We start from the raw sequence: 70,648 nt of genomic DNA, 5'->3' as shown, positions 1-70,648 counted from the left end.
CCCAAGATGACAGCCAAATTAAATTGACACAAAAATGAGCGGAAAAACTGAATCCCTTATTCGAGCCAAACTCGTTCAAAATCTATATCTTTTCAAAAATTGGATTCACTGTTCCACATTACTGCAAAAAAAAAATAAATAAAAAAATAGCAGAGTCAATGTACACAACCCCATTTGAAACAGCCTGTGTAAATACTGGGAAAGAACTATATATTTAGTACTTAGATGTGTCAATGCCAATTATGTTCGTGGTAACGAACTGTAGTAAGGAGCGACCCGGCTCAATAGTAACCAAAAATTTAAAAAATGGAATTTTTGATACCAATAGCTACATCAAAATAATTGCATTTTTTTTTTTGCCAGAAGGCAAAAAAAAATTGTTTTTTTCCCCAGGGGTGATCGTATCGACTCCGTGGTCCTAGAATCTTGTGAGAGGGCTCATTCTAACGGAAATGAAAAGTTCTAGTGATCTTTTTAAGTGACCAAAAAAATTGGAGGGCGCCTTGGCCCTCTCCCACGCTAATTATTTTCCCAAATTCACCGGATCAAAATTCTGAGATAGCCTTTTTATTCAACGTAGTCAAAAGACCTTATAACTATGTCTTTGGGGGAAGACTTACTCCCCCACAGCCCCTGTGGGAGGGGCTACAAGTTAAAAACTTTGACCAGCACTTACATATAGTAATGGTTATTTGGAAGTGTACAGACGTTTTCAGGGGAATTTTTTGGTTGCGGGGAGGGGTTGAGAAGAGAGAAATATGTTGAGGGAACTTTCCTTGGAGGAATTTGTCATGGGGGAAGAAAATTTCCATAAAGGGAGCGTAGGATTTTCTAGTTTATTTAAAAAAAACATTGAAAAAATATATATGAAAAAGTTTTTTTCAGCTGAAAGTAAGGAGCAGCATTAAAGCTTAAAACAAACATAAATTATTACGCATATGATGGGTTCATCTCCTCCTAATACCTCGCTCTTTACGCTAAAGTCTTTTTAGTAATTTAGACTATTTATTCTACGGCACTTGTAATTCAGGGTTCATTCTTAAGAAACTGGGACAAAATTTAAGCTTTAGTGTATATAGCGAGGTTCTGACGAGGGGGTGCACCCCTTCATATCTATCTATATATATAAAAATAAGATGTTTGTGTGTTGTGTCTTGACTGACGTCATGCATGTTTGTCGACTGACGTCACTATAAGGATTGAGCATTATGCCGTCATGAAGTTGTTTGTCGACTGACGTCATGTTTGTCGACTATTACAATGAATGACTAATATGGCGCGGGACGCTAATGACGACCGGGACACAGGGAATATAAATGACGACCGGGACACTCAAAGAGAAATTACAGACCTGGAAACTGGGACACAAATGCCGACTGGGACACCGGGACACAGGGAGTATAAATGACGACCGGGACACTCATAAGAGAAATTAAAGATTGGGACACCGGGACACAAATGACGACCGGGACACAGTGAATATAAATCGTCGCTGTTACCCCTAAAGGTCGTAACTGACATTTTTGGCGAAACTGAGTTAATCTGTACTTTAGACTCCTAGGATATTGTGCTACAAGTTTGCGACTACAGGGAGACGCAACGTCCACTTGTCGTCGAAATGGCCAACCCCACCCTGGACGTATCTGCAAAACGCTGCTACGCCTAAAGGTCGTAACTGAGTTTCATCGGTTATTTGTCAGTTACGCAATTACGAAATCTGGAAGTTGGGGAATACAAAATCATAATTCGGAAATTACGGGGCTAAACCTAACCAGACTACGTATCTGGAGGTAAGAGGCTTCCACATTTTCCAGTTTTTCGAAAGGTTGATCTAAGAAAAAATGCATTATGCCCTAAACCTTCCCCCTAAGAGGACTTACATCTTGCATAATTCAGTCAGGCAAACTTCTAATTCAATTGTAAATTTTGAAAATTGATTTTGAAAATCAATTGTAAATGAAGTTCTGTGAAATCCCCACTTCCTAGATGACTACATTAATATTATAAATTCTGAATATTTGCAGGAACTGGCAGATTAAAATAGGTCAGTTCCTGTCACATGCTTGGATGTTTGTTTCCTTGTTTTAGTGAATATAAGCCAACGTTTTAGTTTATTTTATTCAGTTCTGAAAGAACTGAATAAAATAGAAAAATAGAATAAAGAAAAGCAGTTTTTATCCATCTTCTTTCCAGCATTACCTTGCTGAAGAACATTAAATGAAACAGAACTCTCTTTCATTGAACTTTCAGAGGAAGAGCTTCGGAGGTTCATAGAAGATGACAATGGCGAAGATTTGTCATCTGATTCAGATGGTGATCCCAAAGACAAGGATTGGGTGCCAGACAAGGATGGCTCAAGCTTGGACAGTGACGGGAAAACTCCCAATCAGGAAAGTTTTATTGAAGTAGACATTAGCGCTCCTGATCCAACTTTTCCAAAAGCGACTGCCACAGAACTGGATGTTGTTGATGATCAGGCATCAGTAGAAAGAAGGAACACAGAACAACATCACAAAAGAAAGAAAGAGACATATATTGACAGAAAAAGAAACGTGCTGCCGGACAAGAATACACAGCACAGAAAACACAAAAATTTGTTCTAGCAAAATAACTAAAGGAATTTAGTTGCAAATGCAAACTCGAGTGCAAAACTACTGATCAAGATGCTCGAAAAGCTATATTCGAAAGTTTCTGGCTGCTAGTCAAGGAGTTAGGCTCCATGGAGTCACAGAGACAGTTCGTTTCGAAGTGTGTGACGAAGAAGCCAGTTGGTCGGAGAACAACATGTGCCAGCAGTTCACAGCGGCAAAACTCACTCTGTTACACATTAGAATTGAATAGTACTTGTAAAAAAGTGTGCAAGAAGTTTATCTTGGCAACTCTGGGGCTTCGTGAAAAGTTTGTTGCTGGATGTGTCAAGAGCAAAACCAATACTGGAACCGCTGGTAGAGATAAAAGAAACGTGTCGAGTCCAAAGAACCTAGTCTCTAAGAGACTAACGGATGATCAGTTACTTTACACCAGAGATCACATTAGCAGTTTTCCTGCAGTTGAGTCGCACTATTGTCGGGCAAATTCTACGAGACTCTATCTAAGCTCTGAACTTAACCAGTCCAAAATGTATAAATTATAGCAGCCTACGAAGTCCTGTGTGCAAAAGTATCTACAGAAAATTTTTCAAATCCTTGAACTTATCTTTCCACGCTCCCAGAAAGGATCAATGCCATACATGCACCCGATACTACTTAATTACTGAAGGAGAAAAAGAGAATAAGGCTGAGTCATTTCAGCAGCACCAGTCAAGAGCAAAGCGTGCTCGCGAAGTTAAAAATGCGATAAAAGATGGTATTCTGCACAGTGAGGAAGGACTGGAGAGCGCTATGTTGCTGAATATAGACTTACAAATAGTCCTTGAAACTCCCAAAGCAGAGACCGGTCCTATCTTTTAAAAAGAAAACTAGCAGTTTATAACATGACGATTTTTAACTTGGTAACCAAAGAGGCTCACTGCAACCTTTGGGACTAGACGAAAGGGCAAAGAGGCGCCAATGAAGTCGCTACGCTGATGTATAACATTCTGAAAGAGAATACGAGCTACAGGAAATTCTATTTTGTTACTGATGGCTGCTGTGGGCAGTTCAAAAACCAGTTTGTAGCCTCCATGTTTTTATATGCTGTTCGGACACTGCATCTTGTCCAAGAAATAAATCATATATTTCTTGAAAGTGGCCATTCTCAGCAGGAAGGGTACAGCATGCACTCATGCATCGAAAGAGCAGAAATACCCTTACCTGTGTTTTCTATAGAAAACTGGAGAACCGTCTGCCTAATAGCCAGAACCAACCCTGAGCCATATAAGGTGCACGTGATCGATGATTACAGTTTTTGGCTGGACTTCAAGCAAACTGCTGACATTATTTTGAGAAACAGAAAATGGGCCTTCGGGGCCGATGGGGAAAGTCTGCAAGTGAAATGGAATTCGATAAAATGGCTCAACTACTCGATTGAGCTGCCAACCGAGATCCATTTCAGGTACGACTACGACTCTGACTTTTCAGTCATAAAAGTGAACGAATCGCGACATAAAATGAAACCCAACAAAAACTCCTTGGAGCTCGTCAGTGCATACAAGGGACCGATTCCTCTTCCTCCAGCGAAATACAAAGATCTGATGGACTTAAGCCATACTCTTGTAGTCCCCAGGACTTTCCACGAGTACTACGCTGCTCTTCCTTCATCGGAATCAACCAGGGACGCCTTGGATGAGTCAGACGTCGAATAAGAGGATCCAGAAGATCTTTAAGTGTGTATCCGTTCTAATTTGAGTTCCTTGCATTCTTTTAGCTGAATAACAAAAGAAAAAACTTGAATCTTGTTGTACTTTATGTGTTTATATTAAAACTCTTATCTGACACCAGGCTAAAATTTCTGTTACAAGTAGATGTCGTATCCACCTTGTAGGCCAATCGGTTTGACTTAGCAAAAACCAGCGGAAAGCCCATATTTTACATACTCAGAGTTTGACTGAACATTACATTTCCCTGCTGATTCTCCTTTTCGAACAGCTTAGCAAACAGTTTTTGTCGAATATCTCAGAAATGTAAAAATGTCCTTTACTGTTTTTTACTGTTTTAAAAACTGTTTTACTGTTTTAAAGTTTTTTACTGTTTAAAAAAGAGAAAGAGTCGAACTTTAGCATAAAGAGCAGGGCGTTGATGAGGAAGCAGCCCCTTTCATATACGAAGCAATTTTTGTTCGTTTTAAGTTTTAATGTCGCTCCTTATTTTTCGTTAAAATTTTTTTTTTTTTTTATATATCTCTAGAAGGCACGGGAATGTCAGTCCCACTCATCTTAATTTCTGCTCATTTTGAGTTCAAATTCGTTATTTATTGTAGTTTCTATTCGTTTTGGGTTTCATTTATTTATTCATTGTTTTTAATCATAGTTTTACATTTGAAAATTTTTATGACTCTATTTCTGCTCATCTTTACTTTAAAGTAGATATTTAATTTTCTTTCAAAATTTTTTTTCGTGGAAAATTGGGTTTAATTGGGTTAAAACCTGAGGGACACACAAAAGCTAATTCAAAGGCCAAAGTTCTTCTCGTCATAAAGAGCAAAATAACGCTGCTAAATTAAAAAACGGAATGGGTACAATGTACTTTTTTTCACAAAGGCACTTCATATGAAAGGAGTTCTCATAGAAAATTTGAAAGGGGCTCATTTGATTGGAAATCTTAATTTATATTGCCTTCCTTAGGAGTCTGAAGGGACTGGAGGGCAGTCTGTTCCCCTCCCGCAAACTTCTTTTCATTTAACGAAATCCATAAGATCAAGATTTCAAGATACCTATTTTATTCAGCATAATTAAAAGGTTCAATAGCTATACCTCTCAGGATGTCTATCCCCCACTGCCCTCAGGGGCCGTAATGACTTTGGGTATTCAGTTGGAATTTTCAGGAAGTGGTGAGGGGACTATCAATCGACTAAAATAAATTATATGCCAGCTGCTACACCTATTCCTACTGCTACTTTTATTACAAGTGCTACTTCTATTGTGACTTCCACTAGACTAAAATGTTGGGGTGAAAATTTCAGGGAATTTTAAGGGAAATTTATATTCAATCCAAAAAAAATTTGTGAAAATAGACTGTCAAAAAGGTGTATCAGCAATGCCTCAGCAACAGCTTATAGCATTAAGTTAAACCCTTCATGGTTTAACTTAATTAATTTTATTAAGGCTAAAGATATTAAGGTGAAAATTTCAGGAAATGTTGGATGTTTTTTTTTTTGGTCAAAAAAGTATATAAACAACATTTTAGGAACTGGTCAGATTAGTTAGTTGAAACTCTCAGCGCATATTGAGGTTAGGTTAGGTTAGGACGTTGAACTAACGAAAACGCACATTGTTCATGCCTAACACTATTTCTACTATTACTGCGACTGCTATGGAACTCTTGAACAAAACTGAAATACATAAGGTGCAAACAGATTGTCAAAAGAGCTTATCAGCGGTATCCCAGGAGCCGCTTAGGGTATTGAATTGGAACATTTAGAGTAGGTTAAGAGGGATATTGAGCTAACCCAAGGCACTATATACTATACTTGTGTTCCTGCAAAACCATATCAAAAGGTAGTATGTTCATGCTGGTTTTAAATAGGACGAATCAGCAATATCTCAAGAAGGGCTAAGGGCACTAACTTGAAACTTTGAGGGCTACTAATAATACAAATGCCGCTACTGCTATTAGCCCAAATCAAAAGGGTTGAAGTGCATCTAGGTTGTCATAAAAGGAAAGATACTATATCATAGGAAGATATCTTCAGGAAGAGGATATTAGGATTTAATATCCTCAGAAGAGGATATTAAATTTTATTTTCAGGAGAAGTTGAGGGAGTTTAAAACTAAACAAAAAGGGTTTATTCGCAATACTTGATTTACAACTAGGGATGTTATGTTTGAACTATCAGAGCCTATTATTTGAAATGCTGTACTAAATCAATAAGACAAAATTCCCATCCAAGTTTGGCATAGCGGTGAATTTGCAATATAGTAGGAAAAGACAAAGGTATTAGGCTGAACATTTCAGGGTATGTTGAGGGGGATGTTTAATTGAATAAGTATGTTAGTAGGATGTGTCTGCGACAAATATGGAATAGTTAAGGAAATGAAAATGAAATGTTCACAGGATCATGGGGGGCCACGTTGAACAAAATTACAGCACATTATATGCATACTGGTTGTTAATGGGCGTATCAGCAATATCTCAGGAACGGCTGAGGGTATAAAATTAAGCCTCTCAGAGCTACTAGAACTACTACTACCGCTTCTACTACTTCTACTAAAAATACTGTTTATGCTACTGCCTCTATTGCTACTGTAATTATTTTCTACTGTGACTTTTTGTGCTTATGACTTCTTGCAACTGCAAAACTTGTTACTAAAACTGCTTTTGACTGCGATTGTGACCACTTAGAACTAGAAATATGTCTGTATACGACTTTGACCGCAACAACTACTTGCGTCTGCAACTACTTATAACTGCAACTGTGACTTCATGCAACTGCCGCTACTGCTACTACTAATCCTTCTACTGCTGCTGCTACTTCTTCTCCTGCTACTACTACTACTAAAAAAACTACTACTATTAGTTTTACTACTACTCCTACTACTACTACTGCTATTACAGCGCAACTACTAGTAATACTAACACTATTGCTACTATTGCTACAACTACTCAACTAAATCAAAAGCTTTTAAACTCATCCAGATGTTCGAAGTGGCATAGATGCTACATTTCAGGGATGGATTAGGGTATTAATCTGAAGCTTTTAGGGATAGTAGGGGGAGATGTAAAACTAAATGGAAATGAGCTATGTGTACCCAGGTTTCTAAAACAGTTTCTATGAAACATCCGAGGAAAACTCAGGATATTACAGTGAACCTTCAGTCCATGTTTTGGGGGGTATAAAAATAAAGAAAGAGACTCGATATGCATCCAGTTATATCCAAAGAGTATAGTTGCAGTATCTCAGGAACGGCTAAGGATATTAAGATAAAATTGCCAGGGCACGTTGAATGGGAGATTGAACTAAATCAAAAATACATGTGTGGATCTATGGCTGTCAAAAGGGTGTATTTTCAATATCTCCATAAAAGGTTAGGGGAAATAAAGTGAAGCTTACAGGGAATGTGGAGGGGGATAATTTTTAATATTTTTTCACTCTTGAGGTTGTAATCAATGAACAACAAGAACTGGGTTAAAATCAAAGGTTTATTGCAATAAATATAAGTACATAAACAGAAAAATCAAAAACTTATAAATAACACAACAACAGGGTTTTAATTACAATAAAAATTTCAAATCATTAAAATCAACTCTTGCATTTCGAAAAACATTTGAATCAAGAAGTTGCACTTTAATAACACGACAAGTGGCTTAAATCATTTTTTTAAGTTAAAATTCAGAAATAAAAATTAAGTCATTTTTAAATAGGTTTTGGAGGCCGACTCTCGCTCAAACACCCTCCGGTCAAATGCCACGGAGAAGATAGTATATATACATCTATATATATATATATATATATATATATATATATATATATATATATATATATATATATATATATATATATATATATATATATATATATATATATATATATAAACTAGCTGTTGGGGTGGCGCTTCGCGCCACCCCAACACCTAGTTGGTGGGGGTGCGCGAGCCCCCTCGCGCGCGTAAGTCGTTACGCGCCATTGTAGTTGTGTCCCTCTGTCCCACCTGTGAATATATATATATATATATATATATATATATATATATATATATATATATATATATATATATATATATATATATATATATATATATATATATATATATATATATATATATATATATATATATATATATATATATATATATATATATATGTTTTTAACTACATAAAACTTGCGAATATACAACATTCTTTGCTGTCCCATTGTCTGTGCATATAAATAGATTGTCAGGTTTACCGACTCTTGAACATGCAACATATAATGGTCCATGGGAAAACAATCCGTATTCAGATCTATACCTCATGATTCTAATGATTGCCCTTGAGCTTTGTTGATGGTGATTGCTAATCGACCATTCCCTGTGTCGCCGTCGTCATTTATATATCCCCCTGTGCCCCCAGCGTCCCCGTTGTAGTTGTGTCCCGGTCGTCATTTATATTCCCTGTGTCCCGGTCGTCATTTGTGTCCCGGTGTCCCAGTCTGTGATTTCTCTTTGAGTGTCCCGGGCGTCATTTATATTTTGTCTGTCCGCATATGACGTCTGAATTATTTCATTATATACCAACTCAAATCGAATGTATTCAAGCCCGAAGTAGCTGAGTTGGTACCGCGTTATGTTCCAGATTCTAGGTCCGAGAGGTTGCTGGTTCGAACCTTGGCTAGGTAAAAACTACAAAAAAAACTAAAAAGAAACAAGTGCCATAAAAATTAAAAACTTAAAAAAACTAAAAAAACTAAAAAAAGGTAAACACTGCAAAAAAAAGAAAAAGAAAAAAAACTAAAAACTAATAAAAAAACTAAAAAACCTAAAAAACTAAAAAAACTAAAAAAGGAAAAAAAAGAAAAAAGGAAAAAACTGAAAAATAAAAGAGAAAAACATAAAAATAAGTTGTATGTGTGTTATGTCTGTCTGTCTGTCTGTCCGCATATGACGTCTGAATTATGAATTACTAGCTGTTGGGGTGGCGCTTCGCCACCCCAACACCTAGTTGGTGGGGCGCTTCGCGCCCCCCCAAGCCCCCCCGCGCGCGTAAGTCGTTACGCGCCATATTAGTTATGCGCCATTGTAGTTGTGTCCCTGTGTCCCACCTGTGAATATAGATAGATTTATATATGTGTTTCAAACTACGTAAAAATTGCGAATAAACAACATTCTTGGCTTTCCCATTGTCTGTGCATATACAAAGCCGTATGTACTAATAATGACGTCATATGCAAACGCTCTTTTTACAAACAAACAAACATGCATCCACACAACTCGTTTTTATATAGATAGATAGATAGATAGATACAATACAAATTAACTGCGTAAAACTTGCCAATATACAACATTCTTCGCTGTCCAATTGTCGCTGCATATAAATACATTGTCAGGTTTACCGACCCTCGAACATGCAACGTACAATTGTCCATGGGAAAAACAATCAGTACTAAGATATATACCACATTTTTCTAATGATTGACCTTGAGCTTTGTTAATGGTGATTGCAAATACTAATCGAATTGGGAATTGCAATCTTTTAAATTGAAAAAGCAGATCCGTTGGAATCATGGGAATGCGAGGAATAAGAACAGCCTCACCCTCATAAGGCCCTGTCAAGATTGTGGCCTCTATTAGGTTTTCCATTGTTTTTTTTTACGGCAAGTCGCGTGCCATTGCAAAGCTTTGGTGGGTTGATATTTCTTAAAAGTATTATTGGTACGCCTATTTTTAGTTGTAGCACGTGTGGTGGAAACCCTGAAGGATCTATGGAATTTAAAAATTCAGATGGATAATTAACCGCTTCATTTGGTTCCAAAACTGTGTCGACTGACTTGTAAAGGACTGCCTGGTCTCGAATCTTGGTCAAAACAATATTGTTGATTTCGTGGACGTCTATATTTTTGGGTGCGAGAATCGCTCTTTCACTTAGCCATTTATTATTTTTATAATTTTTTAGAATATTCGGAAATACTTTTTCAATCAATTCATTTTTGGACGTCACTAAATTACAGAAATCAGCAGGTAGTTGTATACGTCCTGAAATTGAGTCTACTGGGAGCTTTCCGTTTCCAATTGTCAGCAATTGATCTGAAAATGTTTGACCAGAGTCATCGTTTTGCAATCGGACACGCATATTTGTAGTTAATTTTAATATTTTTACGTGTGCCCATAAATTAGAATTTTTCAGGCAAGCATTCATTCGTCTTCAATGACTCTGGTGGTGCAGCCAATAGAGGAAGTTTAACTTTTCCTGAGGCGCAACACATTCCCAATGTTTCACCATTGAATTTCAAGGCCTTGCAATAGGGACAAAATTTAGACATTGTCCCGATTTGAACACATCTACTCAAGCTATAATCATCGACTGGGTTGTACCTGAATGCCAGGCGATAACTTTCAGGTTGCTCTGATTCCTCGGCACGCTTTCTTTTCTTACTTTCTCTATCAGCAGCAAGCCTCATTTCTTGCTGTTCTTGTGATTCCTCGGCACGCTTTCTTTTCTTACTTTCTCTATCAGCAGCAAGCCTGATTTCTTGCTGTTCTTGTAATTCCTCGGCACTCCTTCTTTTTTCACTTTCTCTTTTAGCAGCAAGTCTGCTTCCGCGTTGCTCTGGTAGTTCCTCGGCACGCTTTCTGTTATTTTTTTCTCTATCAGCCTCAAGCCTGTTTCCTTGCTGTTCTTTTGATTCCTCGGCCCGCTTTCTGTTCTTTCTTTCTCTATCAGCCTCAAGCCTGTTTCCTTGCTGTTCTTTTGATTCCTCGGCACGCTTTCTTTTCTGACTTTCTCTATCAGCACCAAGTTTTTTGGCATAGACTCTTTGAGCATCTTCATCGGCTTTTGCCATGGTAAGTTTATCAGTCATTGTAAACTTAAACATTAATAGATTTCTACGTGAACATATGTCTTAAATATCTTTAATGACGTCACCGTCATAGCAAAAATGACGACAACTAATTTCATGACGTCAGTCAACACAGAAACATGACGTCACCTGAACCACAGACAGACACACAGACAGACAACTTATTTTTATATATATAGATAGATTTCATCATATACCAATTCAAAAACGAATGTATTCAAGCCCGAAGTAGCTGAGTTGGTAGCGCGTTATGTTCCAGGTTCTAGGTCCGAGAGGTTGCAGGTTCGAACCTTGGCTAGATAAAACTACAAAAAAAAAACTAAAAAGAAAAAACTAAAAAAACTAAAAAAAATGTAAAAACTACAAAAAAACTAAAAAGAAAAAAAACTAAAAAAGCTAAAAAACTAAAAAAAACTTTTGAAACTAAAAAGAAAAAAAGGGTAAAAACACAAAAATTTACTTCATCATATACCAATTCAAAAACGAATGTATATACAGACCGGGACACAGGGACACAAATGATCACCAGGACACAGGGAATATAAATGACGACCGGGACACAGGGACACAACTACAACAGGGACACCGTGGGGCACAGGGGGATATATAAATGACGATGGGGACACAGGAAATGTTTGATTAGCAATCACCATCAACAAAGCTCAAGGGCAATCATTAGAATCATGAGGTATAACTAAAAAAAACTAAAAAAAGGTAAAAAACTAAAAACTAAAAAAAGACCAATTCAAAAACGAATGTATATACAGACCGGTACACCGGGACACAAATGACGACCGGGACGCCGGGACACAGGGAATATAAATGACAACTGGGACACTCAAAGAGAAATTACAGACTGGTACACCAGGACAAAAATGACGACCGGGACAAAGGGAATATAAATGACGACCGGGACACAGGGACACAACTGCAACGGGGACGCCGGGGGGCACAGGGGGATATATAAATGACGACGGTGACACAGGGAATGTTCGATTAGCAATCACCATCAACAAAGATCAAGGGCAGTCATTAGAATAATGAGGTATAGATCTGAATACAGATTGTTTTTCCCATGGACAATTATATGTTACATGTTCAAGAGTTGGTAAACCTGACTATCTATTTATATGCACAGACAATGGGACAGCCAAGAATGTTGTATATTCGCAAGTTTTTACATAGTTAAAAATATATATATCTATCTATCTATATTCACAGGTGGGACACAGGGACACAACTACAATGGCGCGTAACTAATATGGCGCTTAACGACTTACGCACGGCCCTTCCTAGTAATTTGAATTATAATGATAGTCCAGTTTTAACTTATAAATTTTCAAAAACTATTGGGCAAATTATTTTTAATTATAATTTAATACTAAAAAGTCTAGATAGTGATATAAATTGGAAACCGGTTTGTAACTGTAAGCAACTTGGCCCATTTGTAAATCCTACTTACAAACATGTTATAACAGGGGACTTGTCAATAATAAAGCAAGATGATCTTCAAATTATAATGAATAAATGGGCTAAGTTCCGTCTTTCTCATCATCTGAAACCATCGAGTGTTCTTGATGGCTTGGAAAATGATTTTGATTTATTTATTGATAAGTGGTGTAAGAAAGAGAATAAAAATAAAGAGAGTTTTCAAAGTTGGAAGAATTTAATTATTAGTAGAATAAGAAATAAAATATATTCTAACTTAATAAATAGTAACACTAAATCATTATTTTATAATGCGAAGATTAAACAAGCAATTGCTAATCTAAAGAATGAATTTGTAATTGTGCCAGTGGATAAAGCTAGTAATAATTTTGCCATAATTTGTCAGAAGCTGTATTGTGATATCTTAAAAAGGGAGTTATGCACAACTAATGTTTACGAAAAGGTAATTATAGAGGATGAGAATTTAATTGAAAAGACTGAAGAAATACTTTTTAAAAATTTTAATATTAAAATAAATGACAATGATAAGAAGCTCCCTTTCCTATATTGGACTGTAAAATTTCATAAGAATCCCCCTAAACCACGGTTTATTGCTGGAGCAGCTAAATGTCCAACCCGTATTGCTGCTACTGACCTCTCTTTAATTTTAAAGGAAATTGTAAATAAACTTAAAACCTATTGTTCTGGTATTAAAAATTTTTCGAATTTTAATCCATATTGGAGTGTTAATAATTCACTGCAGGTGATAGATTCTTTAACAATGGTTTCAGCTAAAAGAATTGAGTCTTTCGATTTTGCGACAATGTATACTAATTTATCACTTAATGTAGTGTTTGATAATTTAAAAACTGTTATCAAGAAATCTTTCCTTTTATCTAGTAAAAGTTTCTTAAAAATAGACATTTATAATAAAAAAGCTATATGGACAAATGCTTTAATACTACAGTTAACTTGAGATGTTACAGCTTGGATATGATTTTTGAGTTATTAGAATTTGTTTTATACAATACTTATATAAGATTTGGGGGTAATTAGTACAAGCAAATTGTGGGAATTCCCATGGGGGGGGAATGCCAGCCCATTTATAGCTGACTTGTTTTTAAGTCAACTAGGATTCATTATATATATTTATATATATATATATATATATATATATATATATATATATATATATATATATATATATATATATATATATATATATATATATGTGTGTGTGTGTATATATATATATATATATATATATATATATATATATATATATATATATATATATATATAAATGAATCCGTTGTTGCTTGTCTTCTAGTCACAACTACCCTGGGAAAAATAAGAATTTTTCTTTAAGTCCTCACCTATTCAGACTGTTACTGGGAACTAAAATACTCTAATTGTCGTTTTCGTATATCTTCTAACCACCCATGTTTTTGCTCTTCATTTTGAATATTTGGCTCTCTCAGATTCTCAGTGTCGCTTATCTTCTAACCGCTTGTGCCTTTGCACTTCATTTTCATTTTTAACACACTCTAATTCTCGTTTTCGCATGTCTTCTCACTGCACGTTTCTTTGCTCTTCATTTTCAGTTTTGAGACGTTTTGATGCTAGCTGTTGCATATCTACGCATTTGTTTTTCTTCTTTATTTTGGATTTTAATTTCTTCAGACAATTTAGCAATACCCTTTGATTTTACTGCCGGTATTGATCTTGTCTCATTTGATGGCCCATGTTGCTGGTTTTCACCAATCGTAAATTGAATTTGTTAGGGCTTTTCTCAAAGTCTTATCAGGTTTAATAGTTCAGGTGGTTCCAATGAATAATCATTTGTAATAATTGCAAATTTTGGTTTTTTGGGCCTTCTTAGTGACATTGTATGACTGGTTGCGTTCAAACCTGTAAGATTTTTTTTGTCGACGAAATACTTTAGTCCAAAATTAAATCTAAGTTTAATGGCTACAACAACTCGCAGTGTAAAGTTCCTAGGCCTAGGGCTAATAAGTTAACGCAACTCTAGATTCTTAAGTGTCACTGATTTATGAATAGTGTCCTCGAAAAGAGCAGAGGTACCATCAATACTTTTAAAAGTCAATCAAAAACCAAATTTCTGTGGAAAGAGAAAACAAAGACTTAAGTCAAAAAAAAACCTATGAAACAGCAAAGCTGGAGCGGTTTTATTGGTTGTTTTGTAAAAAGAAAGGCATATATGCCCTTTTGTTTTTTTTGGCAAAAGACTACAAAATTGGGCAAAAGTTTACAAAATTTAGTCCAAATTACTTTGGTCCTTTCCATTCTGCAGCAAAATATTACATAAATCAGCCTTCAGTTGAACACTTGCAAAAACTGGCGGCTACACAGCGTCAAATACATCAAAGAGCTGAGTAACACACACTCTTTAGTATACCCCTAGCCAATAAAATTTTACTTGTTTAAATTACTGTGAAGCTATATGCGCAAGGGGACAGAAGATATTAAAAAATAACCACCCCCCTAAAAAAAGCAATAAATTGCGATTTTGTCGTTTAACATAGCTATTAGCTTTTGACGTCAAGGCCATATCCAGGAGGGGGTGGTGGGGGTTTGACCTCCCCTCCCAAACTGTTTGTCCGACTCGTAAAAACGAAACAAAAATAAATAAATTTTGTTCGTCTTTCAAAGTTTTTTTTAGTCTCCTACCCCCCCCCCTCCAAAAAAAAAATCCTGGATAGGACCCTGCTTGACTTCCAAAGAATTATGAAACTAGGTTTAACGAAAGATAATTTTTTTTTCTACTGGATAGGAGACTACAACTTTGGGCCCCTAAAATCCCTCTAGCTAAACTCATCTGAACTGACTGCAATTCCATTGGTCAAACCTCCTTTCCCACTTCCAATCAAAATCTCTTTCTATGGGCACGATACATGTATCTTACGTGTCTCGTGTAAAACCAGGAAAGAACGAAATGGAAAACATTAAGGGTATTACCATCATCGAAAAAGCGAAATAGTAAAATATTAACACAAAGCTTAGTAACTGTAGGTAGCAATAACTGTATTCAAGAAAACCATAACCTTTTCTTTTGATAATTAAGAAGAAAAAAAGCACGACAACAGCAACAGAAAATATAAAGAAACGATGACGATAATACGACACGGATAATAAATACCTACATTGTCTTACCATAGAAAAACAAATTCCTTGTTCCCCAAACGTTATGAAGTGGGTTTTAGTGGAATTATTTGGATTTTTTTGGAGAAAAGAATTAATCCCAGGTAAAAAATAATAATTAAGATTAAAATACATTGTTATTATGGACGAAAAATATAGATTCTTTGAATTTTGCCTATGAAAAACAAATAAGCTCTTCGGTAAATACTAATTCAGTAGTCCTACATAACGTTATCAAACATTCAATTCACTTTATATGACAGATTATTCAAAGGTAGAATCAACTTCTACCAAAAAAATTAATCTTTTCTCGATAGCAAACTGGAGAGTTGCAAGCAAGATTTCTAGTGCCTTTCGACAGATTCATAAATTGTGAATTTTCATAGGTGTACCCCGTGTCTGATCTCCTGCTTGCTCTTCATGTTCAGTAACGGTGGCGCTGTATGGAGGTGGTGGGACGAGGAACAAAGGACTCTTAGCAAATGGAGGGTCATTCATAGCACTAGCATACTCTAGAAAATCAGTTGAAGGGAAAGAAACAATTGACAGATTAGTAAATTGCAAATTTTCAGTGGGTATATCCTCTGTCTGAGCTGCTGCTTGCTTTTCGTGTTCAGTAACGATGGCGTTGTATGGTGGGGGTGGGACAGGGAGCAAAGGGCTCCTAGTATATTGAGGGTCATTCATAGCAGTAGCATAATCTGGTAAATCAGTTGACTGGAATAAAACAGTTGAAATAAAAGCTGGTCCCGCATCTTTTTGTCTAAAAAAATTCACTCAAGTTGTCAGGATACCGCATGATAAATCCAAATATGGTGTAAAATGAAATAAAGAATTCACCAGCCTGGATCGCAACGAATGGTAGCAGCAGGATAGGACTGACGTCTTGGACTCCTTGAATCAGCATAACGCAACCAAAAGATAAAAGAAAGCCATTAAAATTCGGACAAATAGCTCGTCTTTTGATATAGTCCTCTCATTTTCAACGGCATAATATCCAAGAAAAGTTTGTTCATCTTAGACTGGCATTGCCCGAGGCTCAATACTTTCTCTCTTTCTCTCTCTCTCTTTGTATCTCTCTGTGTTTGTGCCTGTGTCTCTGAGCCTCTGTTTGAATGTTTGAATGGAGTGTCTGTCTGAAAATGGCTGAAAATGCTTCATGATTTATAATATATTGTACAGTCTACAATGCGACAGCCACAGGGTGCCATGGTGGTGTAACGTACCTTGGAGTAACACTTTCGACCAAAGAAATGAAAAGTCCTGCTGATCAAACAAAATATGGTCAATTTTAGTTTATATGATTATTTATTCAGGAAAATAGCTGAAAATGCCTAAGAAATGATGATGTATGAAAAGGTTGCCATGGTCCAGCCCCTGAGTACGATAGTGGTATGAACTGTAATAATGTTCGAAAATTGGACAAAAAATTTAAATCACTGCTCACAACTTTGGTTTTGCTCCAAACGAGATGGAAATAATCTAATACATGCTTCAAAATCAGTTGCGTTTGTTTAACATATGAAAGTATGTGACAATTGTGGATTATTACTTTAAATAAAATGCAAGGGGTAGATAGTGCCACTTGCCAAGAATATTTATGGTTCATTGATGGTAATTCTATTCTTGTTGCCTCATCCAATGGTTTCATTATTTGCTTTAAAGGGATATTCCCACAGACAAATCGAATTAGGTCTTACTAACTACAACTGCTAATAACTCACTGTAGCACCAAGCCACCTAAGATCAACTCAGTAAGGCCAAAGATTTCATCATTACGCCTTACGTTCGTAAGAAAATACTAATTAAATGCTCATTTGACACTATCACTTTAAAAAAAATAGTCATTGACAGGTTTCATGAATAATCATAGTATAGTTCCGTGCTTTCCTTGAATTTCCGAGCACTTTTGAGTGATAGACCAAATTATTAATAACATCTACTTCTAAACATTACCTTCATTTAAATTACCATAGCTTAACCCTCGCCATTTCTACTAGTATATTTCACGCTTCCATGAGAGTTCTTTTCAAGGGATAAAATACACGCAATTCATAGCTTACGGAGAAGCCAATAAGTATCCTATTGATCAAACAGTTCGTGGTAACGAACTGTAGTAAGGAGCGACCCGGCTCAATAGTAACCAAAACTCTAAAGAATTGAATTTTGATATCAATAGCTACATCAAAAGAATCGCATTTTAATGCTGATTTTAAATATATAAGTTTCATCAAGTTTAGTCCTACCCATCAAAAGTTACGAGCCTGAGAAAATTTGCCTTATTTGTGAGAATAGGGGGAAACACCCCCTAAAAGTCGTAGGATCTTAACGAAAATGACACCATCATATTCAGCGTATCAGAGAACCCTACTGTATAAGTTTCAAGCTCCTATCTACAAAAATGTGGAATTTTGTATTTTTTGCCAGAAGACAAATCACGGGTGCGTGTTTATTTGTTTGTTTTTTTGTTTGTTTTTTTTTTCCCCAGGGGTCATCGTATCGACCAAGTGGTCCTAGAATGTCGCAAAAGGGCTCATTCTAACGGAAATGAAAAGTTCTAGTGCCCTTTTTAAGTGACCAAAAAATTTGGAGGGCATCTAGGCCCCCTCCCACGCTCATTTTTTCCCAAAGTCAACGGATCAAAATTTTGAGATAGCCATTTTGTTCAACATAGTCGAAAACCATAATAACTATGTCTTTGGGGATGACTTACTCCCCCATAATCCCTGGGGGAGGGGCTGCAAGTTACAAACTTTGACCAGTGTTTACATATAGTAATGGTTATTGGGAAGTGTACAGACGTTTTCAGGTGGATTTTATTTTATTTGGGGGTGGGGCTGAGGAGAGGGGGCTATGTTGGAGGATCTTTCCTTGGAGGAATCTGTCATGGGGGAAGAAAAATTCAATGAAAACGGCGCAGGATTCTCTAGCATTACTATAAGAAAACAATGAAAAATAAACATGAAAACGTTTTTTCAAATGAAAGGAAGAAGTAGCATTGAAACTTAAAACGAACAGAGATTATTACGCATATGAGGGGTTCTAAAAATACTTTAGCATAAAGAGCGAGGTATTTAGGAGGAGATAAATACCTTGGTCTTTATGCTAAAGTATTTTTAGTAATTTCAACTATTTATTCTACGGCCTTTCTGATTCAGGGGTCATTCTTAAAGAATTGGGACAAAACTTACGATTTAGTGTAAAGAGCGAGGTATTAACGAGGGTACAAACCCCCTCGTATACATAATAAAAATATAAGGTTATGAAAGTTTGTTACGTAAGTTAATTCTTAAGTTACGCATATTTTTTACTAATAAAAACGTTCGTTAAAATTAAAAGTTCTAGTTGCCTTTTTAAGTAACCGAAAAATTACAGGGCAACTAGGCCTCCTTCCTAACCCCTTATTTCTCAAAATCATCTGATCAAAACTAAGAGAAAGCCATTTAGCCAAAAAAGGGATTAATATGCAAATTTCATTTTAATAATTTATGTGCGGAGAGCCAAAACCAAACATGCATTAATTCAAAAACGTTCAGAAATTAAATAAAAAAACAAATTTTTTTAGCTGAAAGTAAGGAGCGACATTAAAACTTAAAACGAACAGAAATTACTCCGTATATGAAATGGGTTGTCCCCTCCAAAATCCCTCGCTCTTTACGCTAAAGTTTGACTTTTTGCCACAATTCTACTTTTTAAAACAATTAAAAGCTTTAGCGTAAAGAGCGAGGGATTGTGGAGGGGACAACCCATTTCATATACGGAGTAATTTCTGTTCGTTTTAAGTTTTAATGTCGCTCCTTACTTTCAGCTAAAAAAATTTGTTTTTTTTATTTAATCCTAGTAAAAATCCAGTGAATTCTCAGATTGGAAAATAGCCTATTACATAGAGTCTACTCCATAGAACACAATAATGGGGATCGTCTGATAGTTCAGGTGACGAAGGAGTCTTTCTATTGTAGAACCTTATGGTCCTATGTTCGATTCCTACACTGGACAAAACCATTGATGACAGATTATAAAGGGTACCCGATCAAAATATATTTTTTTGTAAGTTCTACCATAAAAAGCTTCGAAAAAAAATTGACGAAAAAAGTCTCAAAAGAAAAATACGAAAAAAAAAACAAAGAAAAAAATCTTGAAAAAAGAAATCTCAAAGAAAAAATCTTGAAGAAAAAATCTAGAAGAAATAAAAATCTCGAAAAAAAACACCTTGAAGAAAAAATAATAACAAGTCCTTTTGTATATGCCTATTACGTAGCACCCAAGTATGCGTAATACGTTATCTTCATTTACAACCGAATGTTTCCCACTTGCTTGGTGGGCCCTGAAGAAACAGTCTTTGAACTTGAAAAAAACATATGGCTAAGTAATTCTATTACATAGCATCCTTGAAAAAAAAATCTCTAAGAAAAAACGCTTTGAACAAATATGCATAACACGTCTGTTTAAATTTACATAACTATTACGTAAAACACAATTGTTTGCAATACGTGACAACTGAAAGTAAGAACTAATATTTAAACTTAAACGAACTGAAATTATTAAGAATGTGAGGGGGTTTACCCCTCTTGAATACCTTGCTCTTGAAATAAGAGTTTTTTATCTTTAAGGAAAACTTATTATTCTAATCGAAGCATACGTTTCATGAAATTTTTTTCATGAGTCATTCTTAAATGATTAGAACAAGAAGTCAAACTTCAGTGCTAAGACTGAGAAGTGACAACCCTTTTCGTATTCAGTATTAAATATAAAAAAATATACTTTTTTAACTGCAAGTAAGGAGCGACATTATCAAACAGTTCGTGGTAACGAACTGTAGTAAGGAGCGACCCGGCTCAATAGTAACCGAAACTCTAAAAAACGGAATTTTTATAACAATAGTTACATCAAAAGAATTGCATTTTCAGGCTGAATTTAAATATATAAGTTTCATTAAGGTTAGACTTACCCATCAAAAGTTACGAGCCTGCGAAAATTTGCCTTATTTTAGAAAATAGGGGAAAACACCCCCTAAAAGACATACAATCTTAACGAAAATCACACCATCATATTCAGCGTATTAGAGAACCCTATTGTAGAAGTTTCAAGCTCCTATCTACAAAAATGTGGAATTTTGTATTTTTTGGCAGAAGGCAGATCACGGATGCGTGTTTATTTATTTTTTTTCCCCAGGGGTGATCGTATCGACCCAGTGGTCCTAGAATCTTTCGAGAGGGCTCATTCTAACGGAAATGAAAAGTGCTAGTGCCCTTTTTCAGTGACCAAAAACTTGGAGGGCACCGATGCCCCCTCCTACGCTAATTATTTTCCCAAAGTCACCGGATCAAAATTCTGAGATAGCCATTCTATTAAGCGTAGTCGAAAAATCTTATATAACTATGTCTTTGGGGACGACTTACTCCCCCACAGTCCCCGTGGGAGGGGCTACAAGTTACAAACTTTTATCAGTGCTTACATATCATGAAAAGAGAAATCACCAATGCAACAGCACAAACACAAAAAAAAAAAAAACTGGCCTATATAGGGCTTCGCCACTTATGAGAATTTAGAGTGGCGAAACCCTATATAGGCCAGTGTATTCTCCTGATGAGCCCTTATGTTGGGTGTTGCCTCTGAATAATTTGTCTATATTATTTTTTCTATTGTTTGGTAAATGACGACTTATACTTATTGACGACATGACTGCCTGTCCATGGATTATTCTTTATGGTTGATTGTGTGTGGCTATGCTGTTTGACCTATGTGATTGTATGGATGAGTAGGGTTAAGGCCTCATTCAAGTGCTGGTCTATATTAATCACTAATTTAGGAAAACAGTCTTCCTTTTCTCCTTCTGTCTCTTTTTTTTTTTTTTTTTTTTTTTTTTTTTGTGTTTGTGCTGTTGCATTGGTGATTTCTCTTTTCATGATATAGTTATGGTTATTTGTAAGTGTACAGACGTTTTCAGGGGGATTTTTTGGTTTGGGGGGGGGGGGGGAGTTGAAAAGAGGTGGACATGTTAGGTGAACTTTCCTTGGAGGAATTTATCATGGGGGAAAAATTTCCATGAAGGGAGCGCAGGATTTTCTAGCATTATTTAAAAAAAAAAAATGAAAAAATAAATGTGAAAAGTTTTTTTCGACTGACAGTGAGGAGCAGCATTAAAATTTAAAACATGCAGAAATTATTGCGCATATGAAGGGTTTACCTCCTCGTAATACTTCGCTCTTCACGCTAAAGTATTTTTAGTAATTTTAACTATTTATTCTACGGCCTTTGTTATCCAAGGGTCATTCTTAAGGAATTGGGACAGAATTTAAGCTTTAGTGTAAAGAGCGAGGTATCGACGAGGGGTGAACTCCCTCATATACGCAATAAAACATACGAATATAGAAGTTTGTTGCCTAAGTTAATTCGTAAATTACGTATATTTTTTACTAATGAAAATGTTCGTAAAAAAATTAAAAGTTCTAGTTGTCTTTTTAAGTAATCAAAGAATTGGTGGGCAACTAGCCTTCCTCCCTCTCTCCTTTTTTCTCAAAATCTTCCGATTAAGACTATGAGAAAGCCATTTACCCAAAAAAAATTAATTTTTAAATTTCGTTTTAATTATTCATGTGTGGAGAGCCAAGATCAAAACATGCATTAATTAAAAAACGTCCAGAAATTAAATAAAAAAAAACAAGTTTTTTTTAAATGAAAGTAAGAAGCGACATTAAAACTTAAAACGAACAGAAATTAATCTGTACATGAAAGGGGCTTTTCCTCCTCAACGGCCCGCTCTTTACGCTAAAGTTTTTACCGTTTTAAGAAGTAGAGTTAATAGAAAGAGTCAAACTTTAGCGTAAAGAGCGGGCCGTTGAGGAGGAAAAGCCCCTTTCATATACGGATTAATTTCTGCTCGTTTTAAGTTTTAATGTTGCTTCTTCCTTTCATTTAAAAAAACTTGTTTTTTTTTATTTAATTAAAACTAGAAACGAACAGAAATTACTCCGTATATGAAAGAGGTTGTCCCCTCTGCAACGCCTTGCTCTGCACGCTAAAGATTGACTGTCACAACCCTACTTTTTAAAACAATTAAATAAAAAAAACAAGTTTTTTTTAAATGAAAGTAAGGAGCAACATTAAAATTTAAAACGAACAGAAATTATTCCTTATATGAAAGGGGCTTTTCCTCCTCAACGCCCCGCTCTTTACGCTAAACTTTGACCCTTTCTCTTAACTCTATTTTTAAAAACAGTAAGAAACTTTAGCGTAAAGAGCGGGGCGTTGAGGAGGAAAAGTCCCTTTCATATACGGAGTAATTTCTGTTCGTTTTAAGTTTTAATGTTGCTCCTTATTTTCATTTAAAAAAACTTGTTTTTTTATTTAATTTCTGGACGTTTTTGAATTAATGCATGTTTTGGTCTTGGCTCTCCGCACATAAATAATTAAAACAAAATTTGCATATTAATTAATTGCAATTAATTGGAAGATTTTGAGAAAAAAGGAGCGAGGGAGGAGGCCTAGTTGCCTTCCAATTTTTTGATTACTTAAAAAGCAACTAGAACTTTAAACTTTTTACAAACGTTTTCATTGGTAAAAAATATACGCAACTTACGAATTAAATTACGTAACGAACTTCTATATTCGTATGTTTTTATTGCGTTTATGAGGGGGTTCGACCCTCGTCGATACCTCGCTCTTTACCCTAAAGCTTGAATTTTGTCCCAATTCCTTAAGAATGACCTCTGAATCACAAAGGTCGTAGAATAAATAGCTGAAATTACTAAAAATACTTTAGCGTAAAGAGTGAGGTATAACGAGGAGGTAAACCCCTCATATGTGTAATAATTTTTGTTCCTTTTAAGTTTTAATGCTGCTCCTTACTTTCAGTAGAAAAAACTTTTCATATTTTTTTTTCAAATAATGCTAGAAACCCTGCGCCCCCTTCATTGAAATTATCTTCCCCCATGACAAGTTTATCCATGGAAATATCCTCCCACGTAACCTCCCCCCTCAAATCTTCCCCCTAAACAAAAAAAAATCCCCCCTGAAAACATTTGTACACTTCCCAGTAACCATTACTATATGTAAACACAGGTCAAAGTTCGCAACTTGCAACCCCTCCCACGGGGATTGCGGGGGAGTAAGTCGTCCCTAAAGACACAGTTTTTAGGTTTTTCGACTATGGTGAATAAAATGGCAATCTCAGAATTTTGATCTGGTGAATTTCGGGAAAAAATGAGCGTGGGAGGGGGCCTAGTTGCCCTCCAATTTTTTTGGTCACTTAAAAAGGGCACTAAAACTTTTAATTTCCGTTAAAATGAGCCCTCTCGCGACATTCTAGGACCACTCAGTCGATACGATCACCCCTGGGAAAAAAACAAAAAAACAAATAAACACGCATCCGTTATCTGTCTTCTGGCAATAAAAGCGAAATTCCACATTTGTGTATATAGGAGCTTGAAACTTCTACAATAAGGTTTTCTAATACGCTGAATCTGATGGTGTGATTTTCGTTAAGATTGTATGACTTTTAGGGGGTGTTTCCCACTATTTTCTGAAATGAAGCAAATATTCTCAGGCTACTAACTTTTGATGGGTATAACTGATCTTGATGAAACTTATATATTTAAAATCAGCATTAAAATGCGATTCGTTTGATGTAACTATTGGTATCAAAATTCCATTCTTTAGAGTTTCGGTTACTATTGAGCCGGGTCGCTCATTACTACAGTTCGTTACCACGAACTGTTTGATAAAAAAAAAAACTTTAGCGTTATGAGCGAGGCGTTGCGGAGGGGACAAACTCTTTCATATACGGATTAATTTCTGTTCGTTTTAAGTTTTAATGTCGCTTCTTACTTGCAGTTAAAAAAAACTTGTTTTTTTATTTAATTTCTGAACGTTTTCGAATTAGTGCACGTTTTGATTTTGGCTCTCCGCACATAAATTATTAAAATGAAACTTGTATATTATTATTTTTTTTGGCTAAAAGACTTTCTCATTGTTTTGATTGGATGATTTTGATTAAAAAAAAAAGGGTGGGGAAGGAGGCCTAACTCCCTTCCAATTTTTGGTTACTTAAAAATGCAACTAGATTCTTTATTTTTTGTACGAACCTCTTTGTTAGTAATAATCATACGTACCTTACGAATTAACTTACGTAACGAACTTCTATATTTTTGCAATTGTATAACGTATATGAGGGGGTTTGCTCCCTCGTCAATACCTCCCTCTTTACACTAAAGCTTGAATTTTATCCCAAGTCTTTAAAAATGACCCTGAATCACAAAGGCCGTAGAACAAATAGTTGAAATTACTAAAAATACTTTAGCGTAAAGAGCAAGGTATTATGGAGGAGACTAACCCTCTATGTACGTAATAATTTATGTTCGTTTTAAGTTTTAATGCTATTCATTACTTCCAGGTGAAAAAATTGTCTTTGTTTATTTTCTCATTGGTTATTTTTTTAAACAATGCTAGAAAATCCTGCGCCCCCTTCATGTATACTCTCTTCTCCCATGATAAATTCCTCAATGGAAAAATCCTCACACGTAAAATCCTCCACGTGTGGAATACATACAAGAGGAGACACCCCAAGCTTAGTACTTGAATAACCGTTTCATAAGATGCTACACCTTTTGAAATGATCTGTCAGTCACAGCTTAGATACCAACATACAGTTGTGAAATACTCCTTGCCCATGAGAAGCTTTTGGTACCGAGCGCTGAACTTGGCGACTCCTCCAAGCCCGTGATCCAACGCATAGGTGCTACAACACTATAGGCGGGAACGCAGTTTTGTTTTTTTGCACACACAGTTTAGACACCAATATCGGTTATCTAAGCCGTTCTGCCAGTTTCCTATCTCCAGCCGCTAGCATCGCTACCGCGCACTGTGCCCCAAAAATAAATCGAGGTGTCATAACTGCATATTGGTGTCTAAGCTCTGCTACCTGCTTATTCTATTCCTCAAGACACAGTTACTGACTCATTTCCAGGGATATTCAGCAGTACAAAATTAAGGAGAAGACCTAGGTAAATAGTTGACTTGTGGTATACCAGGGCTAAGGTTCTTGGTATCTTTTTGCAATAAATTATGTTACAAAACGAAAACAGAATTACCTAATTCCAATGTTCTAGATGGCTTAATCTGAAATTAAACGTATGCTTGTGCTTTCAACCAAAGTTTATAATTAAATGAAACAAAATAGTGAATTAGAGGGCATATACTCTAACATAGTCAACTTTCATAGCTGCTTCTTCTCCCATCCATGTTGATTCCCAGCTGCCACGTGCGTTCCAAAAGTCTAGAAGGGCCTAGAAGAGAAAAATCTGTATAAAGCACTGACATAATGGTTGGAGGTTTGTGTTCCCTCTAAAATATTCCATTTTGGGCAAAGCTTTGATTTGCACCTAAAAGACCAAGTCCTTCAGTCTTTGAATTCATAAGTTTCAGACCTGTCCATTAACTAAAACAGAATTATGATGTGGCTTAAGAATTTTCAAGGAAAGGCCTAATTTAGAAAGCCCAGTAAAACAAAGAAAAAAGAAGCAAATACAGCACATGGTGCCTAATCAGGGCAATAAACTGATACCAAAATCAATCAAGAAAGTTCAAAAATAACAAAAATTAAAGAAAATGATCAGAGCAACCACCAAGGTCATAGAAGTGTGGAAATATGAAATACCAAAACACAAACCTTAATTCATGCATGTCTATTTTGCAAGAAAATGGGCATGAATTAAATTAATATGAAAATACACTTACTAATAGATAAAAGAGTTCGATTCCGGAGAGAAGGGAGGGTCTTTCTCCCGTCTTTTTTCTTGCAAAATGAATCTTCAAAAACACTGTTTAGATTTTCAACTTAACCAAACAAACTTCAAACTAATCATTTCTTCTGTTACTTTCCCTTTTAATTCAATTTTTAAATTGATGTAAAATCTGCCACTAAGTATTTCGATTATGTAAAAAATGCTAAAACATATATATTCAAATACTACAGATTAACCTGAAATATAAAATTTTTTAAAAAGACTGTGGGATCAAATCAAGAAAATAAAATTTTCTTAATGAAAATAAAAAATTTGCGACGAAGGAAAAACATTCAAAGCCAAAAATATAACTATCAACATTAATTAAATTTTGAATTTTTACTTGCAAAACAAAAGTAAGAAGAAAAGGCTTATTGGCCTCTTTATTTGTCGACAATTCTGCTTTTGTCAAATCTTTATTGTTTATTAATCTGTACAATCTGTACATTAATAGGAAAAAATCTATATTTTCTATTGTTATCTTGTATAGTAAGTTTTCTGTAGTTGTCTTCTAGGAAATAATTATGTTACTGCTTACTGGTTACTACAATCAAGGAAATTCTATTACAGGATACCAAAAAATGTGAAAAATCGGATCTTCTTGGACACTTTCTCAGAATCTGTATCGGTTTTGTAGTTTGGTTCACTCAGTTCCAAGCCTGTTTTTTTCGCTTAAGAGGATGCAAGTTGGATAAAGATATTCAGCTTTTGTATTCACGTGAATTTCTGCTTTCACGCTGGATCTTTTCAATGAACGTATGTTTCTCATTGCCGTCTTTTTAGCAAAAAAGCAGATATGACGTACCAGATTCACATAATTCATGTTCACGCGTATACGATAATGACGTACAAAACGACTCTAAAAATGAACTAGAACCATACATTTCCAATCAAATAAGCCTCCGCTAAGGTTCATACGACCACTCCTTCCACAAAAACTTTATTTTTCCCCGAGCCGTAACTAACAACCCTTTTTCCGAGAATCTGAGTTTTTTGTTTTTTTTTAAGCTTAAATGGCTTGTTATGTGATTTTTGGTCTATTTCTGAACCAATTGCTATCTTAAAATTTCTATCAGATGTATTTCGGAAAAACACGACCTGTGGGAGGGGGGCATCTGTCGTCAGATTATTTTGACTTTTAAAAAGAGCAATAGAATTTCTGATTACCAATCCAATGAGCCCCTCTTAAGGTTATACGACCTTCCTTTCTAAAAAAAAAGCAACTTATATGTCCCCACGGCACAACTTACAACCCTTGCCTAGAGGGCTGTGGAAAAGGGGTTTTCATTCTCAAATAAATTATTTCCAGGCCTTTCACGTATGTTGAACAAAATGGCTACTTTAAAATTTTTACTTAATGTGTTTCGGAGAATGATGAGCGGGGACTGTCTATCCTCCAATCACTTATAATTATTGAAAAGGGCGCTAGAACTTCCAATTCCCAACCGAATGGACCCTTTTCGAAGTTTCTACGACAACTCTTTTTATGCTAAGTTTCCTGGGCTAAAAAAAAACAAAAAAAATGATAAATAAGTAATACGTTGTGCCCTTGTCGCTCTTTACTCAGGCAGCGCTATTGTACTGCCTATGATAATAGAACAAGGATGTGTCGAATTTTTTTTTAACTCTATATCCTACACGACAGCTTTCAGCCCTGTCATGCATTACGACAGTGCTTTATTTCTAAGATTAACAAATTACACCAGTAGCTTTTGCAAAACTATACCCTCCCATCCCCTTCCAATCGAAGCACGGAGATTCTTGCTTAAGGTAACTAATTCGTAAAATTACTTCAATTTATGAGCCATCTTTTTTATTGCAGTTTCTCACCGCAAAGTGAGGTTTGCAAATGCATCTGGGTAGGTCTTTTGAATGGTTGTCTTACTAGCTCTATCTGTTAATTCCTCCGAATATAGGTTCAACTAGGTATAATAGCCTACAAGTGGGAAAGGACTAGTAACATGATCGGAAATTTATTCTAAAAAGCAAATTTTGAACCTGATTTGGTACGAATGCAAAAACTGATATGGGTACGTATTGGTTACCAATCATAAACTGATTGGTACGAATGCATATACCAATCTGATTTGGTACGAATGCCACCAATGCATAAATGTATACAGTACTGCAAGCCCCTATTTTCCCCACTTAAAGACTTTGTGAGACACTGATGCTGAGCATTTTCTTTGAATTCATCTTCATGTGTATATGATAATGCATTTAATCAACCAAACTGTTTAAACCGAAATCCAAATCAATGTAGTTCAAACAATACTTCCTACTTCAACTATTTCCCTTATGGCTCTAATGTTTCTGTATTCCATTTTGAAAATGATTGTGTTACTGTACAGATATTTATATAATGATATTCACAGTAACATATTAACAATCAAACTTACTTGCGGTAAGTTTGGCACCTTATTATAGTGAATTATTTCAATATGTCAATATAATGAAACATTGACTTATTGAAAAGATAATTTACAAGATCTACTACTAGCAAGCAGATTTTGCCATTATATGAGGGCCATAGCCCCCCGCTCCCATGTGCGTTACATTAATATATACCTCACGTGGTTTCTTACAAACAAGCCGCAGTAAGCGCACAAAGAAGTCATGACCAAGATGCTTTAGAGAAAAAGAAAAGCTACATCACGACTTGTTGTTGCTGTTTTAGTTTTTTAAACAAATTATTGCAAAATCAAACTTACCTGTGGTGATTGATTAGACCAAGGTTTAGGTGGTCCTGAATTGACTGCTTCGTCAGGGAAGAAGGAATTAGTCCCACCAACAGCAAGGTTCATAATGAAATAGAACTGGAAAATATTTTATTAATAAGTATTAAAGTTTCCTTAAATACGAAAAGGGAGGGAAAAGAAAAACGAATATCTCTAGTCTTTCTAAGAGACTGAAATAGCCTACCACTAATTGGCTATTGGCCAACAAAAAAATATTTCTATTTTTTGCCATGATCGATGTGCAAACAGGCGACAGGAGATCTAATTTAATTGACCCCTTCGCAATCTAGAAAATGATATAAAATATGATATAAACTTAGACAACTTAAAAACTTAGAACCAATAAAAACTGTCCTTAATTGGAACCCCTACAAAATGTCTATATTCTATCCTATCTTTCTACCTATATCCTGTCTTTCTAGGCTATATCCTATCTTTCAACAGAAGAAAAAATAAATAAAAAACTCTTTTTACTAATTGAAAAGACCGCCCCTTCCATAACTGTAAAAGCATTGGCGCTTTACTGACAGCAAATTATATTATAAGTATTTTATTTTGTAATTGTTATATATATATACATATATATATATATAATATATGCATTCATTCGAGGAGCATGCCCCACGCTGTGAGTCGATCGCGGATGATAACCACCCATCACAAACTTGATGTATCTCTGGGATGTTTACAGCCGTTTGCAGTTGGATCGAAGTCGGATATATGTGTGGCAGGGGTTTCAGCAGGTAGGTGAAGTAAATGACCGTATCAAGGAAGCAAACGGGAGTCAAGCTGTTCGAACAGGGGTGATAATTTAAAGGACCGGAGGTTATCCATGTTCCGTACCCTGTCCAGCTACCCAAAGTGTCCGGTTTTCCAGAGGTGTTTGTCTGGACATCATCTACCTTTATCATTTGCGACTGAGTCAATGGCCAAGTTTCCGATGAGTACAATAAAACACCTGCTACTGAAAAAGAATAGATACAAGCTTTCATGAGACGTCTGATCTGTTGTTTGTGGAGTATTCTTCTCAGAAGACGGCCAACAATGGCGTTCGCCTTGGCCACCCTTGCTGATATCTCTGTATCAACATTTCCATTAGAACATACAATTGAACTAAGGTAGGTGAACTGCTTGACTATCTCAACAATCTGGTCACATACTTCTATAAATGTCAGGGGGCTGCATGATGTCTGTTCCACAAGCAATATTTTGGACTTGGCCCAGTTTACTTTTAAACCAAGTTTTTCTGCAACAGATGCTCCTCAGCAGTATCCCTAATACTGCAGTAACATAATCTACATTATACAGTGTTGCAAATAAAGCTTGAAAAAAAATTAGATATGTAGTTCCTAAAAGAAGCGAACAAAATGTTTAAATTTTTTCTGCAGGATGAGACTACTTATCACATTTATTTACCTAACTACAAAATCACACTGATGGTTCGATTGTACAACTAGTCCGAACGAATTTGGATGACAAATTCCAAAAATTAGGGCTTTTTGTTTTTAAGATAGTGACAAAGTAAATTGATTGATTTTCATCTGCTCTTCTTTTTTTCCATTCATTGATCAAATATTTTCGCACACAATATTTTCGCGTCTTTTTTTTCTTAGTTCTTGAAACTCAGTCATATTAATATATTGTTCCTCATTTACAATTGAGTTTTCAGTAAATACGTTTTCAGTAAATACTTTGGAAAGTAAATACTGCAAATTACCTCTTGATCAAATGGTGCCAATTTACTTGCACCCACCCATGGATTGTCTTGACCGGCGGGGAAAGCTCCATATTCCCAGAAACCGTTCGCTGGTGGTTCGACTCTTCCGGTTTCAACGCCGTCTATTGTCAAGCTTATATAATCTGAAATCAGAGAAAAAGAATATAGATGTGGTCGTCTTGTGGCGGTGCAGTGGATTTGATCTCAGCTTGGGAATACAGAACCTGGAATTTAAACCCAACATGTAGCAACACACTGCGGAACTGACGCCAGGACTTTAGCAGTCAAAAAGAGTCGTAAATCCGATATACAAAATAAAAAGGATATTAAACGCATGTTCTTACACATAGGATGCAGAGAAATTCTTTTAAAGGTTTTGTCAACTTAAAGGCTTTTTTATAGTTAGATTTTGTTGAGAGTGTGTACTTAGAGCTAAATTTTCTTATATTCTCGATAAGATTCTTAGGGAAATTCTGAAAGTGCCGAAAATGTCATATTAAAACTTTTTTGGTAGGATATACCCATCTTAGGTCTATTTACTGAAAACCATGATTTTCTAAGTTTTTTGGTTGTTCAAAAATTATGCAGTTTTTAGGGCAGCACTATCTTTTCACCAGCGTTGCAAATTCGAACCCTGAAACTGAATGACCAGAGCTAGTGAATTAATAAATTTGATAATAGTTTTCACCTTTAAAACACAAACATTAACAAACTGTTGATTTCCAAATATAGTTGTACCTTCAAAAAGACTATCTTTTTTTAAACTGTTTTGCGTGGTGAATGTTTGGAGTGAAATTTTCTTTTATTCCAAATTTCCAGTTTTTCATATTTACCGGTCCCAAATTTGCAGTTGTTTATGTCCCGAATTCCCAACTTTTCATGGTTTTCAAGATATATATGTTTCTACTTAACATATTAATACAATTATATTTAACTTTTACTCCTCTTGGTACTTTAAGAGTGTTAAGAGCTATTTACGCTACAAAAAACTTATAGGATATCTTGAAAAAGTACGAACGGTATTCTCAATCCCAGAAGGAATAAATTTAGCGTGGAGACTCATGATAGACCCTCCCAGAAAATAGTCGCTTTTTATTCATTTTATTAAATTTGTTAAAAATCGACTTTTCATATTTTGTTTAACATTTTAGTTAAAGTTTTGTGGCAAAAAGCTAAGTGGTACATCAAAGTCGTGAAATCTTCTTTTCCCACACACAAATAGCATTTTCCCTTGTTTATAAGGTTTATTCTAATAGAAAATATTCGATTAAAATGACCTTCAGAAATGAATAGAATAGTCAATTTTAAGAGAAAAAAAAATTCTAATAGAATACACGATATTCTATGATAATAATCTCTATAAATGAAAGAAAATTTCATTTCTACGTGGATTAAAAGACGGGGGAAAATCAAATGAAATAATAACTTTAATCTTTTAATGAACTAGAATCTTTAGAATATCATTCTAGCTAAAAAACGTTTGATTTTAAGACTTCTTATTCTACTTATCTTTCCTAGTAATAGGTTAAGTTTCATGGTGACGCAGAACACCATCGTGGAAGGATTTTCTATAGGAGGACAACTGCGGCAGGGCGTAAGATCCGGTTATATGGACAACGGCCTCTGCAAAGGGCCACCTTGACCCTTTCGGGGTACCTGCAAGACTGGAGATCCTGTGATCAAGTCTATTCCCACTTGAGAAGTGGCACCCTCGAGCAAATTATAGCCTAGTAAATGACACAGCGTTCGCACAAGAACTGATTAATGGATAATTCTTCTGGACTTCGTCTGTCTTGAGGGGCGTTTTCAGGCTGAAAAACCTCTTCCTTGCTAATTTATCTACTATGAGTTGCCTCCTCGTAGTAGCATATCGTAGGCATGAATATATAATGAATCGGAGTTAATAGGCTTGGGACTGTCTGTGCAGGATTTTGACTCCTGTCAATAGAGGAGCATCGCCAAGGGCTGAAAACCATGTTGTGACCAAGATGGGCCCAGAATTGCACAAAGCCTTCATTTTCATACTTGAAGTCCCAGGGACGTCTGGTTGTCCGGTACTAAGCTGGCTTAAGCGCCTCAGTTGGACTTGATAAGATATGTTGATTCCTGTCCTGCACTGGTATCCCGGATCATCGCTTTTCCTGAGGCCAAAATAATTTCAATCATTAAAAGAACATGAAAATTGGAATGTTACGACGTTAAAAAATGACTATCGTGTCGACATTTTAACTGATGATTTCAGAAGATTCAAACTGGACTTATTAGGAGTTTCAGAAACTCATATCCCAGGGGTAGGAAGCACGAAATTAGGTGACATAGAACTTGTTTACTCAGACAGGAAGGATGGGGTATAGGATGGGGCTCATGACGAATAAGGAAGCTGCTAAGTCTTGTTTAGGCTATGAAGGTATAAATAATTGAATACTAATTGCTCATTTTATGGCTAAAAATTTCAGGATATCAGTTATAGTAGTATTTGCCCCTGTAAAATTCACTAACGGAGATACTAGTGACTTAGATGAATTTTACTTACCGTTACAGGAGCAAATAGACAGGGTCCCAGGTAGAAATATAGTGTTTTTACTTGGACATTTTAACGCCCAGGTCGGTAGAAATAGGGATAGATGGTATCTTAGCGTAGGTAAATTTGGTGTTGGAAAAGAAAAAAAAGTAATGGTTACAGACTTTTGCAATTTTGTAGCTATAACAATCTAGTTATACCCAATACGGTGTTTGGTCGTAAATTGGTGCACAAGTTGACATGGTATTCACGTGATGGTAAGACAGCAAATCTCACTGATTATGTTACAAAAAATCGAAGACGGGCAGGATCAATAAAAGAGGACTAGGGTATTTAGGAGTGCTGTTATTGATGTCAAAAGTAAAGATCACCATATAGTATTGTCGAAGGTTAACTTAAAGCTAAAATTTCGGAAGGGTGACTAGTTCTTGGGAAGTTATGATGTTAGGAGACTCGAGGATAGGGGTTTGAGAGAAACTTTCCAGGAACAGTTGAATACTAAACTTGAGAGTTTAAAATTTGAAAAATGGAAGATGGCTGCAATAATTTTAGAAAAGCAATTTGCGAAAAATTGCTTAAGGAAAAAACTTTTTTCTTTTAAGGAAAAAACTTAAGACTGCAACTTGGAATATTAGTAAAAAACCTTTATGTTTAATAGAGAGAAGAAGGAGTTTGTACAAGAATTGCCTGAGTGATAGATAGTATGAAAATAAAAGTAATATAAAGAAAGTGGAAAAAGCATTAAAATATGAACTAAGGAGGTTTGAAGTGGAGGCCATGGATAAAATTACCGAGGATCTGGAAGATGCAGCTAGACAGCATAATAGTAAAATGTTGTACTGGAATTTTAAGAAAGTGAGAGGGAGTAGTCAATCTGGCCTTTTCGAAGTTAAAGACAGGAACAGGGCCAAAATTAGTGATAAGGATAGAGTCAAAGATAGATGGACAGAACATCGTGAGAATGTGAATATGAATGAGCAAGTGAACTATCCCCTTATTTTACACTCATCGAAAGCAAACATGCCCTTTCCAATAATCTCTCCTGCAGTTTTCTATGATCATCAATTTCATTGACAATCAATTTGATTACAAGAATATTGTTATAATAATATATTATTATTATTAATTATAATAATATTATTTCTAATATAGCTATTATTTCAATAATACTAATAAATAATAACAATTATACTAATATAATAATCATACTAACAAGGTATTATTATTTATAACTGAAATTATAAATAATCATAAAATTTAAGTCAAATCAACGTATTTATGTCAAGCTTGCACCACCATTTTGAAATTGCCTATCAACAATAATTAACGTTCGACTTACCTGGTGTCCATTCCAAGCCATATATATGGAAATCAGAGTCATAGCCAGGGACAGAATTCTTGCTCCAGCTTGTTTTCTCATATTGGTTAAGGAAAAAGTGTGGACCCCAATGTAGTGTCTGAGAAACTTGCTCTGCACCAATATTGACACCATTCAGCATCAGTCCACTGTTTCCTCGAGATTCAACAATATCAATTTCACCAGACGCCGGCCATTGTCCATAATCTTGGTATCGTGGGAGCATCCATATAGCTGTAAATAATAAATAAAATAATATAATAATAATAAATAATAATAAAAAACAAAATAATAATAAACAAAACTCAAAGTTTCCCGACTTCATAACGAGATAACTTAAAAGAAAAACTTTGGCTTCCGGCTAAAAACTTGCCTTGCATACCTTGGCTCCTTGCTGGGTAGTACCTTATTAATTTCTGGGTACAAAATCATCTAAAGTCAGGGTAGCAGTACTCATATCATAATATGTTTCGATTCAATAAATGTAACATACGAAAGGATTGTGTCTTCCAGTAAAATAAAAAAAAAAAGTTTTTTTAAATGAAAGTAAGGAGCGACATTAAAACTTAAAACGAACAGAAATTACTCCGTATATGAAAGGAGCTTTTACTCCTCAACGCCTCGCTCTTTACGCTAAATTTTGACTCTTTCTCTTAAATCTACTTTTTAAAACAGTAAAAAACTTTCGCGTAAAGAGCGGGGCGTTGAGGAGGAAAAGCCCTTTTCATATACGGAGTAATTTCTGTTCGTTTTTAGTTTTAATGTCGCTCCTTACTTTCATTTAAAAAAAACTTGTTGTTTTAATTTAATTTCTGGACGTTTTTGAACTAATACATGCTTTGATCTTGGCCCTCCGCACATAAATAATTCAAACGAAATTTGCATATTGATTTTTTTTTTTTGGCTAAATGGCTTTCTCATAGTTTTAATCGGAAGATTTAGAAAAAAAGGAGCGCGGGAGGAAGCCTAGTTGCCCTCCAATGTTTTGATTACTTAAAAAGGCAACTACAACTTTTATTTTTTTACGAACGTTTTCATTAGTAAAAAATATACGTAACTTACGAATTAACTTATGTAACAAACTTCTATATTCGTATGTTTTTATTGTGTATTTGAGGGGTTTCACCCCTCGTCGATATCTCGCTCTTTACACTGAAGCTTAAATTTTGTCCTAATTCCTTAAGAATGACCCCTGGATCACAAAGGCCGTAGAATAAATAGTTGAAATTACTAAAAATACTTTAGCGTAAAAAGCGAGGTATTACGAGGAGGTAAACCCCTCATATGCGTAATAATTTTCTGCCCGTTTCAAGTTTTAATGCTGCTCCTCACTTTCAGTAGAAAAAAAACTTCATATTTATTTTTTCATTGTTTTTTTAAATAATGCTAGAAAATCCTGCACCCCCTTCATTGAAAGTCTCTTCCCCCATGATAAGTTCCTCCATGGAAAGATCCTCCCGCGTAAACCCCCTCAACTCTCCCTCCCAAACCAAAAACATCCCCCTGAAAACGTCTGCACACTTCCCAGTAACCATTACTATATGTAAAAACAGGTCAAAGTTTGTAACTTGCAGCCCCTCCCACGGGGACTGCGGGGGAATAAGTCGTCCCCAAAGACATAGAGATTAGGTTTTTCGACTATGGTGAATAAAATGGCCATCTCAGAATTTTGATCCGGTGATTTTGGGGGAAAAAATGAGCGTGGGAGGGGGCCTAGGTGCCCTGCATTTTTTGGTCGCTTAAAAAGGGCACTAGAACTTTTAATTTCTGTTAAATTGAGCCCTATTTTGATATTCTAGGACCACTGGGTCGATACTATCACCCCTGGGAAAAAAAAACAACGAAAAAAAACAAAAAAACAAATTTTTGCCAGTCTTCTGGCAAAAATGGCAGACAAAAAATTTGTCTTCTGGTGGAATTCCACATTTTTGCAGATATGAGCTTGAAACTTCTACAACAAGGTTCTCTGATACGCTGAATCTGATGGTGTGGTTTTCGTTAGGATTGTATGACTTTTATGGGGTGTTTCCCCTATTTTGTAAAATGAGGTAAATTTTCTCAGGCTCGTAGCTTTGAATGGGAAAGACTAATCTTGATTAAACTTATATATTTAAAATCAGCATTAAAATGCAATTTTTTTATGTAACTATTGGTATCAAAATCCCATTTTTTGGAGTTTCGGTTACTATTGAGCCGGGTCGCTCCTTACTACAGATCGTTACCACGGACTGTTTGATTTATAGGTTATGGCAATTAATGATCCCATTGGCACCTTGTATAGATGGAGGTTTTATCAGGTCATCTACAGTTATTTCTTCATTTTCTTGAGCACTGAAAATCGGGAATCGATGCCCCCACTTTAAGATATTTTTAAATATCTTGCACACCGGAAATACCAGGTGACTAGCCAAACTTTAAGCGGCATCTTTTTCCTTATGAGGCTCGAGTCAAAAATCTGCCTTTGTTTTATTGAAACTGTAGATATCTAAAAAGTTATTTGTGGGAATGAAAAACTACTAATATCAATGAAATTTTATTGTTTCTAAGTTCAAACTAGAAAAGTTACAAGCAAGTTCAATTGTTTTTAACTTTTGATTTTAATTTTCAAGTTTATGTTCAATCCGAAATTTTCTGAAAATTAGAAAAATTCTTTTAATTTTAAAGTAATTCTAATATTTATAAATTAAATTACGATAGGTTTTCAGTCTGAGCATAGGTAATTAAAAGTCAAAAATAAAAATATAACAAACAAATATGTATATAATATTTTTATTTGGGTCAAGGCCGTAAGTAGGATTTTGTTCTCGTTTTACAAAAACTTCAAAAACGAATCAAAACTTTGTTTATATGCATTTTGTTACGTTTTTCTGAATTGGAAAAACATTATAGGGCGGGGAGGGGGGTTAATGCTCCATAGCCCCATTGCCTGTTTTGACTTTTTTGGGGATTTTCATAGTTATCGCTGTTATGCTCCTTTTTTCTTCTTTTTCTTTTTTCTCTCTTTTGCACGTTGACATTCGCAACAATTCATGACAAGGTCAATTACAACAAAAACTTACAAGATTGAAAATCAAGCGATTAATAATGATTTTTATCCTTATTTTCTACCGAATTTCCATTTATCTATAATGTAGCAAATAATGTTTTAGTGTATGTTTGCCACCGTCTTATTTCTAGTACTAATTGTTTTAGGTTCACATATGAATCATTTTAAACTGCCAATCCTTCCATTCAACCATGGTTTTCTAACCTTTGGCATCGTGCTGAACACAGATTTTTATAAGGGCTTTCAATTTCTATATTCGAGCCACAATTCCTATACAAGAGCCTCGCCACAAGTTGAGGCTCATGTGCCCATCCTCTCCCAACCCACCCATGTAATATATTTTTTATCTCTTATACTTTTTTTTGTCATTGCTTATTCAATTTTATTCTATGAGTAGTCCACTCTTTCTCCCGGAGTATCTCAAGGACCCTCTGTGGTGCGCTGGAGTTCTGGGCTCCAAATTTTAGTTGGTAAACCAGTGTATCTCGGTCTTTACATCCATGCAGAACCTTTGAAATAAATAATACTCTTCGAGGATCCCTACACAATGCATATCTTATTTCTTTTACCATTTCCATTTTCCATTACCATTTTCATTTAAATACTAACTATTTTGATTTGTAGAAAATTTTGAAACAATAGCGTAAGATTCATATTTTTGAAACACAAATTTTGGGGGACATATAGGGATGACATAATTTCAGTATGGAATTATGGGGAGGAGGAATTAAATGGTTTTTTAGAACACTTTAATTTTTTGGGAAGGTGATTTAAAATTTACAGTAGCATTAGAAGAGGATAAGAAACTTCCAGAAACCTACTAACAACAATAGATTTTTGTCGTTCTTCTCCGGTCATGCTCGCCGAGTAAAAATTGGTTTAATCATATCCTTAACTGACCGCAATTTTAGAATTTGTTCTCCAAAATTCATTGAGGAGGAATTATTGTTGTTAAAATGAAATTTTAATAAGTAACCATTATCCAGGCTGGTTAATTCACCAGACTTTTTCGAAAAGAAGGAAAAAATTTCTAAAATTTTCTAACGATATTCTGGAAACAAGAGAAAGGAAAGATGTTTTTTTTTTACCATATGTTCAGGGCTGAGTGAAAAACTTAAAAGAATTTTACGAAATAATGGTCTAAAGGTAGCTTTAAGAGGTAGTAATACTTTGGCTAATTTTTTTTTAAATCTGGAAAGGATCGAACTTCCGTAGAGCAACAAAGTGGGGTTTATAAAACCCCATGTACTTGTGGAAGCTCTAATGTGGGACGTACTAACCAGAATTTGAAAATGAGATTACTACAACATTATAATTCTATTTCATCGTCCTTAAAAGCAAAATTTCAAACTTGAGAATTTCACATCGACTCTATCAAAACATGTTTATAATTACCAAATCATTTTATTTTTTTGAAAATGTTTCTTTGATTTCTAGAGACCAAGGTTTAAAGCAAATTTTCAGGGAAACAATTGGAATTAAAAAAAAATTATTCAAGAATAATTCCATGAACAGAGATACAGGTGAATTTGGATTGAATTCAATTTATGATAATTTACTGAGGTCAAATAAAGTATGTCTCACCTTACCTAAGAGCTATAGTAGACAGAGCTAAGATTTGTAGCTAAGCTAAGAGCTACCTGATTTTTCAGATAAATCTAATGAACCGGAACCGAAAAGGTCAAGGAGATTCGCTTCCGCTGTTGCATTGAAAAAAAAGAGCAATAAACTATATGTAATTAGTTTATTGGGTATAAACTTTGTTTTGTTTTATTGATGTCTTTTAGTTTTACTGCTGATGATGAACACTGCATATGTGTTCAAAATATCCAGTTAAAAAATTTTACATCTGCTCACTGTCGACTAAAATGTTTCATTCCTATTTTGAACTGTTATACTTTCATAAGCTTTTATTGAAATTCAAAAAACACTTCAATGTAAAGAGCGAGGTCCTGAGGAGGGGACACCCCCGCTCATATACATAATAATTTCTGTTTGCTTTAAGTTTTAATGTTGCTCCTTATGTTCCTCCCACGTTAGCACCACCACTAGAAAATCCCCCTCTTCGAAAATATCATTATGCTTCCCAATAGCCAAAACTAGATACTGAGGGGGGGGGAACAACCTTCCTCATATACGTAATAGTTTCTGTTCGTTTTAAGTTTCAATGTTACTCCTAATGTTCCTCCCAAGTAAGCACCACCACCAGAAAATCCCCCTCCTCGAAAATATCTTTATTCTTCCCAATAGCCAACACTATATGTAAGCAATGGGCAAAGTTCATAACTTGCAGTCCTTCTCTCAGGGGCTCAGGGGGATCAAGTCATACTCAAAGACATGTTTATTAGATCTTCAAATAATGTTGAAAAAAATGGTTATCTCAAAATTTTGATTGGACAGATTTGGGTAAAAAAAAATGGGGCGGAAGGGGATTCACCCCTTCCGCCCCAGATTGGTGGGGATTCACCGCTCTTTTATTATTCTAATAAAAGAGCGGTGAATGTACTATACGGATAGCTGCCCTCCAATATTTTGATCGGCACTAGAACTTGTGATTTCGGATAAAATGAGCTCTGCCCCGATCTTCTAGAATAACTGGTTCAATGCAATCACCATGGGAAAAAAACAACAAAAAAATAAAGAAATATACATCGGTAATATTGCTTCAGGCAAAAAAATAAAAAATCCACATTTTCGTATATAGAAGCTTGAAATCCCACAGTAGGCTTCTCTGATATGCTGCATCTGATGGAATAATTTTCATTTAGATCACTTGATTTTTTAGGGGTTTTCCCCCTTTTTCAATATATAGGCTCAGGCTCGTAACGTTTGATGAGTAACATTAAACCTCAAGAATTTTATGTATTTTGAATAAGCATCAGAATTCAATTCTTTTTACGCATTTATTATTATGAAAACTCTGTTTCTTTCAGTTTCACTTACTATTGAGCTGCATCGCTCCTTACTAACAGTTTGTTACCACGAACTTTTTGATACTAGTATGCTCAGTACCTAACCTGTATCAGTACCTTCGGAAAACTTAAACAACTGCCAGGCTTTCAGACATTACTTTAAAGCCGATTAGAAGTGTTTATACAGGCCACCAAAATCGTACCACCCTTAGAATTTTATGATGGTGGACATGTGACATAACTTAAAGTTTGTCCGAAAGGAAACCTGGCTTATCCTCCCCAGAAATTCCTCCTGCGGAAAATTCCCCCCTCCTCCTGTGAAAAATTTTCTCCGCACGTAAAATTGAGCAGCCGCAAAGGAAGTATGACAAACAAAAATGTTGAAGACAAAAATAAACTTTGGAGTAATCTACCTATATTCCCAATATAGGCAGAACATATGGTGTACAATACTCTATAGTATTAATTTTTACATTTTTTATTTCTTTTTCATGCGTTTCTTTGAAAATCCGTTTTAAGCAATCTACTTAGTTATCAGTAAAGCAAAAAAGCCCTCTAACCCCGCGGGGCGTGAGAAGGGTGGCAAAATCACGATTATTAGAGGTAATTAACGTTGACAATAAATTTAAGCGGATTATTCATTTTGATTTCTCATCATTTTAGTTCCATTTGTTCATTTATAGCATTCCCAGCTCGTTTTGATTTTACATTTAGTATAAGCTAGTTTAAACTAATTTTAAGTTTTGAATTTGTTCTTCAATATTAAAGAAAAATAAACTTTTCTAACTTAATTTATTAAACAGCTTACGTGTCTTCTGTGATTGCATTCAATCTAAAAAAGGCATCCAAAGGGAATACGAAACTGATTGGAGTCATACATATCGCCGATCTTCGACTATTTACTATTGAATAAAATATTAGAATAGAAATAAACAGAAAAAAGATAGATATAATAGGAAGATACAAATAAAAACAGCAGTACTGTTTCTGCTACGATGCATGAGAAAATCATTAAAAAATAAAATATTTCAGAGAGAATGGGAAATTTTCGATTATTGATATTAATTTCTATAGGATTAAGAGTGAAAAGTAAGTAATATTTAATCAAAATTCTTTTGTTTCCACAAATTGTTTAAAACTTAAATTCCAGTGTGAACAAGGTAGGTCTAGGATAGCTTGGAAAAATAATGGCAGGCTGAGTGAACTAGCTAAGTAACAGCTGCCCTTAGGCTATTACCGGTACAGCTTGTCACTCAATGAAACGAATCACTAAATTTTAGTAATTTTTTGGTTGATTTAGTGATTTTCCTCAATAATCTAGTGGTTTATGTACTGGTTTAGTGGTTTTTTTTTTAATATAAGAAATTCTTGAAATTCTGATAGATCACTAAGGGATGCGACCATTTACAGCTGATAGAAATTAGATTTTTTGATCTCCCTTGCATTTTAAAATATCTTTAGAGACAATCATGAGGCAGTTTGGAGTATTTAATTATTTAAAAGACCTAATAAATCTGTAAAATTTATTTTGAGGGAAGCTCTAAAAAGATCGGGGAATTATCACTGCCCTGAAAAATAGCTGACCTAAGAATCAAAACTTCTATGAATAAATCTAAAGTCTATGTTATCCCCTGAGAAGATTATTTCAACTTTGAAAGTATTATGACATTCGCAAAACAACTGCAAAATACTAAATAGTGCTGGTTTTACTTCCCAACACTAACGCCGGTATCCGCTTTCACCAAAATATCATATTTTTTCAGACATCCTTTCGCGTTAATATTTTTTTTAATAATAGCTTACCTGGCCAAAACCAATCACCGCTCGGCATTCTTGCCCGAATTTCAACCCTGCCAAATTTGAAGGAAAATGATTCAGCCGTACGTTTTACTTTCCAACACTAACGCTGGTATCCGCTTTCATCAAAATATCATATTTTTTCAGACATCCTTTCGCGTTAATATTTTTTTTTTAATAGCTTACCTGGCCAAAGCCAATCACCGCTCGGCATTCTTGCCCGAATTTCGTGAAGGAAAATGATTCAGCCGTACGTTTTACTTTCCAACACTAACGCTGGTATCCGCTTTCATCAAAATATCATATTTTTTCAGACATCCTTTCGCGTTAATATTTTTTTTTTTAAATAGCTTACCTGGCCAAAGCCAATCACCGCTCGGCATTCTTGCCCGAATTTCGTGAAGGAAAATGATTCAGCCGTACGTTTTACTTTCCAACACTAACGCCGGTATCCACTTTCACCAAAATATCATATTTTTTCAGACATCCTTTCGCGTTAATATTTTTTTTAATAATAGCTTACCTGGCCAAAGCCAATCACCGCTCGGCATTCTTGCCCGAATTTCAACCCTGCCAAATTTGAAGGAAAATGATTCAGCCGTACGTTTTACTTTCCAACACTAACGCTGGTATCCGCTTTCATCAAAATATCATATTTTTTCAGACATCCTTTCGCGTTAATATTTTTTTTTTTTAATAGCTTACCTGGCCAAAGGCAATCACCGCTCGGCATTCTTGCCCGAATTTCGTGAAGGAAAATGATTCAGCCGTACGTTTTACTTTCCAACACTAACGCTGGTATCCGCTTTCATCAAAATATCATATTTTTTCAGACATCCTTTCGCGTTAATATTTTTTTTTTAATAGCTTACCTGGCCAAAGCCAATCACCGCTCGGCATTCTTGCCCGAATTTCAACCCTGCCAAATTTGAAGGAAAATGATTCAGCCGTACGTAAACGTGCTGAGACTATTGGATTTAAAATATTCGTCGGATTTCCTACCCTCTCGCATCCATAAAAATTCCCAGCTGTGCATCTGAAAGTAAAAAAGAACGGTAAAAATCCACATTATTTTATTAAAGGCAAGTTCAGACCGAAGAAAGTATTTAATAAATGAAACTCTCTTAAGTCTAAGAAATTTGTCCATAGAATAAAATGATTACGATACTCGTCCCTAAAGAGATATAACTACTATAGCATTTTCGAGAGTAGGCTATATTCTGTTATACAATATACATTTATATTGTTATTTACTATGGTATTTTATTACACAACTACCATTTCACAAATTGGAAACTTGTATTTATTTTAAACAGTATTTTTTCTGGTTATTTTTTTTTTAGTTTTTGTTATTTTTGAGGTTTTTCTGTTTTTTTTAGTTAATCATAGTTGACTATTAACCTTTGATTACAAACAACAATGAGTCGAATACTCCAGCCCATGAACGCGTCATTTTCATCAGACGACGTGAAATTTGGCTGCCAAAGTAAAATTTGACTCCTGAACGGAATTATGACTTCAGTCAGAAGCTAGGTTGAAGTTCAAAAGTTAAAACTTAAAATTTCAAAGTGGCGTAATCAAGGATCTAAAATGCATTAGCTTAAGTCTAAATCCCTTAACTGTTTCCAAAACCTTAAAAACAGACCTGAAGCAATTGCTTCAATTTCTGATCAAACAGTTCGTGGTAATGAACTGTAAGTAAGGAGCGACATGACTCAATAGTAACTGTAACCCTAAAAAACAGGATTTTTACAGCAATAAATATATCAAAAGAATTGTCTTGTTATGCTGGTCCTAAATATATAAAATTTACTATGTTTAGTGTTACTCATCAAAAGCTACGTGCCTGAGAAAATTTTCCTGATTTTAAACAGAGTGGGTAAACATCCCTTTAAAGTCCAGGGGTCTTAATGAAAATCACATCATCAGATTCAGCATATCCGAGAACCCTATTATAAAAGTTTCAAGCTTGCATCTTCAAAAGGGTGAATTTTTGTCTTTTTTTTTATGCGATTTTAAACAGAGTGGGTAAACATCCCTTTAAAGTCCAGGGGTCTTAATGAAAATCACATCATCAGATTCAGCATATCCGAGAACCCAATTATAAAAGTTTCAAGCTTGCATCTTCAAAAGGGTGAATTTTTGTCCTTTTTTTTATGCGATTTTAAACAGAGTGGGTAAACATCCCTTTAAAGTCCAGGGGTCTTAATGAAAATCACATCATCAGATTCAGCATATCCGAGAACCCAATTATAAAAGTTTCAAGCTTGCATCTTCAAAAGGGTGAATTTTTGTCTTTTTTTCTGCGATTTTAAACAGAGTGGGTAAACATCCCTTTAAAGTCCAGGGGTCTTAATGAAAATCACATCATCAGATTCAGCATATCCGAGAACCCAATTATAAAAGTTTCAAGCTTGCATCTTCAAAAGGGTGAATTTTTGTCTTTTTTTTTATGCGATTTTAAACAGAGTGGGTAAACATCCCTTTAAAGTCCAGGGGTCTTAATGAAAATCACATCATCAGATTCAGCATATCCGAGAACCCAATTATAAAAGTTTCAAGCTTGCATCTTCAAAAGGGTGAATTTTTGTCTTTTTTTCTGCGATTTTAAACAGAGTGGGTAAACATCCCTTTAAAGTCCAGGGGTCTTAATGAAAATCACATCATCAGATTCAGCATATCCGAGAACCCAATTATAAAAGTTTCAAGCTTGCATCTTCAAAAGGGTGAATTTTTGTCTTTTTTTTTATGCGATTTTAAACAGAGTGGGTAAACATCCCTTTAAAGTCCAGGGGTCTTAATGAAAATCACATCATCAGATTCAGCATATCCGAGAACCCAATTATAAAAGTTTCAAGCTTGCATCTTCAAAAGGGTGAATTTTTGTCTTTTTTTTTATGCGATTTTAAACAGAGTGGGTAAACATCCCTTTAAAGTCCAGGGGTCTTAATGAAAATCACATCATCAGATTCAGCATATCCGAGAACCCAATTATAAAAGTTTCAAGCTTGCATCTTCAAAAGGGTGAATTTTTGTCTTTTTTTCTGCGATTTTAAACAGAGTGGGTAAACATCCCTTTAAAGTCCAGGGGTCTTAATGAAAATCACATCATCAGATTCAGCATATCCGAGAACCCAATTATAAAAGTTTCAAGCTTGCATCTTCAAAAGGGTGAATTTTTGTCTTTTTTTTTATGCGATTTTAAACAGAGTGGGTAAACATCCCTTTAAAGTCCAGGGGTCTTAATGAAAATCACATCATCAGATTCAGCATATCCGAGAACCCAATTATAAAAGTTTCAAGCTTGCATCTTCAAAAGGGTGAATTTTTGTCTTTTTTTCTGCGATTTTAAACAGAGTGGGTAAACATCCCTTTAAAGTCCAGGGGTCTTAATGAAAATCACATCATCAGATTCAGCATATCCGAGAACCCAATTATAAAAGTTTCAAGCTTGCATCTTCAAAAGGGTGAATTTTTGTCTTTTTTTTTATGCGATTTTAAACAGAGTGGGTAAACATCCCTTTAAAGTCCAGGGGTCTTAATGAAAATCACATCATCAGATTCAGCATATCCGAGAACCCAATTATAAAAGTTTCAAGCTTGCATCTTCAAAAGGGTGAATTTTTGTCTTTTTTTTTATGCGATTTTAAACAGAGTGGGTAAACATCCCTTTAAAGTCCAGGGGTCTTAATGAAAATCACATCATCAGATTCAGCATATCCGAGAACCCAATTATAAAAGTTTCAAGCTTGCATCTTCAAAAGGGTGAATTTTTGTCTTTTTTTTCTGCGATTTTAAACAGAGTGGGTAAACATCCCTTTAAAGTCCAGGGGTCTTAATGAAAATCACATCATCAGATTCAGCATATCCGAGAACCCAATTATAAAAGTTTCAAGCTTGCATCTTCAAAAGGGTGAAATTTTTTCTTTTTTTTTCTGCGACTTTAAACAGAGTGGGTAAACATCCCTTTTAAGTCCAAGGGTCTTAATGAAAATCACATCATCAGATTCAGCGTATCCGAGAACCCTATTATAAAAGTTTCAAGCTTGCATCTTCAAAAGGGTGAATTTGTGTCTTTTTTTGCCAGAAGAAAGATTTTCCTTTTTTATTTAAAGTCGTCCGATCAATATTTTGAGATCAATATCAATGTTAGCTGAAAGGCTCAATAAGCATGCCGTTCGAGATAATATGATCCTCCACAGCCCCAGGGGAAGGTCTTTCAGTTATAAAATTTGCCCATTGTTTACGTATAGTATCTGTTATTGGGAAATATGCATACAGTTTTCAAGTGGAGGGGGGAGGTGAATTTTCTGCTGGGGGGATTTTTCACGGCGATAATTTTTCCATGGAGAAGAATGTTTTTCAGGGGGTTAACTTTACAGGGAAATTATACACTGGGGGAATTTGCCAGAATTCCTATACGAATTTCTTTTTATTAGTCTTATTTTCTCTTTGTCGACTCGATTTTACATGTGAAGATGTTAAGGAGAATTGTCTACAGGGAATTTTTTACCAGGTTGGAGTTGTCTAAAGTATCTTTCTATAGGAGGCAGATTTGTCACGGCAGAAATTCGCCACGGTGGACCTTTCCACGGGATAAATTCTCCAGAGGGAGTTTTCTGCGGGAGTAACTTTCTACTAGGGGGCGGGGCATTTGCGGGAAAACTTTTCCATGGAGATGGAGATTTTAGGAATGATTTTAAAAACAATTTTTCAAATGAAAGTCTTTTCCACAATAAAAGTTCTCTAAGGAAATGTTTCAATAGAACCGTACACAAGAAATTTCTGGAGGAAAATTTTCAGCTAGAACGGAATTGTCTGCGAGGAATTTTTCTAGTGTGGGCGGGGATTTTTCACGGGAATAGTTTGAATGGAGGGATTTTCCATGGGGATAAGGAATTTTCCATAGGGGGGAGTGAAGTGGTTCCTGGAATTATTTAAAAACGATCAGAAATTAAATAAAAAACAAGATTTTTTTTCAACTGAAAGTAAAGAGCAGCATCAAAACTTAAAACGAATAGAAATTATTAATTATACGAGGGGGGCTGCCCTCTTCTTAATGCCTCACACTTTACGCTAAAGTTTCTTTTTTAGTCCCGATTCTTTAAGAACGGCTCCTGAAACATAAGGGCCGTTTAATTAGAATAATAAGCTTTGTTAAAAAATCCAGATAAACTTTAGCGTAAAGAGTGGGGTAATGAGAAGGGGCAATCCCCTCATATAATTAATAATTTCTTTTCGTTTAAAGTTTTAATGTTGCTCTTTGCTTTCATTTGAAAAAAAAATCTTGATTTTTTCTTTAATTGCATCGAGCATTGCGACCTAATCAGATCAAGAGCCAATCTGTAGTCTGGGTGTAAATAAATAACTTCGAAGATCACACTGCCTTTCCATGACGAAAGTAAAACAGTTCAAAATAGGGATGAAACGTTTTAATTGACAGTGAACAGATATAAAATTATTTAACTGGATATTTCGAACACATATACAGTGTTCATCATCAGCAGTAAAACTTCATCATCAGAGTTTTACTGCTGATAATGAACACTGTATATGTGTTCGAAATATCCAGTTAAATAATATTATATCTGTTCACTGTCAATTAAAAGGTTTGATCCCTATATTGAACTGTTTTACTTTGGGTGTAAATAAGAAGTCTTATTGATTAAAGGATTTAGTTCGGTCTCTGAATAAGCAGGGACTAAATTTGCTATGGAGCATGGACCAAATGACCCATACCCTAGTCCTCCAACTGAAATTTAGCGTCTTCTAAAGTTTTGTAAAAACTAAGATAGGTCTACATAATTCAAGCATCCACAGAAACGGATCAATTTTATTTACTATACCTTTCCCTTTATGGTACTATTTGGTTTATTTATCCTTTTTCACTTGTTCATTTTACAAGACTTGGAAAAATGGCCCCAATTGCCTCCCTCGCCAGTATTTTACGAAATTACACTCCTTTATATAAACAATTCGAAATGGGAGCCAACAAATTATTCGGACCGTTCGTGCAAAATAATGATCTTTAGGTATCAAGCCCTCCTCCTTCCCCCATAGATTTTGAGATTTGTTTTTGTTTTCGTGAAAAAATAAAAAAAACAAATTGACCCCTCCCCTCCCTTGAAAAAACATTTGAAGCCTACTCTCCTTCCCCGAGTAAGTACTTGAGCCGCCTACAGTAAATACAAGTGCTTCTACACACACGATTTTCATGGCACTTGGTATCTATCAAGTGACACATAGCGATCGCAAATTCTGTCGGTCTGTCGGTCCCAGTTTTGCTAGTTTAGGCACTTCCAGGTAAGCTAGGACGATGAAACTTGGCAGGCGTATCAGGAACCAGACTAGATTAGAAATTGCCGTTTCCCCGATTCAAGCATTTGAGTGGCGGGGAGTGGGGGGCAGTTAAATCGGATAAACTAGAAAAAATGAGGTATTTTTAACTTACGAACATGTGATCGGATCCTAATGAAATTTGATATTTAGAAGGATATTGCGTCTCAGAGCTCTTATTTCCATCCTGACCGGATCTGGTGATATTGGGAAGAGTTGGGGGGACCTAAAATCTTGACAAACGCTTAGAGTGGATAGATCGGGATGAAACTTGGTGGTATTTTAGGTATTTTTAAGGATTATTAGGTATTTTTAACTTACGAAGAAGTGATAGGATCTCAATGAAATTTCATACTTAGTAGGAGCTCGAAACTCAGATCTCTTATTTTAAATCCCGACCGGATCCAGCGTCATTGGGAAGGGAGTTGGGGGGACCGGAAATTTTGAAATCACTTAAAGCGGAGAGATCAGGATGAAACTTGGTGGGAAGAACAAAAAGAAGTCCAAGATACGTGACTGACATAACCGGGCCAATCCGCTCCGGATCCGGTGACGTTGGGGGACCTAAAATCTTGGAAAACGCTTAGAGTGGAGGCATCGGGATGAAACTTGGTGGGAAAAATAAGCAGAAGTCCTAGATGCGTGATTGATATAACCGGAACGGATCCACTCTATTTGGGGGAGTTGGGGGGAGGGTTAATTCTGAAAAATTAGAAAAAATTAGGTATTTTCAACTCACGAAGGAGTGATCGGATCTTAATGAAATTCCATATTTAGAAGGACCTCGTAACTCAGATCTCTTATTTTAAATCCCGACCGGATCCAGCGTCATTGGGGGGGGGGGGATACTGGAAATCTCGAAAAACACATAAAGTGGAAAGATTAGGATGAAACTTGGTGGGAAGAATAAAAATATGTCTAAGGTACGTGACTCACATAACCGGAACGGATCTGCTCTCTTTGGTGGAGTTGGGGGAAAGGGGGGGGGGATTCGGAAAAATTAGAACAAATTATGTATTTGTAACTTACGAACGGGTGATCAGAATTTAATGAAGTTTGATATTTAGAAGGATCTTGTGCTTTAGAGCTCTCATTTTGAATCCTGACCAGATCCAATGACATCGGGGAGAGTTGGAGGGGGAAACCGGAATTCTTGGAAAATATGAAAATTGAGGTATCTTTATCTTATTAACGGGTGATCAGATCTTAATGAAACTTAATATATAGAAGGATCTTATGTCTCAGATGCTCCGTTTTCAATTCGATTCGGATCCGGGGACATAGGGGTTTTGAGGGGTGAAATAGAAATCTTGGAAAACTCTTAGAATGGAGAGATCGGGATGAAACTTGATGAGAAGAATAAGCACGAGTTATAGATATGTGATGGACATAATTGGAATGGATCTGTTCTCTCTGGAGGAGCTGGGGAGTGTTGATTTGGAAAATTAGAAAAATTGAGGTATTTCTTACTTAACTTAAGAACGGGTGACCGGATCTTAATGAATTTTGATATGTCTCAGAATTTTGATATGTCTAATATGGCTCATGTCTCAGAACTCTTATTTTAAATCCCGACCACATCTGTTGATAATGGGAGGAGTTGGAGGGGGAAATCGGAAATCTTGAAAAACGCTTAGAGTGGAGAAATCGGAATGAAACTTGGTGGGTAGAATAAGCAAATGTTGTAGATACGTGATTGACATAACCGTACTGGATCCGCTCTCTTTGGGGGAGTTAGAGGGTGGGGTTCAGTGCTTTGGCGAGTTTGGTGCTTCTGGACGTGCTAGGACGATGAAAATTGGTAGGCGTATCAGAGAGCTTCACAGATTGACTTGATAAAGTCGTTTTCCCCGATTAGACCAACTGGGGGCTGAAGGGACAGGAAAAGTTAGAAAAATGAGTTATTTATAACTTACGAAGGAGTGATCGGATCTTAATGAATTTTGATATTTAGAAGGACCTCGTGACTCAGAGCTCTTATTTTAAATCCCGACTGGCATTAAGACTCTGATTTTCCTTTAAGATCAATCTATTGATTCTTAGAATTTTGCTAGAGCTCTTACCATATGAGTTCTTGGCTCTTGGCTCTTTCGGCCTCGTCACAAGTGCCATATGAGCTCTTACCTCTTGTTTGTATTGATTTCTAGTTATTCAGTTCTAACTGTAGATGAACAATTCTCCCACAGATCAAAGTTACTGGTCTTTATTATTATGTAATTCTACATTTTTTCAATAACAATCTTTCAGTCTCCACAGAAAAGGCTATCACACACACTGTCAACTGATAGTTAATTCTACATCTAATTTTTAACTGGAATTTTATATAAATAAAATTAGAATAAGATGCTTTCAACAAATGATAAAAACTTATACTAATTAAGATGTCTTAACCAATTAGGAATAATGATGTATACTATAATGATGTAACATTCAAAAAAGAGAACTGAGGGGAAGTGGCCATCACTAATTAAGAGAAACATTAAATTTAAACACTTAATACCTAAAATGAATTTCAAACATTTTCCCTCATAAATGTGAATTACTCAGCAACTGTATTTTATTGATTTAAAAAAAAAAAATCTTGGAAAAACGCAAGTTATTCAAAATCTCTAGAAGATTTTAAGAGGGATTTCAGGGTTTGTTTTAAAAGTTAGACTGAAGTTACTCACGGATTTAATTTTATGTCTGAATAAAAAGCAAAATTTAATTATTTGATTTACATTACAAATTGAAATCCAGACTTATTGCAAGCAAAAAATAAAGGTTCCCCTCCCCGTATAAAATCTGTGCCTATAAATCCAACTTCTTGAAATTTTTCAAAATATACAATCATTTTCTTATATCTTCCACAGTCTTTAAATTCCAAGATGTAAACGGATTTACGAAAACTCAAATTATTCAGATTTTCAGATTTCATCTCAAGTATTTCATACAAGTCGTGAATTGATTTAAAATTTATCAGGCTATAACATCTGTTAATATGTATCAATAACAAATATTTAGATGTAGGAAAAATACATTAGTTTATTTGCATTACGATATCAAAATCCAAATTAACTGGACCCTGAATAATCTTTTTTCAGAAAGCAAATAAACGATGAAAAACGCAAATAAATAAAGATTAAAAGATAAAAACTGAAAATCATAGAGCGATTTTGATCTGAGCAATGCTATAATACAAAGGTGTTTTTACAATATTAAGCCGTGGCAACCATCCTGTTTCCTTAATTAATTAGAAAAACTTTCCGAGAAAGTAGTTTTTCTAAGAAAAGTAGAAAGCCATATTAGACTTTAGACCAGGAGAAGTAAATATCTATAATTATTCAGACTGACAATTACTAGAAATTACTGTCAAAGAATAAATGATATCCAAAACAAACAAAAGTTAAATGAACAAACATAACCAACATACACACACCTAATACTAATACAAATGAATAAATAAATCTTAAAATGGGTAAAACTAAAAGAGAATGTTCAAATCAAACTTAAAACGAACAAGAATCAATACAAGCAAAGTTTGGCTACTGCCATAACCCCCTAACTGTAAAAGTCTAAAGCCTAATGCGTCATTTGAGTTTTATTAAAAACTATATGTCTTGAACAGTCCTTGGAAAGAACTAATAAGATTAATCTCAATATTTAATATATAATGATACGAATCGTTGGGAGGTCAGTAATTCAAGATTTTGAGTACAAAAAAAAATACTTGTAATATAATTCATTTTTAAACGATTATCTTATAAATACCTTGAAAAATGGTCCTGAAAATGTTTCGATAGATTATATCAAATAGTCGAGACTGTTTTTTCGGTCAAGTAATTTGGCATTAAAAAAAATCAAAAACAATATTTGGACAGTTTAGAGAAAAAATTAACAAAGTCCATTAACAAGAAAGTGGAGACGATTCAACTAGAAAACTTTTTGTTGGTTGTGATTTAGTACGCACTGTTCATTCAGTAAAAAATAGGGTCTTTCTTGTGTATGGAGCTTGGCTTTCAATGAAAGCTTTGGTTATTTCAATGTTAATCTCCTTTCTTAAGGAATACTCAAAGGACTCTATGAAGTTAATGCTTCATAATAATCGAAAATATTCGAACAATCAATTGATCGAAAGCACTATTCGACTGCTTTGACAAAAAAACTTAAAAAAAACTTTGACAATAAAATTTAAAAAGCAGACTAAATGAAATTTGAATCTGGAAACCACAAATTTCCTTTAATTTTAAAAAGAGACAGATTCCAGACTTTCAGAAATCATCAAACAATACCAAGGTGAAAGCAACATATCACATATGTACAGTTAAGATCAAGTGTCTGCATTTTTTTCAAATCCTTAAAAGGGGGCAGAAAATTTCACGAAACAACAAAGTTTCTCATGAAAGCACAGCTTCTAAAAGTCCTAACTACGGACGGAAAATTTCGTGAGTGAAAACGAACAAGTGATATTTTCATCCGAAATTCGACTGGTATGTATGGTTGGTAGCAAACTTCTTTGAGTTCTTCTTATAAAATTTATCTATTTAAAAAAGGTAGGTATCATATTTTATATATGTGTCCTTTGCATACGTCTGCAAAAAGAAAAGAGTAGTGACAGTACATTTTCACGAATCCATAAATGGAGAGATTTTATCTATTTTAAGCAATATTTATCGGCTGGAGAAATTCTGATCTGAAGCAGAAACTGCTCGAATGTTTAATTATATGAATTGCTTTTCTTCATCGGGGTAGAAGCGAAACCCGGCGGCCTGCAGAAACTATTATAAGGCTGGGTTTGTGGGGCCATCGCAGTAATTGTTTTGGCCAAAATAATCATGAATCTCAAAGTGAAGAATATATTTAAGATATACACACCAGAAAATACAGATACGTGGTGTTCCAATTGTCTCCATTCAATTCATTTATTGGTCCAATTTTGTTACGTGGCAATACTGTCAAATTGTGGAATAGAATATTTACAGGTTAGGTTATTAGCCTGTACTAAAAATTCCCATTATCGGTATTTTGAGAAAATGCAATACGAATGGAAAAAAAATAAGTTAACTTATCAAAAATTTGAAATAATTTCTTTTTTAAAATTCTACTTCGAGAACACGATCAACTTCAATAAAAAAACTGAGACTCGTGCAAACAAATTTCTTGGAATACTTTTCTCCTTTAAAAAAAACATCAATAAAATAACCCAATTTCTATTTCAAATTTAAGTAGGAATTAGTTGATAGATATGCTAAAACAATAGTTTAATTCATAATTTTTGAAATTTTTTAATTTTAAATGGCATAGCTGTCGAACTTTTGGATTAGCAATTTGATTGATTAATCATTTAATAATACTAAATAAAAACAATTTTAAACTTAAAAACAGTTATTTGGCCCAACAGATAGGAAGGTTTCAGAAAATGGCTTTAAAAAATAGAATAGATACATAAAAATTAGGATATAATTCAAAAAAAGAAGAAAAAACGAGGGGGACAAATTACGAGACTTTAACAACCTACCGAGAAACTGCCTCTGCAGAGAGAATATTTTACCACATAACTATAGGGACATCAAAAGGACACCTCTGAGCTGCTGCTGACAATCAAACAGTTCGTGGTAACGAACTATTGTAAGGAGCGACCAATAGCTACATCAAAAGAATCGCATTTTAATGCTGATTTTAAAATATAAGTATCATCAAGTTTAGTGTCAAGTTTCATCAAAAGTTACGAGCCTGAGAAAATTTGCCTTATTTTAGAAAATAGGGTGAAACAGCCCCTAAAAGTCATGGAATCTTAAAGAAAATCACACCATCAGATTCAGCGTATCAGAGAACCCTATTGTAGAAGTTTCAAGCTCCTATCTGAAAAAATGTGGAATTTTGTATTTTTTGCCAGAAGGCAGATCACGGATGCGTGTTTATTTGTTTGTTTGTTTTTTTCCCCAGGGGTGATCCTATCAACCCAGTGGTCCTATAATCTTGCGAGAGGGCTCATTATAACGGAAATGAAACGTTCTAGTGCCCTTTTTAAGTGACCAAAAAATTGGGGGCATTATCTATGCCCCCTCCCACGCTAATTATTTTCCCAAATTCACCGGATCAAAATTCTGAGATGGCTATTTTATTCAGCGTAGTCGAAAAACCTTATAACTATGTCTTTGGGGACGACTTACTCCCCCACAGTCCCCTTGGGAGGGGCTACAAGTTACAAACTTTGACCAGTGCTTACATATAGTAATGGTTATTTGGAAGTGTACAGAGGTTTTCAGGGGGATTTTCAGGTTGGGGGAGGTTGAAAAGACGGGGATATGTTGGGGGAATTTTCCTTGGAGGAACTTGTCATGGGAGAAGAAAAATTTTCATGAAGGGAGCGCAGGATTTTCTATCATTATTTAAAAAAAAAAAACAATGAAAAAATAAATATGATAAAGTTTTTTCAACTGAAAATAAGGAAAAGTATTAAAATTTAAAACGAAAAGAAATTATTACGCATATGATGGGCTCACCTCCTCCTAATACCCCGCTCTATACGTTAAAGTATTTTTAGTAATTTCAACTATTTATTCTACGGCTTTTGTGATTCAGGGGTTATTCTTAAGAAATTGGGACAAAATTTAAGCTTTAGTGTAAAGAGTGATGTACTGACGAGGGGGTGAACCCCCTCATATACGTAATAAAAACATGAGAATACAGAAGCTCGTTACGTAAGCTAATTTGTAAGTTACGTATATCTTTTACTAATTAAAACATTCGTAAAAAATTGAAAGTTCTAGTTGCCTTTTTAAGTAACCAAAAAATCGGATGGCAACTAGGCCTCCTCCCCCGCTCCTTTATTTCTCAAAATCACTCGATCAAAACTATGAGAAAGCCATTTAGCCAAAAAAAAAATATGCAAATTTCGTTTTAATTATTCATCTGCGGAGAGCCAAAATCAAAACATGCATTGATTCAAAAACGTTCAGAAATTAATTTTAAAAAAACAAGTTTTTTTAAGTGAAAGTAAGGAGCAACATTAAAACTTAAAACGAGTGTTAGGGTTTCAAACACCTCAGAGGCTTCGAATTTGCACTTTAAGAACTATATATTAAAGCATACCTATCTGCTGGTGTTGATCCGTGAAGATCCCAACGAACATTTTGCAAAGATCCGGGGCCTAGCAGCTCTTCCGTATACGTTGGTTTTATGTACAAAATTCCATCTCTGGTGTAGCTGTTGCTCCTGTTGTTCAAATAACCTTGAAACTCCCAATTCTAAGAAATTAAAAATAATTTGTTTAGGCAGGTACCCGTGGTAAGTGAGGGTTGGTACCTCCCCCCCCCCCTAGTATTTCCGTATTTTTAAAACCTATAATATTATGTCTCATCATCCCTCGACGTTTACCAATCTTAAAAAGTCTGATCATTCATTTAGACACGTAAGCTTTGGGAAGGATTTTTTTTGCCTGAAACTTACGATATCTCGACCCCCCCCCCCCCCTTCCATTTTGAGATCTTAAAATTATTGATATTTTTAATTTCCAATTTTTTAAAATCTAAAAAAACTTATTCAGTTAAATGCAAACAGTAAGGGGCTCTTGGACACCCCCCCTCTCCCAATTTCTATAATCTAAAAAATATTCCCAATTAATTAGATTTTCAATATTATTAATCGAATCTTGTGTGTATTTTAGAGTTTATGAATATGCATATTCTTTTTGTACTGAACTTTTCCTGGCTGAAGGGCCATGAAACGGAGATCATCACCACCGGTTTGGACCTTAAGGGTCTAGTGCCGTCTTACTTACTTACTTTTTTGCTGCCCTGATAAGAATAAAAATGAATCTAGCAAACATGAAATGTTTCTGTGCCCTTAAACATGCAAATATCCTTGTGGTCGCAATCCTAGCTGGTCCCAAGAAATGTATTGCATTAATTATATAATATACCATTAATGCAATATATATTGTATAAAATATAATGATATATTGTATTAAGTATTAGCCATTATTTTAAGGTAGTTGTCAAAATTTCTGGTAACTGTTTTCTAGTAAGGAACAAGGTATAACTTTAACGATTTTTTTCAGGGCACAACATCAAACTCACGTAGGAATCAATCGGAATAGGCCATAGAGAAAGAGTATAAAAAGACACATCAAGTGGTATGTTATTCTTCTACCTAGCCAAATAATAGCCATTTTTTTACTTTTCCTAGAACTGCCGATAATTTTAGAATTCTCCACCTCTCCTATAAAAAAAACATCGTTATGTGCGCCACACACAACGACTTGTAGTCAAATGACTTAATAAATTACATACCAAAGGATTCGGTAAATAGCATGTTCCAACTACGTCTGATGTATGATGTAGCACAAGCATGTATGGAATAGAGGGGGAGGTTAGTCTTCAGGTACCATTCCCTGATGCCTTGAAGATATAATTATTTTCCCGTAATTTCTTGCATTTTCCATATATGTATTCCCCCTCTAATGGTATTAACTACCTATGTACGTGCCTATCCAGGGAAGAAATTGAAACCCATTGTCGGAATCAGATTATCCTTCACTAGAGTTCTTATGATCTATAAGATAGGTTTTGAAAATTAAGTCAGTAGTTTTCAAGGAAAATTACCTGTGCATAATACTTTCAGGAATAGAGAACATTAAAAAGGAGATAACTAACAGTTTCCTAGGCTTCACACATCAATTCAGGAGGGTCAGTATCAAAAGCTAGTATGTTTAACTAAAAATCAAGGAAATGCGTTACAATTTTGAATAGCCAAACACTACAGAAAAGAGGAGGGACAAAATTCGTCAATTACAAAAAGACATGCGTCAAGAATTATTTTTCTTAATATTGGAAATGGGAGGGGAGATAAAATAACATGATTTCTTGGGAACTCCAATAACCAATTCCCTCCCCTTTTTACGAATGACCCTTGTAGTCATTCTAACATCAAAAATTATGTATTTGGTAAATTTTTCATATCATCTACAGGACTGGATTAGCATCCATTGGTTTTGCAATTACCCGTAGGGATATTACAAAAAAAAATGGCGTTAACAATCAGACAGACGAAATTGGGGTAGAAATCGTTTTTGTTTTTGTCTAGTGTTTAAAGTAAACGTACTTTTTACGAGAAACATCTGCAGGATAAATGGGACCTCCAAACCCACTCCCCTTAATCTTAACTCCTTTAAGATTTCCCACACTATCCCCTCCACTTTAAATACACTTTCTTTGTCTTCTAATGTGATCTTCTTCTCCCCATACGAAGAAAAGTAGCCACTGATGTGCCTGATATAAGGATTGTGCTCTAAATATGATATTTCTTATTTTGGTATGAACAAGAACATTCTCTATACACCTTATTATCATTGTACGTAGGAATAGGTTAGTCAGTAAATTCAAAAATTTGGAAAATTAATGAAAAACTTTGAATTTAATTTTCACTTTTGTTTGTGACTATTTCATTGGCAAGTTCCCAGCTGTCTCTGTAAAAAAAAAATGTATATATAATTTTGACAAAAGGACGTATCTGACATTTTCATAATAATTGCTTAAAGGGGAAAGGGACCAGTTGCTTAAATTCTCATGAAACATCTATGGATAGCCTATACACCCCAAATGCCCATAAGAAACTATATATGTATTTATATACAAAGCTATTAATAGAAATAAAAAATTTATTAGCTTACACCTCCTCCATTTAATGTCAATTCATGCTGCCACTTGCGGAAATCAAAATGTCAAAATTGTCCTCAAAAATCAGTTCTCCAGCCCTTGCTGTCCGACCATTGACTGTTGTGACTGACAATTCTGGTTCTGAAAATGTTTAAAATTTAAGATTTAATTTTAAAAGCATTAAATTTTTCTTAGATGAAAATTAGGCTTTATCCACGATATAAAATAAAAATTTATCACCATTATTCGGCTACGATTTATTCGGCTAAGCCTTCTGATTAGTCCAAAGTGCTGAAAACTGAGTTTACGTGAAAAATTCAAAATCAACATAAATCCCGTCAAAAATATAAACAAACATCAACATTCTCAGGGAATATAAATTAAAAAGTATCGTTACCGTGACTTCAACTATCCTAATTTTAGTTCTAAAGACTTGAATTACAGTTTTCAAACTATTTTTAGCTGTGAAAGAACGTCATTCACCTTGGCTGTTCTTTATTTTACAGTTTTAGGCATCCAACTTTAAGCCTGCTCTCGTACCAATGACTCATAAGGATCTCCCAAATTAACTTATTCGCTAACATGGTTATTCCAATGTCACCAACAATTTTATTTCGTCGACAACTTTAAACACAAATCATTTGTGAAATCTGAATTCTAGAAGTTTTACTTTCCTTTCTAATGTCTTGTTCCCCAATTGCTGTGTCTCTCCGGATAAATCTTCTAAAATACAGGCATACACAAATACAAGAGAACACAGTCCTGCTTAACTCCTGGTTCCACTCAGTCCTTGCTTTTCCCCGTTTGTTCACGGTACCAATTACTTTATTGCGCTTTCATGGTATACCACAATGTGATAGGACCTTCACAATAGCTTTTCTATCTAATGAGCCAAATGCCTTTTCGTAATTTAGAGAACTTGGGACTAAAGTGATCCTATTTTATTCAGTCAACCTTAGCGCGAAATGTTGTCAACGCATCCTCTGACTTTTTTAAAACTGCAATGTTTTTATTTTAAAACCTTACCAACTACTTCAAGCCCTGTAATCTTATCTCTTTGGCTCATTTCCTTGGAAATTCCCACCAGGACTTGTCTATTAAAATTTTTTATTAAAAGGACAGGACCCTCATGTTGTTTGTCAATTATTAATTGAACACTTTGATAGACATGTTAAGTTTTTCAGTTACTCCTGGTTCCCACCGCTGCGTAGATCCCGACACGTTTTTCTTTGGCGGAACAGAACTACGACAGAATCGGATGGAGGTTCACAAAGAAGCGCAGACTTTTGCGTCGCTGCGACAAACTCTAGAAGCACCTGAGGGAATGGTTCTACAGAAATTAATTAGCTTTTCAATCAGCTCCATGACCTTGGTTATGATTTTTTTTTTTTTAATCAGAGCAACGCATGCAATTTGTCGTATGAGTTGAAAATACTCAACGCATCTGACATTGCAGCAAAACGGATGGTTTTGTGTCGTTTGTCGCATGATTTGTGTCATTTGTCGCATGTCACAGGATTTTGCCCGAAATCGCAGCAATGGGAACAAGGGGTTACTTGCAATTTATGGCCCTACAAAGCTTTCGATTCAAAATAACGGATGCAATTTTCAACGGCTCAATAGAAATATTTCAACGCAGCCGTTGAACCAGACGCAGAAACTTATGACGCAGAAGCAGACACGTATGACGCTCATAAACGTATGACAAACGTATATACATTCATACGTATGAACGTATGACGCGGAAATCGTTGTGGCAGAGGCTTGCAGCAAAATACAAAGGAAATTTGACGGTTTGCGCAAAAACGGCCGTTTTTGCGCAAAATCGCATCAGTGGGACCCCAGGGGAGCGGGTATTTCCTAAATACTAAGTTGAATTAGAAAAAAAGAAGAGTGCTATTTTGTGTTATTTTGTGTTTTTGTGCTATTTTGTGTTATTTTGTGTTCTTTTGTGCTATTTTGTGTTACAAATATTGCCTTATAGTCTTCTTGTTTACAATATTAGTTTAAAAAACTTTTTCCACAAAACAAGTTTTCCAAAGAAAAGTAAATAGTTCCATTAAGACAAAAATGAGCAGGAATAACGTCAAATGCTCTTCTAAACGTAAAACAACTGCAAATCACCATCAATAAATAAATGAAACCCGAAAAGGACAGAAATTAAAAAAATAAATAAGTCAAACTCAAAACAAGCAACAATTTGCATGAGTAGGGCTGACAACCCATAGGTTTTCCCAAGACAAGAACATAATTTGCACTTTACTGAAAACCAAATACGTATTAAGTGTTTTCACTTTTTTTTTTAATTTCATAAGTAAAAAATTATCACAACTTTAAGGAATAAAAATCAGTGTATGTTTATTAAACTGACAATTCACGGTCATTTTTTTCCGCAAAGTGCAAATTAAGTAAAGTGAAAATTGCAATTTTCTTATGCCTGTTGTATACGGTGGATTTAAGTCTGCCAGGAGAGGAGGTGATTTCTCCCCCATATTTTGAAAAATACCTTTTGTATCTTTTCTTTAATCCCTGCCTCCACATATTTTTTACACCTTAAGGTTTAGAAAGCTACCTTGTTAAGTATTTTTATTAAAAAAAAAAAAAAAACGGAAAAAGCAACACAATCGAAGAAAATTCTTACTCCCCACCTAATTTCCGTGAATTGACAATCTAAATATATTTTACGAATTGGCGCCCCTACATTGCTGCCTTTATCAGTGCATGGTTTGTTTTTCGGAATAATTTCTGTTCCTTTTGAGTTTTAATGCTGTTCCTTACTTTCAGTAAAAAATACTTGTTTTTTAATTTAATTTCTGATATAAAACACTATTACAAACGTAAAAAAGTTATTCAGCCCAAGAAGCTTTGCTTGTTATGGGCCATACAACACAGTACTAGAGCACTAAAAGAACCATAAATAATACCCTAAATCAAACAATACATATGAAATAAAGATGAGGAAGAATAAACATTAGCAAACAGTGAAAAAAAAATTGTTGTAATTATAATAATAGAAATAAGTAGAAACCAAGAAAGTAGAGAAACACGAAAGACAAAGTTGACGTTAGAACATCAGGAAAAAAAAACAAATAAACAAGGACTTTAAAAGTTAAGAAGATTCCTGAAAACAATTTTAAAAAGAATAAAAGAGAGATATATCAGTTAGGAAAGAATTCCAAGAAGGAGAAACAATAGGAAAAGAGAAAATAGGAAAATAAAAACAAAAGAGAGAGAGATAGAAATTACTAAACAGGAAAGATCCGACGAAATAAAGCCTTTGCGGAAAGAAATAGAGGGACATCCTGAGGGATAGAGTGCCATAATAGAATTGTCTGATATACAGGATACCTCTGGGCTGCTGTAGATGATCGTTTTGGTAAGATAAATCGTAGAGAAGAACTACGTAAAAAAGAAGAACACCTACCTGAGCCTGTCCGTGAAAAAAATTTCTGTAGGGGCGGTGGAAGAGTACCTAGAAAAGCAGAATGCGCTAAATAAAGATTACTTTTACCTACAATACGATCCAGTGGAGCTATTGCAGTATCATTATAAAGATCAGAGGAAGAGTAAAGCCGAGGAAGAAGAAAAGTAGCTTTCACTGCCCTATTCTGGGCTCTTTGAAGTGAAAAGAGAAGAGATTTATTAGTATTACCCCAAACAGAGTAGTAATAAGAAAGGTAAGGATAAATAAAAGCATAATAAAGAGAAACCATAACATCAAGAGGAAGAAATGAGTTAACCCGGTGCAACATTGAAGACTGGCAGAGGATTGGGGAACGTGTGTGAGTCATATGCAGTTTAAAAGAGAGAAAACAGTCAAGATACACGCCAAGAAGTTTCACCATAGTAGCTTGTGGTATAATATCGTTCCCGTAAGTCAAGATGATTTGCTCCTGTACGTCTTTCATATCCTGAAAATGACAATGGCACTCTTTTGGCTGTTAAGAGCCATACCATTTGACCCACACCAATCCTTTACTTTATCAAGAAGACCTTGAGCTATAGAAGTGGTAGATGGCAGGTCGATTGCAGCATTGAAAAAGTTACTGTCATCAGCAAAAAGAACAGGGTGAACATGGGGATGAAGACCATCAACAAGATCATTAATGTAAATTAGAAACAAAGGTGTACCACAAGCACAGAGTCCTGTGGGACACCTTTCAATATAGGCAAAATAGAAGAAGAAGTACCATTTACCGAAACATAGTGAGGTCTCCCTGACAGATAAGACCTTATAGATTCTAGTGGGACTCCATGCACTCCAAATGAAGACAGTTTAGACAAAAGAACAGAGTGGCCAACCAGATCAAAGGCTTTTGAAAAGTCAAGAAACAGACCCAAAACACGCAAGCCCTTGTTCAGATTAACATGCACAAACTCTGTTGCATCTGAAAGTGCATACAAGGAAGAGAAAAAGGGACGAAAACCATACTGATGGTTAGTTACGAGAGAATTTCTAGCAGTCGTATTAGTACTAAATACAAATGAAGAGAGTCTACGATACACTACTTTATCAACAACCTTAGAGATGACAGGAAGAAGAGAAATAGATCTGTAGTCTGACATTAGAGATGAGATGAATCACCTTTTTTACGCAACAGTAGCACTTTAAATAAATGAAGGAAAACACCAGAAGAAAGAGAGAAGTTAGTTATGTGTGAGATGGGGTTAGAAACAAACTGACTAATTTTTTTAAGGACATTATTACTCAAACCAAAACTATCAACTGAACAACTTCTTGGAAGTTGAGAAATAATACTAGAAATCTCAGTAGCACTGCATGGGGAAAGGAAAAAAGACTTTTCTGCCAAGGGAAAACAACTTACCCTACTCTGGGATGGAATGAGAACTGAAGGTAGTGTGACGAAATACAAATTAAAGGCACTTGCGAAGGATTTTTTGTCCCCAATAGATCCATCGGCTTTCTCATAAAGACGTGGGGAAGACTGTTTGAATTTTTTTGCGGGAACTACAGTTACTACTACTTCATTAACAGTCCAAACCTTGCACAAAGTCCCCTTACACTCATTAATTCGATGCGAAAAATACAGCTTTTTTGCTGCACGAACTGAAGAAGTGAGCAAATTTTTGTATGTTTATACTTAGAAAGATCATCCTGTGTATTACTTTTACATGCAGCCATGAACAAAGACACCTTCATTTATGCTGCATTGACCAGACCTCTAGACATCTATGGGCATTTGGATGCAGAATTCCTTGGTCTCTTTCTGAGAGGAAAATGCTAATTCAAAAAAGTTTCCATACGACACAAAAATAATCTAGTTGCACACTCAACATCATTAGTTTTAAGGACACTAGACCAATCATTACTCTGAAGACTGTGTGTTAAGTTAGAAATTTCTTTATCTGTAAAACTTCTAAAAGAAGACTCGCCTTTCTCATCCACAATCATCTCTGTTTTAGGCAGAAATAGAGATAGATAAATAGGTAAGTGATCAGAAAGATCAGTGAAAACAAGACCAGAAGAGAACTTCAAATTAGGAGAATAAAAACTGAAAATATTATCTATTAGAGTGGCATAATTTCTTGTAGGGTCAACACGAGAAGGAAAAAATTGGAGTAAGCAGCCCAGAAGAAGAAAGTACATCAAAAAGATGGTCATGTTCTTCACTTGATCCAACATTTAACATATTACAATTAAAGTCTCCCAAAATACAAATCCGTTTTTTTAAAGAAAGTCCCCACACCAGAAAGCTGATCAAGCAAATCACAGAACAGATGTGTTGGAAAAGGAGGGGGCTTATAAAACAAACAAACAGTATCACATGCAAACTGGCTTTTCAAATCAATGCCAAGAGAATAAACTGTCCTACTGTTAGACACCACTGATTTAAACAAGGATTCAAGATCAGATCAGCTACTAAATTCAATATTTTATAAACAAATTTTATAAACAGAGAAATACATACACTTATTCTAAATATTTTACATACAACAATTGAGTTGGCAAAGAGAAAGTAGGACAAATAAAAAAAGATCTTATAGGAGTTCTGCCAAATACCCCCAATGTAAAATTTCTCCCGGAAAACTCCCCTCCCTCCCCTAGAAATTTTCCTCCCAACAGAAAAGTCTTCATCTTTTTTCGGTGCAAGGAAGATTTTCAAGTAGATATATGTAGCTCTAAAGCGAATCATGTGCAGAACAGTCGTCTATTTTGACATTCCGGGCAGGTGCAGTGGGAAAGATTCATAAATGCATAGTTGAGGTTGGGTAATTTCATAGTATTCCCGGTGGTACCTCTATTCTACCTTCAAGCTATTTTAAACAAAACAGCTGTATTGAAATTTCTATCAAATCTCTTGGGGGAAAGTAAAGCAGGACACGGGGGAAGACAGTTGCCCTCTAATTACTTTTGACTCTCAAAAGTGGCACTCAAGCTTTCAGTTTCCAAATAAACGAGGAAAATTAAAAGACAACAATACACTGAAGACACCTGACTCTTTAATTTGGCAGAACTAGAGTGCGACCTCTGAATAAAAGCAACTTACGGAATAATTTGTGTTATCTGCCATTTCAAGCTGATGGTATAATGTTAAATTATAACTAACGATAATTGATTGCTGAAACACGCCCTATTATTCTCGCTACTATTGAATAGTGACATATTTCCTAATTAAATACGAAACTACTATCGTAGGAAGAAAAAAAGAGCGTAACCATACCTGTAGAAGCCAAAACAAAGCAAGTCCAAAAACTGACCACTAAGGCAAAAAGTAGTTCCTGCATCTTTTTGGCTTAATGGAGCAACTAAGCGAATTGCCAAAAGTATTGTAGTATAAATACATATATATGAAAAAAGAATCAACAAAGGTGCAGATATACAATCTTCTAAGGTCAATGTTCATTGTTGATTTAATACAATGGTTTATTCTTTAACTTGATAATGAGTAGTTGGCAAACATATTTGAAAAAAAAGGATTTTAAAAACAATTAAAGAAAACGAATTGGGAAGTTGGGACTGAGAAACCTTAATACCATACGTAAAAGTGTCACAATACAAAATAGAGGCTTTTGTGTTATAAATGAATTAATTTATTGATGAATTAATATAAAATTTAAGGCAGAAAATTTTCCTAACAGAAAGTATACGAATCGTTGGTCTGCGTATATTTTTTACCAATGAAAACGTTTGTAAAAAATTAAAAGTTCTAGTTGCTTTTTTTTAAGTAATTAAAAACTTGGAGGGCAACTAGGCCTCCTCCCTCGCTCCTTTTTTCTCAAGATCTTCCGATTAATTGCAATTAATTAATATGCAAATTTCGTTTTAATTATTTATGTGCGGAGAGCCAAGATCAAAACATACATTAATTGAAAACCGTCCAGAAATTAAATTAAAAAAAAAACAAGTTTTTTTAAATGACAGTAAGGAGCAACATTAAAACTTTAAAACGAGCAGAAATTACTCCGTATATTAAAGGGGCTTTTCCTCCTCATCGCCCCGCTCTTTACGCTAAAGTTTGACTCTTTCTCTTAACTCTATTTTTAAAACAGTAAGAAACTTTAGCGTAAAGAGCGCGGCGATGAGGAGGAAAAGCCCCTTTCATATACGGAGTAATTTCTGCTCGTTCTAAAGTTTTAATGTTGCTCCTTACTGTCATTTAAAAAAACTTGTTTTTTCATTTAGTTCTTAAGGAATTGGGACAAAATATAAGCTTTATTGTAAAGAGCGAGATATTGACCAGGGGGTGAAACCCCTCATATACGTAATAAAAACATACGAATATAGAAGTTCGTTACAAGTTAATTCGTAAGTAACGTATATTTTTACTAATAAAAACGTTCGTAAAAAATTAAAAGTTATAGTTGCCTTTTTAAATAACCAAAAAATTGGAAGGATAACTAGGCCTACTCCCCCGCTCCTTTTTTTCTCAGAATCGCCCGATCAAAACTATGAGAAAGCGATTTAGCCAACAAAAATAAATTAATAGGCAAATTTCGTTTTAATTAGTCATGTGTGGAGAGCCAAAATCGAAACATGCATTAATTCAAAAGCGTTCAGAAATTAAATAAAAAAAAAAAGTTTTTTTTTAACTAAAAATAAGGAGCGACGTTAAAACTTAAAACGAACAGAAATTACTCCGTATATGAAAGGGGCTGTTCCCTCCTCAACGCCCCACTCTTTACACTAAAGTTTTTTACTGTTTTAAAAAGTAGAGTCGAGAGAAAGAGTCAAACTTTGGCGTAAAGAGCAGGGTGTTGAAGAGGGAACAGCCCCTTTCATATACGGAGTAATTTCTCTTCGTTTTAAGTTTTAATTTCACTCCTTACTTTCGGTTAAAAAAATTGTTTTTTTTTTATTTAATATGAAACATAAAACGAACAGAAATAACAAAAGATAACCGTGTCAAACTCGAAACAAGCAGAATTTGGCATGATTAGGCTCACAACCCCCATGCCTTCTCAATGCCAGAACATAATTTGTACTACTGAAAAAAAATAAATTTTAGATGCTTTAATGTTTTAATTTCAATTAATCAAAAATTATTAAGATTCCAAGGTACAAAAATCAGCATTAAACTGACAATGCACGTTCTTGCGTATTTGTTTTCTTCGGGTGGGGGGGGGGGTTACAAGCTATGCCCTGGGGGCATGTAAGTTCTTTTTTGGTGGTTTGGGGCTCATTTAATTGTATATTGGAAGCTATAGTTCCCTTTTTTAAGAGTCGAAAGTGATTTAAGGGCAACCAGCCCCCACAACCATCATTTCGCAAAACTTATATCAATCGAAATTTTGAGACGTCTATTTTCTTCAGCGTTTTTGAAAGGTCCACCCGTTCGGCCTTTGGATATGTCAACCCCTCCACAGCCGTTAGGGCAAGGGCTGTAAGTCAGGCAATTTGTTCATTGTTTGCACATAGTTTATGTTAATGAGAAAGGTATGCATGTTTGATCTTTATTTTCCTAAAATACGAAGGACATTAATGTGAGCCTTTCAGGGAATGCTGAGAAGCGTGCTGAATTCTACTGTTGTCCGAAGAAGGTAAGTCAGGAATGACTGAGTATATTCATATTGAAGTTTCAGGAAATGACAAGGGAGGTGATAATTTGACCAAAAAGGCAACATTTGGAAGCTACTGCTACTACCACTATAACTAACATTGCTTCTACTGCTGCTACAACTACTACTACTACTATTACTACTACTACTACTACTACTACTAATACTAATACTGCCACTAATATCAGTAAAACTACTGCATCTGTAGCGAGTACTATCAAGGTTAAAGATATTGAAATTAATCAAATAATTCGTGGTAATGAGCTGTAAGTAAAGAGCGATGCGGCAGAATAGTAACTGAAACTCTAAGAAAAAGAGTCTTGATAAAAATAGATACATCCAAAGAATCAAATTTTTATGCTTATTCAAAATATGTGAAATTCATCAAATTTATTATTACTTCGAGCCTGCAAAAATTTGCCCAATTTTTGAAAAAAGGAAGGGGGGAACACCTCCAAAACATCGAGTTATCTTAATGAAAATCACACCATCCGATCCAACATATCAGAGAGCTCTACTGTACTGGTTTTAGTCTCCAATGTCCGAAAATGTGGAACGACTTGTCCTTTAAGGATGACTTGTCCTCTCGTAGTCCCCGGGGGAAGGGCTGCAAGCTATTAACTTTGCCCGTTGTTTACATACATTATTGGTTATTGGAAAGCATACAGCTGTATTCAGGGGGGTTTCTTTTGGAGGAGGGGGTTAATTGGTAGGACCTTTCCATTGAGAAGTTTTCGTGGGGAAGGAAATTTTTCATGGAGGAGAGCCGGATTATTATTTAAAAATGATCAGAAATTAAATAAATAACAATTTTTTTCAATTAAAAGTAAGGAGCCACATTAGAACTTACAACGAACAGGAATTATTACGTGTATGAGGGTTGCCATCTCCTCAATACCTTGCTCTTCGCGCTAAAGTTTTCTTAGAACTTTCAAAAGAGCTTATTATTCTAATTAAAGGGTTTTTGTGATTCAGGAGTCACTTAAATAATTATAACAAAAAGTCAAACTTTAGCTTAAAGAAAAAGGTATTGAGGAGGGCTCAACCTCCCTCATATACGTAAGAACATCTGTTCTTTTTAAGTTTTAATGTTGCTCCTTACTTTCAGTTGAAAAATCTTGGTTTTAATTTAATATCTGGAGAAATGTTGAGGGGAAAATTGAATTAAATGAAAACATACTATGTGCATACAGATAGAGGCGTATCAGCAATATTTTTGGAAGCGCCTTACCGTATCAAGAGGAAACTTCTGAAGCATCATAATTTGGATGCTCAGCTACAACTGTTATTAGTACTAATACTACTGCTGTTACTACTACCAATAATAATGCAATATTACTGCTACTACTGTTCCTACTACTACCGATACTACCATTAAACTAGTACAATTAAGGCTACGCGTATAAAGGCGAAAATCTGACAGAACATTGAGGGGGAATTTGAACTAAATTAAAGCACACCAAATGCATGCAAAATGTCAAAAGGGGGTATTTCAAGAATAAATTTGGGTATTAAGTTGGAACTCTCAGAAAATATTTAAGGGGAAGACCAGTTGGTAAAAAGTAATATGTGCATGCCACCTCTAACGCTACTACCGCTCCTGCTTGTATAATACTACAAATACTAGTTCGATTGCAGCAACTTGTGTGGCCTAGACTAGTAAGATAAAGAGGGTGTCAAAATGAGATCAAAAACCCAATTCAGCAATATTTTTGGAACGGCTTACCGTATTAAGGTGAAACTTCTACGGCATCGTGAAGGGGATGTTCAACTGATCAAAAGGCAATATGTACATGTTGCTACTGTTATTAATGCTGCTATTACTACTGCTACTACCACTATTAATTCAACACTAATACCACTGCCACTTCTCCTACTAACAGTGCAACTACTGTGATGCTACTACTATTAAGGTTAGGTCTATGAAGGTAGAATTCGAGAAAATATTGAGGGCAAATTTTAGCTATATCAAAAAATACTACTTACATTCCGATTGTCAAAAGAGTGTATCTTAACAATTGAGCTGGGACTCTCAGAGAATGCTTAAAGGGGAAGATAAATTAACCAAAAGGCAATATGTGCACGCTATTACTAAAACTACTATCACAGCTATATTTACTAGTTCTGTTACTACTATTACTCCAACAACTACTTCTATTGCGACAACTTGTAAGGCTAAGAGCATTAAGATGAATTTTTTTTTGGAGTAAATGAATATATATCGGCAATTTCAAGCAATGGCTAATTATAATAAGTTGAAACTTTCAGGACTTAATTAAAGGCAGGTTCAATTTACCAAAAGGCAATATTTCAATACTACTGCAGCTACTAGTACCAGTGCTATTACTGTCAATACTACTGCTACAGGTACAAATATGCTTAGGGGTATGAAGACGAAATTTTCAGAGAATTCTTAGCAAATTTAATCCGTTCAACTATGTTCTTTAATTCACTTCGCTAAGTTCAACTTCGCACTTTACTGCCCTAAGAAAAATTATTTAAAAAAAAAATATTATATATAATGTGCCTTCATGAACAAAAGAAATATTATTTACTAATGGCCTATTATTAAATTAAATGACCTTCCTAATCAACTCATGAAAGCCTTAATCAAAACCGCTTGGAGGCACCTGATCTTATTGCCTGTACAGTCACATGGTAGTTATATTTAGCTCTTAGTTAACAATAGATGCTAAATATTTAAATTTCGGGGATTTTTTAATATATCTACCAAAAGTAAAGCTTTAACAATCTTAACCGGCTCACATTGTTCTGTAGTATTGTGGGTGTTATTCTATTCCCCAGATGTGATAAAGTAAATTGGTTACAGTAAAGTGGCTGTTCATCTGGCCCTTGGAGAGGGTTTTGAGTGGAGTCCGAAGGGCGATTAAAACTAGGCAAGGGTTTTCTTAGGGTTGGCCTGACTTATTATATAGGGACTTGCGGTATTCCAAGGTACTCCTAAGTAAAAAGGACCAGAGGTCATCCGAAATAATAATGATAAAAAAGTTAATAGATATCATAAAATGTATCTTTTATGCCTTAGGTCAACCACGTCTTTCCGGGC

General features: G+C 35.1%; 1 protein-coding gene across 1 annotated transcript; it reads right to left on the bottom strand.

Annotated features, from left to right (window-relative positions):
* Nucleotides 1–25,856: 25,856 nt before the first annotated feature.
* On the bottom strand, nucleotides 25,857–65,325 carry LOC136032710 (beta-1,3-glucan-binding protein-like). Its single transcript, XM_065713017.1, is given in 9 exon segments — nucleotides 25,857–26,003; nucleotides 29,213–29,317; nucleotides 30,957–31,099; nucleotides 34,817–35,068; nucleotides 43,462–43,625; nucleotides 56,000–56,154; nucleotides 58,578–58,609; nucleotides 58,612–58,704; nucleotides 65,247–65,325. Coding segments are annotated over 9 exon segments (1,110 nt in total). The 5' UTR covers nucleotides 65,311–65,325; the 3' UTR covers nucleotides 25,857–25,901.
* Between the last annotated feature and the right edge of the window lie 5,323 nt (nucleotides 65,326–70,648).

This window comes from Artemia franciscana, chromosome 11 (assembly GCF_032884065.1).
Source record: "Artemia franciscana chromosome 11, ASM3288406v1, whole genome shotgun sequence".
Classification (NCBI taxonomy): Eukaryota; Metazoa; Arthropoda; class Branchiopoda; order Anostraca; family Artemiidae; genus Artemia; species Artemia franciscana.
This window is presented reverse-complemented; position numbering and strand designations above follow the sequence as displayed.